Source organism: Protomyctophum parallelum (genome assembly GCF_964188405.1).
Source record: "Protomyctophum parallelum genome assembly, chromosome: 5".
NCBI lineage: Eukaryota > Metazoa > Chordata > Actinopteri > Myctophiformes > Myctophidae > Protomyctophum > Protomyctophum parallelum.
In genome coordinates, this window is record NC_139702.1 from 35349187 (window position 1) to 35414186 (window position 65000).

At 42.5% G+C, this 65000-nt stretch overlaps 5 protein-coding genes across 7 annotated transcripts in view; 4 read left to right on the forward strand and 1 right to left on the reverse strand.

Annotated features, from left to right (window-relative positions):
* Nucleotides 1-3598, forward strand: part of LOC310858901 (long-chain fatty acid transport protein 1-like) — a 13326-nt gene extending 9728 nt beyond the window's left edge. For all 3 annotated transcript variants that reach the window (XM_083765201.1, XM_083765203.1, XM_083765202.1), the window contains exons 11-14: nt 1-30; nt 1670-1834; nt 2152-2298; nt 2877-3598. The exon at nt 1-30 is cut by the window's left edge and continues 108 nt beyond it. In XM_083765201.1, the coding sequence (XP_083621327.1) occupies nt 1-30; nt 1670-1834; nt 2152-2298; nt 2877-3034 (500 nt within the window). In that variant the 3' untranslated portion in view covers nt 3035-3598. The remainder of the gene's footprint in view (nt 31-1669; nt 1835-2151; nt 2299-2876) is intronic.
* Nucleotides 3599-4759: 1161 nt separating this feature from the next.
* Nucleotides 4760-9274, reverse strand: LOC310858944 (E3 ubiquitin-protein ligase TRIM35-like). Its single transcript, XM_083765251.1, has 7 exons — nt 8937-9274; nt 8054-8149; nt 7512-7742; nt 7360-7382; nt 7108-7226; nt 6511-6695; nt 4760-6406 (listed from the first exon to the last, which is right to left on the reverse strand). The coding sequence occupies exons 1-7, from the start codon at nt 9237-9239 to the stop codon at nt 5684-5686; spliced, it is 1680 nt and encodes a 559-aa protein (XP_083621377.1). The 5' UTR covers nt 9240-9274; the 3' UTR covers nt 4760-5683.
* A 5630-nt stretch (nt 9275-14904) lies between these two features.
* LOC310858337 (protein Niban 1-like) lies at nt 14905-21897 on the forward strand (the record flags this gene model as incomplete). Its single annotated transcript, XM_083764443.1, has 13 exons — nt 14905-15051; nt 15815-15929; nt 16218-16379; nt 16888-17003; nt 17196-17306; nt 17612-17765; nt 18481-18659; nt 19373-19459; nt 19862-19942; nt 20637-20753; nt 20900-20998; nt 21205-21322; nt 21520-21897. The coding sequence occupies 13 exons, from the start codon at nt 14905-14907 to the stop codon at nt 21780-21782; spliced, it is 1749 nt and encodes a 582-aa protein (XP_083620569.1). The 3' UTR covers nt 21783-21897.
* Nucleotides 21898-23501: 1604 nt separating this feature from the next.
* Nucleotides 23502-40590, forward strand: LOC310858943 (procollagen galactosyltransferase 1-like). The gene is made up of 12 exons (XM_083765250.1): nt 23502-23771; nt 28377-28487; nt 29190-29307; nt 31234-31368; nt 33208-33412; nt 33544-33663; nt 33829-33905; nt 35315-35421; nt 36499-36631; nt 36859-36986; nt 37126-37332; nt 37483-40590. The coding sequence occupies exons 1-12, from the start codon at nt 23551-23553 to the stop codon at nt 37751-37753; spliced, it is 1833 nt and encodes a 610-aa protein (XP_083621376.1). The 5' UTR covers nt 23502-23550; the 3' UTR covers nt 37754-40590.
* A 2799-nt stretch (nt 40591-43389) lies between these two features.
* Nucleotides 43390-49167, forward strand: nxnl1 (nucleoredoxin like 1). Its single transcript, XM_083764647.1, has 4 exons — nt 43390-43541; nt 45037-45286; nt 45512-45601; nt 48050-49167. Exons 2-4 carry the CDS (start codon nt 45051-45053, stop codon nt 48423-48425), a joined length of 702 nt encoding a protein of 233 aa, XP_083620773.1. The 5' UTR covers nt 43390-43541; nt 45037-45050; the 3' UTR covers nt 48426-49167.
* The last annotated feature ends 15833 nt before the right edge of the window (nt 49168-65000 follow it).

The window sequence follows — 65000 nt, forward strand, 5'->3', positions numbered from 1 at the left end:
TTGGGAGTGGAGATTCAGCTTATATATCAGGTATCTGTGACATTACAGTTTTACAGTTTCTTAGGTCACTCATGTCTACACTAATACATTTTCAAAATTATCTCCATCAGCACCGTTTCAGATATACTTTGTCCATATACTAACTTTGTTTTCTTCTATCAAATTACTCAACCCATGAAGCCTTGAATTAATTCATAGCGAACAACATTATGAGCCGTCAAATGCTTTGATGACTGGTGTCAGGAGAAAGGAATGAGTTACGGAGTAGGACCCAAAAGCAGGCAACCAGATGCAGAGTAGATTATCTTCAAGGTGTTTATTTGACTATAAATCAGGGGTATTCCAAAAGGCAAAACATATTTATTTATTTAGCGAATGCAAAGTCCTTAAGCCAAACGGTTGCCTCCTGGTCTGCTGTGTGGAGGGTAATTAATCCTCCTTCCAGTCTTTGGAGAGGACAAACTTCTATGATGTGCTTCATAGTTTGCTCCTCACCACACGCACACAGTGGGCTTGGGCTACTGCCCCATTTGTGGAGGCTGGCCAAGCAGGGGCCATGTCCAGTCCTGAATCTATTGAGCGTAGACCACTGTCTCCTTGGGAGGGTGGTACCAGGGACCTGTTGGTTGGGGTCTGACACCAGGTGTTTGTTTGGGACCTCATTGGACTCCCATTCCCTTTTCCAAGCTGATTTGATGGTGAAGTCAGCTGATGGGGGGTTCCTCCAAATTGGTCGTCTCGATGGGAGTCGAGCAGTGGGTGGGTTGAAAATGTCTGCATGGCAAAACATAGGCAACATCAGACACAAAACTCACTCGACAAAGGTCTACGGACCAACAAGGAAACACTGCAAACAAAGGGCTTAAATAGACAGGGGTAACAGGACACAGGTGAACTCAAAATACAATCAAACACAGGATAGGCTAACAGGCAAACAGAACACAGGTGACTAGGATACAATAATCAGGTAGGTAAGACAGAACAGGAAACACCAACAAGAGGAGGCAGGAAAGCACAGAACAATACTACAAAACAAGACACAACCAAAACAACAACAGAGTAACAGACTAGTAATCCAAAAACAAACACCACAAGGCAAAATACAGAACAAACAGAATAAGTCCAAAACCTAATTAGGATTTAGGACTGTCATAAGTGTTCAAAGGCGACACACATGACAAGCGCTTTCTTTAACATTCAAGGCATTACAGAACAAAATGGTCATAAATGGTCAAGCCATAATAAGAGTTCAGGGTTTAATTGGAGCCATAGTCAGGGCTCAAATACAAAAGCAGAGGAGTGGGGGTGACAGGTGTTGTTTTTAAATATTCATACAACATCACAGGTGTGCATGGTTTAATGGCATTTTGCTAGATTTCTATGCCAGCTATCAAAGAATGACAATGAGACTGGTAAACCTATTCACTAACACAGTGCGCCTGTGAGCTGGCAGAGCCAGACCTGTCACCCCACTCACAGACAGCACCTAGATCACGCCCCTTGCCACATACATTTTGTGATATTATGCCATCATGTTTTACTTGGTAGTAGGGTATGTCATGTAAAAATCATCTATGATCACCTGTCTCTCTCTCTTCCCGTCTGTCCCTCTTCCACATTCTCTGTCTCTTCTGTCTGTCTGTCTCTTCTGTCTGTCTGTCGGTCCCAGGTGACTTGTTGGTGATGGACGAGCTTGGCTACATCTATTTCCGGGACCGCACTGGGGACACTTTTCGCTGGAGAGGGGAGAACGTCTCCACCACAGAGGTGGAAGCGGTCCTCAGCACCCTGTTGGGACAGACAGGCGTTGCTGTGTACGGAGTGTCAGTACCAGGTACTGACAAGTGACAACACACAGAGAGGGAGAATAGAGGGTATACGCATGACATCATCATATCCAGAAGTTAGCAAAAAATGACTTTCTGGCCTTGACAGCCACATCCAAACAGAAAAGTCTTACCACTCGATTTGCCACTCACTTTATGCATGCATACCCTCTATAGAGCTAGTACTAGCTAGGATAGGAAGTAATAGGATTATGACCAAAAGAGTTCTATTCAAAGATTTATTAAAACCTCAATATACTGTGTAATATCTCACAGTATGTCAACAATAACCAGCAGTCTGTTAACCTTCCTGTCCATCTTCCAGGTGTGGAAGGGAAGGCTGGTATGGCTGCCATCATTCATGCAGGAGGCCATTTTGACTGTGGCACATTCTTGACCGCTACAAAGAAAGCCCTGCCTTCCTACGCATGGCCTGTGTTCATACGACTCCTGACACAAATTGACACAACAGGTGAGGCATCCATACATGTGTATACGGTACTGTATATAGTGTATACTGTATATGATTGAACACACACATACACAGTAGTCTACACCAGTGTTTTCCAACCTTTTTTGTCCCAGGGAACACTTTTCATAGCCTAAAAATCTCGGGGAACACCTAGGGGGGGGGGGGGGGGTGTATATAATATACATATATATTAAATATATATATATTATAGTAAAAGTAAATATATATGTAAAAGTAATATAATAAAATAAAAACACACATGACAGCACTCATCAAATAACGAGAATGAAAAGGACAGAGACAGTGCCTCAGTTTCAAAAGATTGCTCGTATGCAATGTGAAATGCCACCTAATCCTTTTCCTTGTCTTTATGTGTGTGTGTGTAGACTCTACACACACACAACACACACATGCACTCAACAACACACATACATGGGTGGGTACACATATACTGTAAGTGTACACACATGCACAAAGGTCAATTTTGCACAGTCTCAGACAGATGCAGTACACACAGAGCTATACACACACACACACACACACACACAATCATCACCTTTTTCTCTGTTCGTCAACAGGGACCTTTAAAATTCAGAAGATGCGGCTGCAGAAGGAAGGCTACAGTCCACAACACACAAGCGATCCCATCTATTTTCTAAACAGCCGTGCTGGGCGTTATGAGGCCGTCACAGAGGAACTACACAGTGGCATCACAGAGGGAAGGGCGTTTCTATGAAAGGACAGACATGTCCTGTTTATCCCTAAAGAGGGGAGGAAAGAACATTTGAGCAGCTTACACATTTGGAGCCTCTGTGAGAGGAGTATGATTTTATTGTGTGGCATCAAAGGGGCCATCCAACAGCTTTGGTCTGTATTGTATCTCCCGTTAGTAGACCAAGGATGCCGCAAGGAAAGTAGACCAATCACAGTGAACTACACAGCAGTTACACAGATTGTCTCCACAAAAGTATAGATAGACAATTGGGTGGGTGATGGCTGATTTATGCAGTCTCACCCGGCAAGCAGGTGAATGTAGGTTTCTGGTGCTGTACAGAAATAAGAGAACTTTGAAGGAAACCCTGCTGTCCTCTGTCCCCTGTTATAGTGCTCGTTAAGCCTAGTTCAGACCAAATGTTTGGGTTTATTTTCCCATAGCTTCGTCAGATTGGCTCAGCAGCAGATTTTAACTGGGAAACACATGAAGGTGTCGTGTGTCACCTTTGGGAAACCTGGGACAAGATTTGCAGTCTCATGAGATTTTACTTTGAGAGTCAAGGCAAAACTGTTCAATTTATTTCACACACATTTTATCCACCAATCGTGCCAATTGCAGCTCAGTTATTCAGCTCATTAGCGCATGCGCGCCGCACATTCTTTGTTGCTGCTTTGTTTACAAACTGTACACTTATTCACTTGGTGTCCCTATAGCTACAGATAGCACAGAGAAGCCACACTGTTATTAGACCCTGTCTTGCAGCAGTGTTTCTGTACCAGTCAGCAGTGGCAAGTGTTCTGTTGGCAGTCTGCTGGAGATGGATGAAGGATGCTAATTGCTAAGTTACTGAACAAACTGGTGAGAGGCTGGACTCACTAGAGTCTGTTGTTGAGAGATGCTCACAAAATAAGATGTGGGCCAAAATGGACAACGTGAGTCATCCTCTACAGTCTACACAACATCTATTCTAAGCAGTCAGAAAAACTGTCACCAAACAGCAAGTTAACTCCTTGACTCTTTAACTCCATGACCAGCCTCATTAGGCTCATGAACTGGACTACTAGTTTTTAGCTACAGTCACAGGGTTTCCTGCACAATGTTGTTGGCATGGCGCTGCGTCATGCTTGAAATAAATCGGCTCCCCAGTGCCTCCCCAGTGCCCCCCCAGTGCCTCCCCAGTGTCTTCCCAATGCCTCCCCAGTGCCTGCCCAGTGTCCCCCCAGTGCCTCCCCATGTCTCCCCAGTGCCTCCCCAGTGTCTCCCCAGTGCCTCCCCAGTGCCCCCCCAGTGCCTCCCCAGTGTCTCCCCAGTGCCTCCCCAGTGTCCCCCCAGTGCCTCCCCATGTCTCCCCAGTGCCTCCCCAGTGTCTCCCCAGTGCCCCCCCCAGTGCCTCCCCATGTCTCCCCAGTGCCTCCCCATGTCTCCCCAGTGCCTCCCCAGTGTCTCCCCAGTGCCCTCCCCAGTGTCCCCCCAGTGTCTCCCCAGTGTCCCCCCAGTGCCCCCCCAGTGCCTCCCCAGTGCCCCTGCAGTGCCTCCCCAGTGTCCCCCAGTGTCCCCCCAGTGTCTCCCCAGTGCCTCCCCAGTGTCCCCCAGTGTCTCCAATAGCAATACAAGAGCAATAATACAAATTAATCTTAATTTATTAATCAAATTAATTAATTAATTAATCTGATTCTTCGAAGGTCCCCCCGCGCCTAGCACCATGCCAAGGCCTTTTCCTGCAGGAAACACTGACAGATGTACAATAACAAAGGATTATTATTCCCAGTGACACATTGTAATGCTTGTTGTTTATTCATAGTATATTTTTATATTGGTCTTCTATGAGTTTTAACCTGTACCACCTCTTTTTGTGAGATACCTGAATGCATTGTCTGTCTGTCTGTCTACAATCTATCTAGTTTTTGTTTATTTTTTTGCCATGGATAGAAATGGCACTTATCAATGTAAATGTCGAAGGAGATATAGAGATTTCTTCAAATAAATAATCAGCTTCATGCTTTGACCAAATCTGCTGTTTTAATGTTATGTTACTTGTTTGGCCTTTTCTGAGACTTTATTTGACAGGTACAGTGGAGAGAGACACGGAGAGAGAGAGAGAGTAGGGAAGTGAGATGCAGAAAATGCAGTATTGGTCCCGCCAATCAAACTAGGGACTGGTTGTCAGTGTCCTACTCTTGTGTGACTTGGCTATCAGGTCACACATAATGGTCTGTTTGAGTGCAATGTCTCTTTTTTCCTGGGCATTTTGCTTAGTTACTCTTTTACACCTTAACACCACACTCCATCCCTCAGTACATGGCTTCACATCACTGCTATATCATACTTACACTTAAACACCCCATAGTTTTGTTAAATAATCTTAATTTAATCAATATTTGATTTTGTGCCTGGTCTTCATTCCTTGATACAAAGTAGCTGGTTGGTAACATTAAGAAACAACATTACCTGGTATGACATTATTTTAGAGGAACATTCAACATGCTAAATATGTTGTGCAATATACAATCAATATATAAATCTTTGTGAATATTATACATTTAGCACATCAGTATCAAATGTTTCTCTGTATGGGTTAATTTGGTTTCATTTATGTTAGAGTATTATACAGTGAGAGTTTTAATGTGTATTTTCCCATCACTAATGTAGCCATCCAGACACAATGATCTCCTATATAACAGGCTTTTGGTCTTTGTCAGGAGATGCCTCCTTAAGAGCTCTGTTCAGTGAAACATGGTAGTTCACACTGAATCTCTTCTTGCTGCTGTTCTTTTTCCCTCGAGGCTTGGGGTTTGTATTATTTGGTCCTCCACTGGTTTTAGATATCACGGCACATGTTGTCTTTCTCTCTGGTGATTGGACAGCAGTTGCAGGTGTTTGTGATGAGGTGTGATTATCATTACTTTCCCATCCGTCTGACCAGTCTTTACTGGTGGTGGTCGTCTCATTGACCACACTGATCTCTCCCTTATTGAAAGATCCGTTTCTTGTCACCTGGGGTTTTCCGGTGATAGCTGGAGCTTCACTGGGGTCTAAACCCACACTCACATTCACCTTCTGTGGCAGCACTACCAACTCCGTGCCGGGGGATGTACTCTCAAAGTAGGGGTACACCTTCTCGGCAAAGTGATGGGTGAACGAGAAAAGATATGCCCCAGAGTCAGCATCACAAAACTTCAACTGCCCTTGGTCCCAGTCCAGTCTGACACGGACCCTCCTGAGGAGGCGTGACTTGTCCGGGTGGAGGAGCTGATAGGGTGTGGTCAGTGCTCTATACTCGCCATCTCGTAGGCTGATAGCCCAAAGCCCCGCCTCTGGGCATGCCTCAAACGCCTTCTTTGTGCACAAGGATTGACCAGCCACGCCTACCGTCCAGTTGTCGCTGTCACCAACCTGTGATCGAAAGCGACAGAGTGAGTGAATGTGTGTTGATTGTTTGTGCATCCATCTATGGTACCTATGTATCCTGTATACCTGTCTGTCTGTCTCATACATACCTCAATCTCCCAACAATGAGTTCCAGAGCTATAGGCGTGTCGTGCCAGGACACAGGAGTGTGGGTGGAATGGCATAGGGACACTCACACCAAGGACACTCACACCAAAGCCCATCTGGACGCCAACAAGCCCAGGTGACACCCTCAGAGACTGGTGGGCTGTCCGCGGGTCAAGGGTCAGTGGAGCTGGACGGTGGAACGAAAGGAAGAGAAAATGTGAAGTAAGGATATAAGAGTAGTGAAAGAATGGAATAATACGTGTGTGTGTGTGTGTGTGTGTGTGTGTGTGTGTGTGTGTGTGTGTGTGTGGGTGTGTGTGTGTGTGTGTGTGTGTGTGTGTGTGTGTGTGTGTGTGTGTGTGTGTGTGTGTGTGTGTGTGTGTGTGTGTGCATGTGTGTGTGTGTGTGTGTGTGTGTGTGTGTGTGTGTGTGTGTGTGTGTGTGTGTGTGTGTGTGTGTGTGTGTGTGTGTGTGTGTGTGTGTGTGTGTGTGTGCGTGCGTGCGTGCGTGTGTGCGTGCGTGCGTGCGTGCGTGTGCCCGTGCGCGTGTGTCCACGCTAACACACACACACACACGCTTACACACTGAAAGAAGCTCACTGTAAGGGGCGATATGTTTCATCTTGTCCCATATATTAAATCGTAGGTTGCCCAGGTGTTTGCTAACATCTATTACAGTTCCACAAGCCCTGTCTGTCTTTTTGTGTCTCCGCCATACCCTGTAACAAGATTTAAAAAATGGTCATTTGGTCATACATACACCTTTCCAGGTTTGCAACATCTGTACGTATGTGTATTTTGGATGACAGATGTATGTGTGCGTGTGCATGTTGCTGTATCTTATACTTATACCTTTTCATCGTGTCTTTGAAATTCTGTAAAAGAATAATGTCATAATTTTTTGGGGTTATCTTAAATTCTAATCAATTGTCCTGTTTCTTTGGGTTGCGACACGTCACTCTATTTTGTCTGTATTATTGTATTATTATCTATTTTGTCTGTACCTGTAAAAACTCCTCTTCCTCTGCCTCCATCTCCTCCTCCATCTGTTGGATCTTCTCTTCCAGAGACTGTATCACTTCGCCCACTGAGTCGAGTTTCTCCTCTACCTCAATCTTCCTCGCTAACTCTTCCTCCCAGAGTGCACCAAGTCTGTCTCCTTCCTCCTCTCTCAGGAACTGGTGAAGCTTCTCAAACTCCTCCTTAATCTGCGCCTCTGTCTGCTGTCCGTGGACCTGGACAGAAGAGGAAGAAGAGAGGCCAGGGATACAAAAGGCAAGGTATCTCTGCTGTCTGGAAGAAACCATCACTCCAAAAATGTTTATTTTTCAGGAAATGAAAGTGGAGTTAGGAGGCTTTTGTCGAAGCGCTTTTTAATACTTTTCATTGGTTAATTTTTTTTAACCAAAACACAGACGTAAATTGTGTTCAATAGCTCTTATTTATGTTTAGGATGGTTGCTGGTTTGGCAAATACTTTGAGTCTTTTTTACTTACTTACAATACATTATTAAGATTTGTGTTGAGTTTGGGATTTGTGACCCTACCAGGTTGTCTGTTAATGTGTGTCCACAGGTTTTCGTGACCTTCTCAAGCTGAATCGTGTTTTTCTGCAGTCCATCCAATGACACTCGGAGCTCCCCCTAGTGTTCAAATACAGAAGAGTTCTGGTTGTTGGCATGACAAAATCTTCCTGTTACTTTTTATAAGTGGCAGGATTTTTATTGGGTAGAGTGACTTTGAGTTTATAGCTTATTCACCTCACTGGAATGTATTACCTAAAATGAACCCAATGTGATTTATCCCATTTAACGATCACTGAGTGAGATGGTCAGGTGTTTTTTGTTTTGTGTACTTAAGTATCCAATGACACTGTGCATAACCGCTCGTCAGACTATTTATAGCATATTTAGGGCTGGTGGCAGATTCTGTGTTTTGCGCGCGTGCGTCTGCGTTGGGTTGGGGTGGGCGGAATGGGGTGTGGGTAAAATGTCTTATAAGAATAGATGATCATGTGTGAACAAAAATAATGCCTCATAAATGGCACATGACACATTTGAATGCTTTGACCTGATTTTTCTTTTCAGAGATCACAATAAGAACAACATACAGTATGTTGCAGTAAAGTTGTGGATACTACACGCGCGCACACACACACACACACACACACACACCCACACCATTTTTCCTTTTAATCAAATAAGTAAGTATTTCACTGTTAATTAATAATACTGGAATTCTCACCATTAGCCATATCGTTACACATTTTCTTCGTCCATTACAACTTCATACCAGCACTGGTCATAAGAGAGTCTGGTTGGACTTATACAGATCAAGTTCTCTCTGTAGTTTTTATAATGCATTTCTTTCAAAAATATACAATACGCATTTCTTTCTAAATATACAATACGCAAACACTTGGCCCCCTACCTTACAGTCGTCCAGAGCCTCTGCTATGGCATAGACCCTGTGTCCCACATGAGAGCCAGTCGCAGCACATTGTCTGCATACAGGCTCCAAGTCATCCACACAGAACAGAGACAAGCTCTCACTGTGCTCCCCACACTGCTCAGGAGGTCCAGGTGACGTGGGGCGACCCTCCGCCTCAGCCCCGTGGTGGTGGTGGGCATCAGGGCGAGGTGACGTGGGGCGACCCTCCGCCTCAGCCCCGTGGTGGTGGTGGGCATCAGGGCGAGGGGAGCCGTTTGGCACGGCTTCCGGATTAAGAGCCATGTGAAAACGAAAGAAAATCAGTTTTGCAGCTTCAGAGAGAAGGTATACGGATAGGGATAGAATGAAGTGGATGGAGAGAGGGCACAAGGAGGTATAAGTAAAGGGGAGGAGAAGTGGGCAGGGTTAGACAACACTGACACACAAGTGCTACCATAAGTAGCACTATAATAACTTATAACAATTATACAGTACTATATGATATAAGTGTATCAATGTCTGAGTTAGATTAGTGTGTGTGTGTGTGTGTGTGTGTGTGTGTGTGTGTGTGTGTGTGTGTGTGTGTGTGTGTGTGTGTGTGTGTGTGTGTGTGTGTGTGTGTGTGTGTGTGTGTGTGTGTGTGTGTGTGCGTGCGTGCGTGTGTGTGATACTTTTTTGCACATAATGTTGTCAGTACCTTACACTACAGCCTTAGTGTAATCTCGAGCTTTATAGTTGACATAGTCACACTTCACATAACCACACTCAACCAGTTGAACTGTAACCAATACCAACCATAGTATAGGTAGTGGAGCTGGGTAAAAAGCATGTATATTTAACGTCTTGAACACTACCGTTCCTACTCTGTGGTGAACATTGTTTCTTAAATCTTGCAATACTGGTGAATGCTGGGGAGATGAACCATGTAGGATTGTAGGAAGCAAAGTGCTGAACACAGAAATACTGCCAGTTACACATGCATACAGTATCATATGAGAGGTCTTAATGTCATACAGATCCACTTACAGAAGCTCCCACTTGAGACCAATTAGGTTATGCTAGTTTACACCATATATCAGGCTGTAATATGAGTTTCCCTGTGCTTGGCTTGTATATTCACATAACTAAGGCTTAACTCATGTCTTACATATAACCTCGCCAGGCACGGACTGGCACAGAAATAATCTGCCCTGGCATTTGTGGTCTTCACCGGCCCAAAGACGGCTCAAAGACGCTACTATGTCATTTTTATAACTTTTTCTTTTTGTTTTGGCTCAGCCCTGGCCCCATGACTGCCCAGCCCTTCTGGCATTTCACAGAATTGCCCGACTGTCCAATCCGGGCCTGAACCTCACTCACTGCAACTGGATCTTTAATTAAGTCAACTGTTTTGCAATGTATTTTAAAGATGAGTCTGTGGTCATACGTACATTTCTTACATTATTAACACTATATTAACTAAAATTGAGACCCTGTCCCACATTGTGACTGATGACAGGCAATTGCATCAGTGTTCAAATGCCATAATAGTTAGTCCCCTAATAGTTACTCAATAGGCCTATATGGTCGAATATGACATCAAGGCATTTAATAGAAACTCAAGTAGTAAGTTGCTAACCCGGTACTCCAGTATCGCTTGTGTGGGACACACAAGCGATACTTCTGTCCCTCAAATGAACAGTTTGGATCTGGTCACCCTAGCGTGTACACACTGCACAGCATGTCTGTCTGTCTTTCTGTCACCACAGTATTAGTATCTGTGTTCAAAGCTGAGCATATGAGGCACATTTAAGACATACTATCAGCCTGGACAGTTTCACATTACACATCTCTCTATACAGGCAGTATGTCCGACTCCTAATGCACTGCTATGGTGACATGCCATAAATCTGTAGGCTGGTATGGATATGAATGCAGACTAGAGACTAGCCCTATATATAGTTTATTTACTTTTGCAGTAGTGGACAGTAACTAGGTACAATTACTTGTGTACTGTACTTGTTTGTATTTTTGGACTACTGTTCTGTACTTCTGACTCTACTATACATTTCTAGCAAGGGAAAAGGTTACATGATGAATTGTTGTGATACAACGTATTGTGAGAGTGCAGATCTGTCTTCACTATTATTATTTATTAATACAGCAATGCATTGCTATTAAAAAGAAAATGCATTTTAAATTCAGTAATTTTTTCTTTCTTTTTTGTGATTTGTCTCCCTACTATAGGGACAATATTGGAAGTTCCTCTCTGTCCCCAGTTAAAGTGGCACCATGTACATTATTTAAAATAAACTGTTGTCCAATCTATATGGTATAGTAGTCTATTATGCAGTTGGGGTATTTTTGTCTGCTACTTTTGCACTGCTCTTCTATTGAGACATTTAGATCGTGTCAAAGGTCATGTCTCACCCAGACAGGATCTGACACGAACTATGACCTGAAAGTCAAGATTCCACAGTAGAAGCTGAAAGTTACATAGTGCTGCTTTAAGTATTTTAAAAGCAAGTATAGTACTGTACTATAACAAATACACATTTGACAGATTTCACTATAGTGGAGTAATATTTGACCTGAAGTAGTTTTACTCAATTACTGGGCATATGTACACACACACACACACACACACACACACACACACACACACACACACACACACACACACACACACACACAGTGTCACACACACACACACACACACACACACACACAGTCACACACACACACACACACACACACACACACACACACACACACACACACACACACACACACACACACACACACACACACACAGAAATAGCATCTGATTCATTAGCAGTCTATACTTCCACCACACTGGTGTCCAGCTATTTCCTGCACCCTAATGCAGTGACATACATGAGATAAACACTACAATTAGTGTAATGGCTTGAAATGACCTTGCTTATTCTAAGATACCTATATAGTGCACATCAAAACTCACATGACGCACGCACGCACGCACGCACACACGCACACACACACACACACACACACACACACACACACACACACACACACACACACACACTGCAGCTACTTATACTTTACTACCGGTACTTATATACTGTGGATAATTTCCTTAAAATTATTATGTCGTTTGTGTGCATTTGGAACATTGATGTTTTAATAACTGATTTATTGATTGAATACTTTATTGGCAGAAATGTAAACGGTACAGAGTACAGTCAAATACTTAGTCCAAAAGCATATCACCGGAAAAAACGTCCTTGCAGTCGTGTTTCCATTCAGGTCCTGGGTATTCAATCCATAATCATGACATGAAAAATAACAACGAAATTTAAATCATCATAGAAAATAATTATTATTAAAAAAATATATGTAGGCCTACAGTTTGGGGCGGGGGGGGGGTAGAGAGGTTATAAAGAGGTGGGGGGGTATAGTCACTTGACTAAGGGAGGAGCAATCATTTCCTCTCTCTTTGGTCTGCTGAAAGGTGAATTTCAGGCCTGTTTTAAAGACGCCAGTGATGTGCATTTCTTTGAGGGAGTGGGTCAGGGCATTCCACACTTGGGTGGCAGTGCTGTAAAAGGAGAATGTACATTGTATGTTTGTTTTAAAATACTATTGTATGAGGTGTTTTGGCAGGGCTGTAGTATTGGAGAGCTGATGTTATAATGCTACCACGAGGGTGTTTTGCCAGGGCTGTAGTGGGTATTGACTGTCAACATGAATCAGTTTTATTGAAGCTATAGCTGTCAAATGAGGCATAAGAGAAGGGTGGGGATGGAAAAAGATGAGGATGAAAAATATAACTTTGAAGTATGGGGGTAACTGAAAGTACAGCGTTGGTGTAGCCTAGGTAGCTTACTGCTGTGCGGTGTGTTGAATCACTGAAAAAGACAACAATGGGAGGGAAACAAACCTGCCACTTGAAATCGAAACAACGCAGACACATATCAGGTAAGCCAGGACCGGAGGTAATAAGAAAATGCATACGGTATGTTAAGTTTAATTAAGAGTTACAGTACAAATGGATACACTTACATTGTATAGATGTATTTGAGAAGGCAGACTGAGGTGAGAGGAATTATATTATTGGACCAATACTAGTCCTACAATAATACTGTACAAAAAATGAATTGATATAACAATAATATATTTCCCAAATTGCTTTTAACCACTTAAACCCTATAGGTTGTGCGTCAAATAGTGAAAAAAAATCACACCTGTGCGAACTGAGTGCTGCAACTATACTTTTATTGTGATAGTTACTGTACTGTACTGTACTGTACTGTACTGTACTGTACTGTACTGTACTGTACTTTACTGTACTGTGTTGTGAGCTTGTAAATATGTTATTTGTGTTTCCAAATCTATTTTGTTCACATCCATGTTTCCTGAATGTTCACCTAATTATGATGAGCCCAGAATAGGGATGCTGGGGTTCATGTGGTAAGAACCTTGCTCAAAGATGTAGCAACACTGCTCAGTGGTTCAGTATTATTTTCATGCATTATCATTATTGAGTTCAAAATTTGGTCACTACTTTTTTAATTTGAACTTCAAATTCTAAGAAAGTAAATACCGGTAATCACAGCCCAGCCCTTAATCTGTGTGCATGTGTTTGTCTTCCAACACTGCAGCCACCATCAACCATAACTCTGTTCTCTTCATTGTCATTCATGCTCAGCAGTGAACATTCTGCAATGGTTTACTAAACATAGGCCTACTCATAAGTGCAAGCATTTGTGTGCGTGCATGTGTGCGTATGTGTGTGTGTGTGTGTGTGTGTGTGTGTGTGTGTGTGTTTTCATGCAGAGACAGGCACAAAGACAAACACACACACACACACGCATGCGCGCACGCACGCACACACACACACACACACACGTACACACGCACACATACACACACACACACACACACACACACACAACTAAATGTATTGCTGATGTTATTGAGATATTCTTGCCTAACATATTCAAGGCGTCATGCCTCATCCTGTCTGAAACTCTGAATACAAAGGAATTGATGGTCTAAGACACTGGTTCTCAAAGTGAGGTCTGGGGACCCCCAGGGGTCCTTTAGGGGGTTGCAGGGGGTCCACAGAAAAATGAAGAGTTGTCTGGAGACTATTTCAGCTATTATAAAATATTTTAGAAAACTCTTGACAAATATTCTGGGGTATTATTATTTTATTTGTTTTAATTTTCAAACTCTTATACTGTGGCCAAATACATAGATTTGGGGGTCCTTGACATGAAAAGAAACAGAATTGTGGACATCACATTAGGATAGGAAGCTGTTAATTCCCTCTGTCTCTCTGGTGTGAATGGACAGAGCACATCACAGGCATGATGGAGGCCCTGGCACCCCTCTATCACAGACACTACTGCTCACATCTCCTGGAGTATATGAGGAACAGAGATGAGGAACCTGGCCAACCCAGACCAATAACACAGTATACAGTAAGAGAATCACACCAACATGATTTAATATAATCAATTAAAGAATTAATATCCCAACAAATAATGTCATCCTCCTTTGATGAATATGACAAACTTAGGAGAGAGCGGTTTATTGTTAGTATTCATTTGTGACATTAAAATGCAGCACTCAACTATTGATTAATTATTGGCTGAGGTTTTGCTGGCTGTTCATTGACTCTGGTCTGGAATGTTAGATTAGAGTTAGAGCACTAACTAAGGTCCTCCATAATCAGAACATTATTTGAATGTAAAAATAAAACGTGACAAAAGCTAACATCCGTTCTCATGTCTAAACAACCCATCAGAATTTGACAACTGTCCATGTCAGAAGCACATGCACATCATTATTTGACGTATATTGATTTCAAATATCGACGACTTCATGTGTACAGTAGTCTGAAATCCAGACCATTATGGACTCTCCTCATCCTACCAACAGCGTACAAAGCTGTAAGCTGTAAATTGTTCTGTGTGTCTTTGTGGAGTTAATTGGGTGTATGCATGTCTTACTTCAGGAGGACGTTGTTCCAGGTTGTGGGATTCTCTTGGAGGGAAGTCTGCCACAGTACCTGGATGGAACCTGGAAACAGCGACACCTACAGGTCACTAACAGTTTTGCTGTTGAGAGCCGTGACTCCAAAGAGGTACTAATACTATACAGTAGATCACAGGTTCCCAGATAGACAACTACTGTAAGAGATGTACGCACTGTGAAGCTGATGGCTCATTATATCCAACAGGCCGGAATGGCTGGGATCGAGGTCGGAGAGAATGTTTTCATACTTTTCCCCACCAAGTTAGACACAAATGCTCTTGTGCGTCTTGTGACAATAATGACCGTCAAACAAAGTTTTCATACTCCATATCGTTTGCCAGTAATTACATTCACTAAATTATGGGCAGGGCCTATTCAACACAACATCAAATTATCCCCAAATTTGAAGCGCATGTTGAGGCCTACCTGTAGATCACATCTCCAAAAGTTCCACGTCTACCCATAGGTGTGTAGGTGTTTTATGCACCCCACAACTGACACAGCTTTAGGAAGACAACCCGGCCTGGTGGAGATCTGCACTCAGAGGAGTACACTTTTTTTGTTTTTGTTTAATGTACATTGACTTGTGTGTGTTTTATAAACATCTTCCCTTTGTGTACATATTGTGCACTAGACTGTACAATACATGTCTACCACATGTCTACCACTACTAGCATGTCCACTATAATCCACCTCATCTGTGGATGCGGATGTAAATTATGTGTAAATTCTCTGCTGTCGGGCAGAAACCAGCAAACTCCAAAATGTAAATTTTTCAGGAAATAAAAAATGTAGTTAGCTGGTTTCTGCCGGACACGACATACTATGAATGTATGTGTGTGCACACTCCTGTACACTACATCTGTTTCCAGGTTTTTAAAGGTGGCTGGGGGTGCAAGAAAGAGCTGGTTCTGTCAAGCTGTCAGATCTGCACCTCCAAAGAAGAGCATTCTATCTTAGTGGATAACATGTGCAAACACATCACAGGTAGGTGGTATACCAGACTGACACTTCTAATCCTTGCCCGCCAGAGGTATAGACAAGACAGACACTCTGTTGTGTTGTGTTTATCCTGGTGTGTGTGTGTGTGTGTGTGTGTGTGTGTGTGTGTGTGTGTGTGTGTGTGTGTGTGTGTGTGTGTGTGTGTGTGTGTGTGTGTGTGTGTGTGTGTGTGTGTGTGTGTGTGTGTGTGTGTGTGCGTGCGTGCGTGCGTGCGTGCGTGCGTGCGTGCGTGCGTGCGTGCGTGCGTGTGTGTGTTCTGTGTACATACCTCAGGTAGATCAGGCGTCAGGATGGCATTCTGGGACTGCCCCACAGCTTTCCCTGTGTTAATCCAGCACCCTTACAGCGCCCCTGTGTGTTTGGCCACAGCATCACGGCAGGAACAGACACAATGGGCCAACATACTGCGGGCAGTAGTACAGCACCAGAGCTGTGGTATGTAGTGTATAGGTGTATAGCCTACTGTAGCTCTCTCTCTATGTCATTCACACATCAATTAAAGGCATGCCAATCTAAAAAGAATCATGTGCAACTATTTTCATTTGCCTCAGTGCTAGAAATCACCAAAGATTTAAAGTCATGCCGTGTGCACTCTGTTGCACTGACCGTGTTAACACGTGGTAACCAGATGGTACACTCATAACTGAGGTAAATAATATTTCACTTTGGTGTAGCATTACTGCACGTTAGCTGCACAGCATGCAAATACGCAGTACAACCTATAAACACTATGAATTAATTAATGTTAATGTCTGCTCCACCGACACCTGTCCCTGAGCTGAAAGTCAGGCCCACATAAGAATTTGGTTTAACTCTGAGAGATTACAAATGTAACTAAGATTTTGAACTGGATTTTACTGTGTAGGCCTACCTTCACCATACCTATACTTGAGAATTGATTAGGCGTTGTCTGGTTGTTATTTGGTTTGTCTACATGTTTTAGCATTGTGGCATGGAGTTTCACCAGAATCCAGGGCCTTCTTAGATGCTCTGTCTTCCCTGAAGCAACAAAGGGGTTGCTATCAACTAGGGGTGCTCCTGATGGGCAACGAGGAAGAGGTCAGTGTCCTACTTAAAAGAAGTGAAAAGAAGCGTTAGTGTTGTCATTATTGTCTGTTGTATTTGTTGTTGTTTATAGCTTTGAGAACCTCCCTATCCGCATTAGAATCATGGGGATTGGTACAGTATGTTTTCACATTTATAAGATAATTTGTCTCCGTCTCACAGACAGTATTTGCCTCCACTGCCCAGGTGTTGGTGTGCATGGTGATGGAGGAAGTGATGTCATACCTGAGGAAGCAGGTGTTTCAGAGAATGATTAGGGTTCGCAGCACCCGCAGAAGGAAGCAGGCTTGGATCAGAGTGAGCAGAACATAATGGAGATGATGAACACTATAGTTCTTATCCATGTGGAGTAAAACATGCATGCATGCATGCATGCATCACACACACACACACACACACACACACACACACACACACACACACACACACACACACACACACACACACACACACACACACACACACACACACACACACACACACACACACACACACACACATGACACACACACTCATCACAAACTCTAATTGATCTCTTTACCTGTATGGATGTATGGATGCATGTGTGTATAATGTGCATGTTGTGCATGCATGCTTGTCAGCTGTTGTTTGAAGTCTACAGGCTAGCAGGGTCCCAGATTAAGGCATCAATGGCATCACTGAAAGAAGAGCTGGCTGAACGTCGCTGTGAGCTGGAACAACGCACTACTGCAGCAGCGCTACAACAGAAAGACCACATCACTCACACTATGATGGGTGTGTCTGCATGCCTTGTATGTGTGGTGAATGTGGGCTGCGTCCGTCCGTGTGTCCCCCGAGGAGTTGGGAGAAGAGAGGGGCCTGCCTTTCACTCTTTTAGTTTGCATTGACATTTTTAGACATTCAGCTGACTCACCCTGCTCAACTAATTCACAACGAGGGCAACTCACAAAAGAGAAAAGGCTGACTGCCAATACATTATAAATACATATATGCAAGAACTTAGCCCCCAAATATTCCTGTGACCCTATAGGTGACGATCACATAACAAAATGTCAGGATATTAAAACAAGGAACAAGAACTAAGAGGGGCATAATGTTTGCTATGTCCTCTGTCCTCTCCTCCCTAGAGACCATGTCATCACTGTCAAGCCCAAAAGCCAAAACTGTTACTTTATATGAATCAGGAAAAATAAGTTCATAAATATATTTTTCATTGGTTAAATTCATAAAACAAACTTAGCCTAGCATTCCTATTTTAGACAATATACTGTAATATCTCCAAAATATTGGTGTAGTGTATAGGCTAATTATTTTAAACAAAAATATTTCAAAGATATTTCGGAAATACCTAAAATAGCTGATCAACAAGTAGAGTAATATGTCTAGTTTAAAATAAGTCATTTATAAATAATAAAAAAACAACAAATAAACAGATGAAATGTGGAGGTTACTGCCCAACAGTGACCATGTGTGTGTTGCTGCTCCATAGAGAACATGTGTGGCCTGATGTTACAGTCCTTTCTTCGTGTCATCATCCCAAGACTTGACCAAACTCTGCAGGAAGTGTCCACACCAATCTGTGACGCATTTGCCTCTATCCGGCAATACTTCCTGGATACGTGCGATGACATCGTAGCTGAAGTATCCGAGGGCACGTCGGTGAAAGCGGTGTGCACTAAAAGTCAAAAACGTATAGTACTACAGTTGCCAGGCAGCAAGGAAATACAATTGCTCTATTAAGAAATGAATACATTTTCTTGAGCACACTGTGTTAATGTTACTGGTACATACCAACATTAGACAGAGCCAGTGGTGTAATTAAGTACATTTACTCAAGTACTGTAGCAGCCTACTTATGTACAATTATGAGGTATTCTTTTCACTTTAGTGGAGTATTTCCAATTTCAGTACTTTTACATTTACTTTTACTTTACTTTTACATTTATCTCAGAGGCAAATATTGTACTCACATTGCATCACATTGTGAGCTTGTAGATCTGCAAGTGAGTAATTGGGGGTGAACTTTAAGTAAAGAAATAAATAAAATAAAAAGTATTACTTTTTCCACCACTGGACAGAGCAACATTAATCACAGGTCAGCTGAGGCAACAGGGAATACACACAACTGACAACCACACCATTTTGAAATCATGTAATGGATTTTTAAGTGGTTACACGACCCTAAAGCCATGATTTCAGCATAAGCTACAAAATAACAGGTTCTCTGCAGTAAATTGCACCAAAAACACACACAGCCTATTACACACAACTATTAAGAACGAGTTTCAACCATTTTATGGTGTATGCAATCTGTTCTCCAGCTAATTTCTACTTCTGTTGTAAGCTGTAGGCGTAGATTGTCTACATATATTTTCTCCTAGATGCTGGTGCCTCTGTGCCGTCTTGGCCCAGGTGAAGCCAGGATGTGGCATTGCCTGTCCAGGCTGGAGATGGGCTCAGAAGGAGAGGTGTGGAAGAAAACTATGCTATTTATATTACATTTAACCTTTGCTATATTAAAGTGTGATAATGAGCCATTATGAGCGTATAGTGCATTCCACGAAACAGATGATTTATGAAATTCTGTATGTTTCACTGCACTCCTCTTTCTATGCTAAAGAAACCTTTGACCTGCACAACCACCGTTAGCTGTATACATTCCATTATTCCATTATTTTTTATACCAATAGTCTGCTTACATGATGATCACCCATGTACACAGTGTGGCAACATTGTAGGTGGGATAAGGTGCATTATTCTCTGTTCAAGAAGGCCCATTTTAGGGAACCGAGGGTACTGCTCTGTGGCACTGTCGAGCTTCTTCGTTGTGTTATTATTCTAACAATTCTTTTTTTTTCCTATGACAAAAGGCATGGCTCCAGGAGACATGGAGAGTCCACAGTGGAACCTGGAGGCCTCTACAGCTCAAAGCTCAGAGTTCTCTCTACAGGGTAATTCTCCAACCACACGACAGTATATGCAAGCCAATGGAATATCAATGCATCGTTGATATTGATCATTAATAAAGATCACACCCGTGTGAAGTGAGCGCTCTTATCATCATACATCATAATCCATCTCATTCCGGCCAATTCAAATTTGCGTCCTCACGTTCGTCTTCAATGTTTGTGTTTACGCAATGTTTGTGTTTACACAAACACTCAAAGCTGGCCATTCATTGTCAATGGAATTTAATGTTTGTGTTAGGACAATGATCTAAAACTGGACATTCATTATCAATGGCTTTTAATGTTTGTGTTAGGACAATGTTTGTGTTTACACACACCCTCAAAGCTGAACATAGGAGGGGCTATAGCGCCCCTCAATCTTGTTTAAAATGAAATGTCCACAGCCCTCCTCTGAGAAACAGACTAGACAGAAATCTTATGAGCATTGAGGACCAGTAGGTTGAAAATGGATTAAATGGTTCTTTAAACAAATCAAAAATATCACTTAAAGCATATTTTAAATCAACACCCTCTGGATTGTACTGTGTACTTTAGGGGAAAACAATTTCTAAGTGTAACTGGTAAACAGAAGAGATACTATATTAAGTACCAGATTCAGTCGGCTAATGTGTCAAACTGTTCAATGATTTTCTGTCATGGCTTTCATAAATCCAGTCTCTCTCTCTTATGCTCTTAGGTGGTTGATAAGTATGTTGTGACATTCCGGAGGTTGGTTTCAAGATATCCCTGTTGCTGTCTGGACCATTCACAGCTAAGTGCTGTCTTGTGTAGGATCAGAGACCAAGTGATCAAGGTCTGTCGCTGAGAGAAATATGAAAATACTACTCTGATCCATGGTATTTACAAAGAAATGTTATTCACAGAAATTCTAATCAGTTATATGTATTTCTGTTTGTGTCTCTCTTTCTCATAAATACGCTCATGCATGCATGCCTTCAGCAACTGGACGTGGAACTGTTGGCTGTACGTTCCCAGTTAATTTTGGAATCTATTCTGCAGCTAACATTGCCAACATTTACACAGGCCATGGGTACACAGGTATGCTCTGTGTATGTGTGTGTGTGTGTGTGTGTGTGTGTGTGTGTGTGTGCGTGCGTGCGTGCGTGCGTGCGTGCGTGCGTGCGTGCGTGCGTGCGTGCGTGCGTGCGTGCGTGCGTGCATGCGTGCATGCATGCATGCGTGTGCGCACGGCACTCATATCCCCCTGGTTTTACGTCTATGGCAAAACTTCCTGTGTGCTGCAGGATGAGGATCTGTCCTGTTATGCTGCCACGTTGAACTCAGACCAAGCCCTCTTTATTCACCCCGACATCCTTTATCACTGCATTCTGAGAGACAATGTGACCCGTCACATCCAATCAGGTACAGCTAACTAAGTGCATATCCCAATGTTGGCTACAGGGCCAAATGTGCAGATGGACATATAACTCCAATATTGCACACTGAGACACACAATATATAATTGTGTGTCTCTGTGTGCATGCTTATACTGTAAGTATTTTATCGTGTATGCGCACATGTGTATGTGTGCGTGTGTGCGTTTGTGTGTGTTCCCGCAGTGATGAAGCACACTCTACCCCAACAGTGTGTACCTCTGCCTGTCGCTCCCAGTCGTTTGCCCCATGGCTCCAGCTCTAATCTCTCTGAGCGTGTTTACCAGGAACTGCTGCCTTCTGGTGCCTGCTGCCAGCAGAGCTGCTGCCAAGCCTGCAAAGACTCTGCCTCGGGATCCCATGCATTCACTGAGAACACTGTGCCTGACCAGGATATCACTGAGGGCCACTCACTCACCAGACAACCAGCGACTCAAAAGCCTCAATGATGATACACCTACAGTATAGACCCAAACAATGGGTGGGGACCCATTTGTGGGCCGGGGACACATTTGACTGGGTCCCTTTATTTATTGTTGCTTCCTACAACATTTATTATTTAAAACGAATAGAACGAAAAGAACGAAGTCAATGATTTTTAAAGTACAATTGCATGAAGAAATAAAATAAATAGTAGTAGTGAAAATAGTGGATCTATCATGTACAAACTCACAACGGTGTGATGCGTTATGACTGAGCTTGTAGATCTGCTATTTTTACTACTTGGACAAATTTGGCTGTGTCTTGAACAAAAAAATTAAGTCTGCTGCTTGATGCAGGAGAATATCTATTCTGATCAACTGCGACTGAAATGTTTAAATAGTCTAAATGTAGTCTAAATGTCTGTAAAGTGTCAACACAAGATCAAATTGGGTAATTCAAGTCCTAATCTGAAATCCATGGGCTCATGAAAGAATACTGTTATGATGAGGGAAGCTGCCAAAAACAAGCATTATGCATCTTGGCTGCCAATTAAGTTGATTTCTAAACTGATGATTTATCATTGCAGTGTGGTGGTGGTTACTATTTGTTTTCCCCTCACTCTATCTCTCCCTCTCTCTCCTTCAGCAGAGACCTGTTATGTTTCTGTTGTTTCAACTGAAATGCACAATTAAGGCATTGTCAATAAAATGTAAAGAAACTTTTAAAATGTTTAATTACAAGGATTGCTGTGTCAATGTAATAACTAACAACTGACACGATTTCTTTCTTTCTTTCTTTCTCATGTAAATTCAGTTCAACATATGACAGGTAGACGACTAGAGTAGGCTACGTGTTGGGGTCATGGTTGGGGTCTATTTTCTGGAAGATTCCAATGGACAGCTATTCTTAAAGGGATTGTGACATTAAAAAAAAGGTTTTGGAATTGTTCTTATTTTTTTTAGGTAATCTCAATTGCACCCAAAAAACATGAACTTTTAACATTCAGTAGATTTTCTGTGATCTGGGGTTTTCTGGCTCAAACGGATGCTCTGATTTGCCGGCAGATTGTGATGTAAGATCCTGCAAATCCCTGTCAATGGGATTTGCCAGCAGATGTCACTGTTTTCACTGTTTTGCCTGTTTTCATTGTAGAATGAAGAATGTAGAAAAAATAAAAATAAATGAAAATGAATGTCATAAAACCTTTAAAGGAGAGAACCAAATCTCAGCAAAGAAAGCGATCGATACTTCGTCTTACGGCGGTGCCGCTCGCTGAAAATTGCAAATCTACGTGCTCACAATACGGAGGAAGCGATGCCTTGTGAGCTTGTAGATCTGCAATTTTCAGTGCGCTGCACTGTCGAACATCCGAACATAAATCAGTGACTGTGGCTAAATTAATTGAATAGACAATTAAACATTTTACATCTTTACTGATAGACGTGATAATTCCGAATAATTACTGACGTTATCCCAGATTTACAGTGAATATGTGGATTATTACACGATTATATACAGTATATAAACGTGTAATAATCCACATATTACAGTGTGTGGAAAGGCGAGGTCCCTTTAAACAAGCCTGGCCCTGCCCTTTAATTTAGTCGACTCCCCCTTCGCGTAGTTTGACCCAGACGTCTTTTATAGTCGGCATAATAGAAATCACAGAGAAGGGCTCCCCGGCCGGCGGTAACATCTTTGGTTGCGCGTCTCTCTCTCGCCGAGTCGCCGCGTCAGAAGAACCCGATCCTTCTGATCAGTCCGTGCCCGGCGGTGAGTGTCTCTCCCCCGGCCATGCACCGGGTCAGCTCCTTGCTGCCTGTCCTCCTACTGTCGCTTCTGTCCCCGCGGTGGATCCGCGGCTACTTCACTGAGGAGCGGTGGAGCCCCGAGTCTCCGCTCCTCGCTCCCCGGGTTCTCATCGCGCTGGTGTGCCGCAACTCGGAGCACTCCCTGCCGCTGTTCCTCGGTGCCATAGAGCGCCTCAACTACCCGAAGGACCGCATCGCTCTGTGGTGAGTCCGTCGCATCTGTCTAGCCCCTCGTCGCAACACACAGGACATGTTGGTTGAACTTGAATAGTAAAACTGTTATTGCTGCCACAGCAGCTCAGGCAAGACAGGCAGTGTATTGCAGCACAGGGCAGGTAGAGAGGAGAGTAGAACGTCGTGCGTGCGCCCGCGTTTGTGTCCGTGCCTCGTGTACGCGCGCATCAGTTATCAACGGGTGAGCCATTTGATTTATTTAATATAATAGTATATCCAATGAGTGATATTGGGGTATGGCGGGGAATTTCATCACGCATTCCCTCTGGAGTGGGGAGGCCTGCTGGCGTGCGAGCAGAGACGTGTCCAAAAAGTTCCATTCAGCCACAGAGGCTTCTCTCTCTCATCGCCCCTTCTTCTTCCTCTTCATCCCCATTCCCCACCCCTTCTCTTCGCTCCCCTCCCTCTTCCCCTTCTTCTCCCTGCCATTCCCAAACAAACATACACGGTGTTGTTTAGGAAAGTTCGAGAAAGTGAAGTACATTCTTGGGAGCTGTAACGGTATTTCAGATTATGGTAATGGACCTGGCTATATAAACAGTTACAAGTTTATGTAGCCTATGTGACTGAGTAACAGTTAGTTACACAGTTGCATACTACTGTGTATTTTGTCTCCTTTAGGCCCCCTTGATGTTTCGGAATTCCAAGCTACAGTAGCTCGATTATGATATGATATCTATTTACGATGTAACTCAGTGACACAGCTATGTATGGAGGAGTCTTGTTTTTGAGGGGCGTCTATGTCCAGCTTTGAGAGTTTGTGTAAACACAAATATTTTATTTAACACAAACATTGAAGACAACAGTGAGGACGCAAATTGTGATTGGCCGGAAAGAGATGTAATGATGATAAGAGCGCCCCTCACTTCACATGGGTGTGATTTGTGTTTATTACTTATAGCAGGGGTCCTCAACTAGAAATGATGAAGGTCCACAAATATTTTTTTGAATAAGACCGAGGTCCGGTCCCATGCGCGGCGTCCATCGGAGAGCGGGGCTCTATGCCCGTTTAGTATGGTCAAGCCAAGCTTATACAAATCAGATCGCCTTCCACCCAACCAATAATGGGGTGCAGAGTACAGGCCCGAAGTGGAACTCCAAATCAGGCCGGGAGTTATACGCCCTGGCAGGCCACACTGCGCGCGCGCAAAGCGCGCGCCAGAATTTTGGGGGCCCTTGGGGGACATTTTGGGGGCCTTTGCAGCAATTTCACATGAGAAATGTACCATCTGATGTTATTTTATATTATTAACTTAAACTTTTTTTTTTGGGGTGGTCCGCAAAGAGGTGGTCCGCGGTCCGGTCGTGGACCGCGGTCCGCCAGTTGAGTACCCCTGACTTATAGTTACATCTATCTCTGTCTGCATTCAATTAAATCTTTATTACAGAGTCCTCATGGTCCAGATCACATACAGAGGAACAAAAGACAGTAAATAATAAAACAAATTAAAAATAGAAAAATTAAAATATACATATACATACATAGACAGTGCATATGCTCACAGCCTGTAGAGGCAGTTTCGCCAATGTCTCCAAATCATGGAAGATAACCTATTAGACCTCTTCACAGGGTTGGTTAACAACCTGATGACACAGTTGTCAGACTCCTCTAGTCGACACATGAATGTGTACATTACGTTTCTTAGAAGGGCTTGACAGGTATACGGCACCCCCAAGTTCACAAACAGCTGACTGGCACTGTGCCATCTTGGTGCCCTCACTAGTAATCGTAATGCATCATTATATGCAACCTTAAGTTTATGCATGCTACTCACCTTGTAGTTACTCCACAGGTGAGCAGTATATACAATAGTGTACAGAAAGCTTTAAACAGTGATACCTTAACATTTAACCTTAACATCAGCAATTATGAAATGTCCTCATTAAAATGTTTGCCTGGTCATACAATTTGCACCTTTGTATATGAATGTCTTTATCATCTGTGAGGTCATCAGAGATATAGTGCCCAAGGTACTTAATCTCACTGCAGACAAAGAGAATGTTATCGCTGAGAATAAAGTTAGGAAAAACTGCCTTTTTATCCTCTTTACTTTGCACAATCAGGATGCTACTCTTCTTGGCATGTCTGTACGTACGTGTGTAATCCACGTAACTCGAGAACCGTTCGCCCCACCGACTTCAAATTCAACACATGCGTTCCACCCCACCACAGGGGGTGTAGTGCCCGGTGTCGAGTCGGTCGGACCCGCGGTTGTCCAGAACCGCACTAAAAAGGCCTCTGCCCGGGCTCTGGACACGGGCCCCCTACCCATAGTGTCCATATATGGAGCTGGCCTGTTCTGACATCATTCTGACATCTGCATAGACTCCATATCATGCCTGACAAAGAACTCCATATATGGGCATATAAGGGACACAGACAAAATATCTGGGTGGGGCATGAATTTCCAACTTGCATCGTTCCCAGTAGGCCAGTGCCCAACGGGCACCGCTGTAGAGGCTCCAATGCATAATATGTGGGCATGCATTTCCAACTTGCATTGTTCCCAGTAGGCCAGTGCCCAACAGGCACCGCTGTAGTAGCCTGGTTAATAAACCAGACTAATATCGCACGGATCCGCGGGATATTAGTCTGGGGAGGCTCAGCTTGGATTTCATTTCCAGGGAAACATTTTCTCTTTGACGCAATTGGTCAGAGCTACTGTCAGTCTCAAGCATTGAACGTCACTGTACCAAAGCCCGCCCATATTGCATACCGTGTCCCTATTGGGCGCACACGTTTTCGTGTGTAGAAAATGGGCGTACAATTGAGCCTCTCCAGACCGAAATCCGCCGGTAGGCAATTTTTTTTTGCCAACGGCTGATTCGGTCTGGTTTATTAACCAGGCTACCGCTGTAGAGGCCCACCCACATGCACTGCTCTAGTTTGATTTAAACATGCCTGAAAGCCCTATATAATTTTCTCTAATGTTTATACTGTAGGCCCGAGGCCATCATTTCATCAACAGACTGATGATGGCCAGTACACTGGAATGTCTTGAGTAAATTATGAGGTTATTCAAATCGCACTGCCTGAGTTGCTATACCCTCTTGTTGGAAACAGCTTGAATTTAGATTTAGTTTAGATTAGATTTATAGCATGTGTTTCTCTCTCTGCACATACTTACATTAAAGAGAGTGTGATATTTAAGTGTGATATTTAAGTGATATTTCCTTGCTTTTAGTATAAGTACATCTTTATATTTACATGTTCAGGCCGGGATACCAATTTTATCCAATTCCACAGAGGTGCAATGTTTTACTTCAAACACCAGACTACAGTATTGAAAAAAGAAAAAAAAAAGAAAACTTACTGTATGGAAATGAATATTATTATATTACAAGTGAGTTTCTATGGCCATCTGCTGATGTCTGTACTGTAGCTCTGTGATAAAGATGGATCTGGCTAGGTAATACACACACACACACACACACACACACACACACACACACACACACACACACACACACACACACACACACACACACACACATGTTATAGTGTGCTGCATGATGCTGCAGGGCTTGTAGACTTGTGGCGCTCACCTTCCCATGAGAATATATTTCATACCTTAAATCATACTCTTTCATCTGTCTCTCTGTCTTCCCCCAGCTATTCTTTTATCATCATGGCGTGGTGCCATCATTTCATGCTATAAATCTCTTTCACTCACTACTATCACTCTGACTGAGAGGGAGGGAGAGAGAAAGATAGAAAGATGGATCTTCTCACATATAGGTGATTGTCCAGTATTCCCATGTTACAGCACCACAGCCAGATGCTAAACCAATACCTGCAGCACGCTGGCTGCCAAACAGTCAGCATATATTCAGGGCTGGAGCCATTTCTGAGTGATTCATACTTTGTCGTAAGATTGGGCAAATAACTCGATGTGTGGTGTTTTTAGTAGAAAATCAGGTATTTGCAGTGAGCTACACAGGTATATGGGGAAATATAAAGTGGGCTTTACTCGTTCTCTTTCTCGCTTTCTACCCCCCGCTCTCTATCACTCTTGTTCTCTTACACACATATCTAGCAGTACTGAGAGAGCTCTTATGATAACACAGACAGCAAAGAAAGAACAGCCCCTCCCACACACACACACCCCTTTGTCCTTTGTTCATCTCTGTTCACGCTTAATTTGCAATGATGACAGCCCCACGAAAGCAATGAAAAGCCCCGAATATCATCCCATAATTCTGAACAAATTTCTCCCATTGTTTGTGGCACACCTGATAAAGGTGCATGCTAATAGGCCTATTTGTGATTTATACTTAACCCCCCAATGCAACGCTTTGTTTTCAAGTGTTGCACACATACGTCAGTACCAAAGTTATATGAAAATGTGTATGGCAAATTACCCGAAAACCTACTTGAGCTGGTCATTTTAAAAGTACTTTTCTTAAGTCCAAAAAGTGTGGGCACCCCTGGTATACAAAGTCCTTGTTGTTCTTTGAGCCAGACTGGGTTTCCGTTGCATTGATACTGTCTGTTTGTCTGTCTGTCTTTTATCCTTTTCCATTTGTTGTGTCTCTCTCCCCCCATCACTGCATTTGCCTTATTTTTGTCCACAGGGTGGCAACAGACCACAACATAGATAACACCACAGCCATCCTGAGAGACTGGCTCATTAACGTGCAGAACTTCTACCACTATGTGGAATGGAGACCGCTAGAAGAGCCCAGGTGAAGTAGAGTAATAATAAGAGTACATACACACACCCACACACACACACCCACACACACACACACACACACACACACACACACATACATACATACTGTACATACATACAAACATACATACATACATACATACATACATACATACAATGTCCTTTTTTATATCCATTTTACCATTGGGTTTTAGAGTATGGTTTAGGTATGCGGTCTAGCTTAAACTTGGACTCAGGGGGGTGGACGCCTCTGCCTTGCATAGTCCCCAGTGAATAGGCAGTTGGCCCTTCACTGGTAACCCTATTTTGGACTCATTTTAAATATATGAAGGTATTGCGGGCAGGGATCTTTACCAAAAAGCCCCCCCTTTTAAAATACATACACACATACATACCTACATACATACATTTCAGAAGTTTTAGCAGTTTTTAATAAGGACCCACTTTTAGGCCAGTGCACCAGAGCAAACTCTTGCCTTTTTTAAACCCTACCCATTTTAACCAAATACATACATACATACATACATACATACATAGTACTCATGAGTCATGACACATTTTAATATTCTATTTGTGCTCATTTTACTCCCCTTTCTAAAAACTCTTAATTTGTTGATGTCTAATGAATGTGACCTACACTATTCTGAGCAACCCACCAGTTCATACTCATACTGTATCTTTACTGTAAATGTTGTGTTTGTGCATTCCTCAGCGGATATGATGATGAGGACGGGCCAAAACAATGGACTAATCTTCGCTATGAACAGGTTATGAAGCTTCGTCAGGCAGCACTGGACACTGCCCGTGAGATATGGGCAGACTACTTCCTGGTGCGTCAAAACTATAACCTATATCCTATTTAATTTTTCAAATTTAACCTTTTTAATGTGCTCTGAAGAAGGCTACTGTCGAAACGCGTCAGCGTTAGCGTTCTCAAATAAACATGAGAATTGCATCTGAGCCAGTCTTGGATCTTTTATTTTGGAGTGCCACTTTTTCCACTTAGTTGGTTTATGAGTTATTATATTTATGGCATTAGATTACTCAGTGATAGTATATATTGCAAATAATAACTGAGCAAATCCTGCAAAGCAGACCAAAACAAATACAGAACAAATGCCGAAGAATATACTGTATGACTCAGCAATGTGTCAGATTTAGATCATGGTTTTATTGTTATGCACTTACAGTACAAGACAGCTATGGCAACAGTCCAGACACTTAAATTCTTGTTCCTAGAGGCTCCTCCACAGTGTAGACAAAATAGATAAGAAGATCAAAATAGTCATAACTAGAAAAGTGCACTCCTTGGCACGCTGATCTCTGCCAGGCCTGGTTGCCTACCCAGGGGGCTGTGTCAGTCATGGGGTAAAAGGTACAAAGATGCTGTGGGGGAAATAGAGTTTGTTTGTGGTGATTTTGGAAGTGCGCTCTATAGAGGAGGCAATAGGATACTGCAATCACATCCAATTCAAAGTCCAGGTGCAGAACAAACAGAAGATCAACAAACAAATAATATAAAAATATAGCTAGGTCTGCAGTCTCCGAACACTTTGTTGTGCAAAACAATGTTTTCTTACGTTGAGCACAGTACACAATGTATGTATAGTATTAAACCATTGACTTTATTCATATTTATGCCCCTCAACCAATCAATTCCATATGATTGGATGTTGCATTCAGGAGAAAACTTTGACTGATAATTGAAATCGCAAATAAAATGGCCTCTCTATAAGCGTAGATTGTGAGACTGTAATCCTTTTCTATATACATATAATTTGCATGACTATACCTGTATACTGTACAGTATATATATATTATAAATATCTTGGTCACATGCAGTACAACTGAATACTCACTGTGGATGCACACATGCATGTGTGATGGTATCGTCCACATCTGTGGACTGCTGTGTTCTTACAGTCAGTAAAATAACTAAACAAAGTAAACCTGTTACGGTACACTGTGTATATTAACCGCATGATCAACACATTGTAAACAACAGCAAAAGCTTTAAGTGAAATAGAAAATAGTAGCATGAGTATTTAAAAATAAAAGTTACAACGTGACTTTTGGCCTAAGGGTGTTACTAGTCTAGACGTAATGGCAACCAAAATGAGTCAGATCTGGGGCGAATGAAGGTGCACAGCAAAGTACGTGGTTTATCTCTGCTGCCGTGCCAAATAGTGAGAAAGCATGAAAGTTAAAAGGTGCCAGGATATAGATTTATCTGCCTAGATTTAGGCAGATAATATGCTGTAGGCATTTAGCAGGGTTTTCCATGTGAAGAGTAACAACTAAACTGAAATGAATTGGAGCGAACATTATGGCTGAAGAAACTATCAGTTGACCGTAAACATAATGACTAAGCTGTCGACTTCATTCAAACAGTGCTTATTTTTGGTGGTAAAAAATAAGACAAACATGAGGTTGGGTTGAACCACTGGAAAAACGCAGATTCTCTGGACACTGAACAGTGGTCTTCCTAAATACATAGATGCCAGAATAGAGAATAGCTCACTGCACATGTAAATACAGCCAGCTGGGTCAATGGGTCATGTCAAATAGTAGGTTGTTTAATTAGAAGGAATAGTTTCGTTGTGCCCAGTGTGCTCTGTGATCAAGCCATGTTGTATGTTATGTAATTCCCTCAGTGGTTGGTGGTGGTATATTTTACTGCATGCTGCATTTGTGCACATGCGTATGTGTGTGTGTGTTGCACACATTGATCCGTTTACCTCTGTCCTACATGTTAGGTGGCTGATTGTGACAATCTGCTGACCAATGAGGATGTGTTGTGGATGCTGATGAATGAGAACAAAACCATCGTAGCTCCCATGTTGGAGTCCAGAGCTGCTTACTCCAACTACTGGTGTGGCATGACTTCACAGGTAACATGCATTGTATTTTTTTAGAGCTGGGACTCGATTAAAATAATTAATCTAATTAATCAGAGGCTTTGCGATTAATTAATCTAGATTAATCGCATTTTAATCACATATCATTACTTGACCGAGAACAGTGAGAAAGCAATTTTTTCAAATGGATTTTGGTATACTAGTGAATCAATGAATAGTGAATACATAAGTTTAAGCAATAAAACATTGTTTTTGTAGTAATAGGGGTAATAATTCTTTATTGAATAATTGCACACAACTGTGCTGTAATCCACGCTACCATCGGATAGCCTTTTAAATCCTATTTCCAATCCACGGGGACAAGCAAAGTGATCTCAGCAGCTTCCCCCAGTCTGGTGAACTGTCTGCGGTTTCTGGTGGTGTTATTGTCTGAAGAGGACACGGACACTTGGTGCGCAGGTCCGTCTGAAAACTGTCCAGTGACAACGTTCCGCGGTGAAAAAAATAGTGCGATTAAAATGCGTTATTTTTTTTAATGCATACATTTTTCTGTAGTTAATTAATCGTAATTAATCGCAATTAGTCCCGGCCCTTTTTTTTGCGTTGTTCACCATGTACACATGCTTTAACCCATTCTGACCTGAGATCAGATTCATACGAGGTTTTCCACTGGACACACACTGGTCTGATGAACCCATTCTGACCTGAGATCAGATTCTAAAAATGTCAGTCGTTCTTCGATTTTTCAAAAATAGCAGACCTACAAGCTCGTATCGCGCCACTCGGTGGCGCGATACGAGCTTGTAGATCTGCTATTTTTCAATAGCTAAAGCATAACATGATGCTGACACCAAAATGGGTGCCCGTTCAGAATGGGTTAAAGCAGGGGTGTTCAACGTATTATTATTAAGTTACAGGTATGGTGTGAGCGATATGAAGTGGGAGATTACCATAATGACATCATATTCCATCATATTCAAGGGCCTTTGGAGAGAAATGAGACAGTCACTTAGTTTAGACACGGCAGTGTGTGTGTGTGTGTGTGTGTGTGTGTGTGTGTGTGTGTGTGTGTGTGTGTGTGTGTGTGTGTGTGTGTGTGTGTGTGTGTGTGTGTGTGTGTGTGTGTGTGTGTGTGCGCGTGTGTGTGTGTGTGAGTGTGAGAGAGTGTACTTCCACATTCTGTGTCACTGTCTGTTCCCCTCTAATAATAAGTGCTTATCTCTGCAACTCTCGGTTGTCCCGCTGGTGCTCGTTGATGCTCGTTAATGTAAAGGCAATTATGTTTGTTTATCAAATAAGTCTACATCTATTCTAAGGAAGCATATACCTGTATAGACATACAGTATATTATCCTGCACATTTAAATTACTGTGCCCCCAACACACAATCATCCTAAGGTCTAGTTGAATACCCCGTTTTATTCCAAAATGGGAGATTTACCATATCACATACTCTAGATTAGACTACTACTCTAATCATAGAGAAACAGTAAAGTAATATTCTGACGGTGTGTTGGTCCAACTCGCCACATTACTAACCTTATCCCTAACCCTAACCGCACCCAAAGCCATGTAGTCGGAGTAACGGGTAGTCGCAGTCCCGCAAAAAGATGCATGACAGTGTGCAATCAAACTCTTATGATATCCTTGAGGAAAATATAAGTATCACTTGCAGAATATGGAAAGGGCCCCATCGCTATGTAGGTTCTCTGTGTGAATGCTGGTTGCCCCACTTTTATTCATGTAAACATGAGTTACAGTAGGCTACATGCATCTTGGGACATGTCTACATTTATTTCTAAATAAAAGACTGCATGTTAAAGTGTGAACTTTCTCTTTAAGACACGTCTTTGTTTGTGTGCATTACCTGCAGGGTTACTACAAGCGTACGGCAGCCTACATGCCCATTCGTAAGCAGGAGCGTCTGGGTTGTTTTGCTGTACCAATGGTCCACTCCACCTTCTTGGTCGACCTGCGTAAAGAGGCCGCCCAGCAGCTTGCCTTTTACCCTCCTCACCCAGAGTACAACTGGGCCCTGGATGATGTCATCGTCTTTGCATACTCAGCGCGCATGGCAGGTGATGGGAGTGGAAGGGAGGGACGCTTGCTTGTTGCTCGTACATTTTGTACCTGTATGTTTCCGTGCATGAATGCATGTCTTTGCTGAGGTGCGTTAACCTGCTGTCTGGCCTTTGTCTTTCTTTGTCAGATGTACAGATGTATGTATGCAACAGAGAAACCTATGGGTATTTCCCAGTCCCAATACGCTCCCATAATACCTTGCAGGATGAGGCAGAGAGCTTCTTGCACGCACATTTGGAGATCATGGGTGAGTGAGGTGTTCAGATAATATCAGAACTGTGACGAATATGTCCCTGAATCTCACAGTTGACCTCTTCTGTATACATAAGATCACATATCTGACCTACAGTATGATCACAGACACAGACTCAGTGATCAGGAAGATATCAACTCCTCCGTTTCTCTCTTGCAGTGAATAATCCCCCATTGGAACCATCCAGTTTTCTGTCTGTTCCTCCCAAAAAGGCAGACAAGTTGGGTTTTGATGAGGTAAGCTGTTTTGTACAGACCCACATACATTCACATTCACACGTACTGTATCAGCCAAATGCTCAAACAGGAGAAAAACATTCCTGGATCCTTCTCATGAAATTTAGTCAACAACCACAAATTACCCAGAATATCAAAACCCTCTTCTGGCAACTTCAGGCAAAACAAGGAACCGCCCGACTGTGCAGTAACATCTGCCATCAATTTCACACTCACGTTTTCAGTGCTGCAACACCTTTTCTTGCATACTTTTCAAATGCCACATGCTTTTCAATTTCTGCTCGTTGTTTTCATTCCTCATGCTCCAAATGCAACGTAAGCATCTCTTGTTGCTCAAATGTCAAATTACTGGTTGGCAAAAACAAAACCTATGAGGTTAAAAAAGCTATGAGGTGTGTCAATCAGTGTGTCAGCAGATGGATGTGTGCTTGGATGATGAATGCAAACTGGGGTATACTATAATGCTAATCTGAAGCTCTTTGCACTCAAGTCTGAAGCAATTTTGTATTAGCCTATTAGTTTTTAACACATTTGGTGAAAACAAATGTTGGCCTCGAACTGGGTTAGATTGGGGAAAACAAAATGACGCAGCCATTTGTCAGACAGCAATTTATTTTAATTTCGCTGTAGGTGTTCTGTTCAGGAGGTCATCTCATTGTGGAAAGACTCTGTGAGTGCAATGGGCTCAATAAGTGGCAGAAGCTGTGTGAATTGGAACAGCCAGGTCTTAAATACCCCTGGGAAACTGGCCAGGTGCTCCCAGTTGCGCTGATTACAGTCCACCAGGGAACTGCAGCAGTATGGGGACAGGAACCAGTGCATGGCTTTTAAAATCAGTTGAAAAAAAGGCAGGCACGCCATAAGCATGCGAGTGCCCACACTGTGCATCCAATGATTGAGCATGCCGCCCGAGTTGGCAAGCTATGGTAGATAGTAGAAGTTATTATGTGAAACAATTTGGGATGACACCGGGTCTGGCCGATATTGATGGGTCTGGCCGATATTGATTATCTGATATAATCAATTGTTTTTACAGACGATAAACAATATAAACCAATGTCGATATGATCTCATTCTTAGTCATTAGCCCATTCTGAAAAAGGCTTAATAAACACTGAATTTGAAAAAGCAATGTATCTTTATTCCAAAACTATTTATTGAAATGTCGGCCCATATCCCAACATAAACGGCTTGAATGTCGTATTTTTATTGGAAAACGTTCCACTTCCAACTTGTTGACACTGGCCTTCATCATCACAAAAGGCTTTTTCAGGCTTTAAAAAAATATATCAACGTAATTATTATACAATATCGGCTAAAACCAATACTCCTACTGAAGCAGGAGGGCCGTCACATACAGTATGATACTGTGTACATCATCATCTCCAGTTTTACTTGTGTGTGTTTAGGTATTCATGATAAACCTGGTACGGAGAGTGGACCGGCGTGAACGAATGCTAAGATCATTATACGAGCAAGAACTCAGCTGTAAGGTCATTGCTGCTGTGGATGGCAAGTACGTTTTTCATCTTTACTTACCATCTCCCCTCATTTCTCTCTTCTCTCATATCATATATTTGGAAAAACAGGGCTATGCCGATAACAAGGTAAATACATACAGTATAAAGGTATGAAATTAATTATGTACTGGCCATATATGGAGCATGTCTTGTGTACAGGGTTTGATGAGGTCAGATCAACATATGGAATGTCAGAACAGGTCAACTCCATATATGGAGATCTAAGGGTGGCCCAGGTAGGGCTGGGCCTTAATTTTCGGGCCTGTTGAGAACCCGTCTACAGTTTAAATGGACAGGTATCAGTCAAAAGGGAGACATCGAAGAGGAAGGATGGATGGGGAAGGATCAACATATGGAATGTCATAACAGGTCAGCTCCATATATGGAGATCTAAGGGTTCGTGGTTTGAGGTCAGATGTAGAGTTGCTGGCCAATATTGATGACATCAGGGATCTCCATACCATGTCACGTGATGTCACAAATACACAATATGGTCATGCCTGGGGTGACGGACCAACCAACCAACCAACTGACGTGAAATGCATGTTTTCATAGTAAATGCGACCTGCGATCACAACTAATACTGAAAACAACCTTTTGACCTTTCGAGTGTATAATGTTAGATGTTTCTGCCCTTACTACCCCTGAGGAAACATTACTCCACAGCCCTGTTTAATAGATGGTTTCTTTCTATATTCAGTGTTTTGTGACAAATCAAATTTCAATGCAGTCCAGCCAGAACAAAGGCCATATATGACATCACTCTATTCACCTTCATTGTGCGCTGTACAAGATTGAACCAAGTCTATACTGTACATTATTTCTGATATTTGTCAAAAAGTCATAAAGAATGACTAACTTGGCATAGATAGTACCACCATTTTTGCTCTCACATCATAGTTGTGAGTGTGGGCTACCCCACCCTGTATGATGTAAGAGCAAAATGACTGCCATGTGAATATTACCTGTCACTCCTACATACCATTTTCACAGTCCTCAAATTAACTTGCATTACTTACATCTCCTACACCTTCCTCACCTCATTGCCTGGTTTTCCACTTGGCTTTTCGCAGGGCCCTGAATAAAAGTGACATCGAGACAATGGGTATTGCGATGCTACCAGGCTACAAGGACCCCTACCACGGTCGACCGCTCTCCAAAGGGGAGCTTGGCTGCTTCCTCTCCCATTACAACATATGGAAGGAGGTGAGCTGCTCAGGCAAGCCACAAGCTTCTTGGCATACCTTTTTGTTTTGACCCCATTGAAAATAAAATGGAAAACTAGCAAAAATATCATGTTTGTGAGAGCAATTTGGCAATACTAATGCAGACGTATATATATATTAAGGAACATACCAATATTGATAGTGAAAGAAGCTCTGTGATCAACTTAAGTTTAGATGGTATGGCAAATGTTTTGTCTGTGTATATAGATTGTAGATCGTGGTCTCCACACCTCATTGGTCATAGAAGATGACCTTCGCTTCGAGGTGTTCTTCAAACGACGTCTCCAAAACCTGTTGTATGAGGTGACCACGCACAAACTGGACTGGGACCTCATGTGAGTGTCGCCCTCAAAAGCAGACGCCCATACTTGCAAGGGAAGACTTGATTATTTCTGTAGTAGCGTTAGCTGTCTTCATGGTTCTGCCTGCCTGCATGTCTCTTGATAAGGCTCTGTTTTTAACTCTTCAACACAGTTACATTGGGAGGAAGCGGATGCAAGTGGAGCACCCGGAAAAATCTGTTCCAAAAATACGCAATCTGGTGGAGGCAGATTATTCCTACTGGACTCTGGGTTATATGATAACATTACAAGGTGCCCAGAAGCTCCTTCGGGCGGAGCCCCTGTTGAAGTTGCTTCCGGTGGATGAGTTCCTTCCTGTTATGTTCAATAAACATCCTGTGTGAGTCCACCCACTCTCTGCTCTTCCTCTTTTTCTACCGCTTTATATATCATTTTCAATTTAGTTTTTGCGTCTTTATTCCTCCGTTATTCCTTATCCTTTCAGTTTTTTCTTTCTTAACTCAACTAACAGACTTGTCTCTTTCACCAGATCGGAGTACATGGAACACTTTGAGCAGCGGGACCTGCGCGCGTTCTCTGCCGAGCCGCTCCTGGTGTATCCAACCCACTACACAGGAGACGACGGCTACATCAGCGACACAGAGACCTCTGTAGTCTGGGACAACGAGTCGGTCCACACAGACTGGGACCGAGCCAAGTCCAGGAAGACCCAGGAGCAGGAGGTGCTGAGCTCCGAGGCTCAGAACTCTGACGTCCTGCAGTCTGAACTGGAAAATATGAGTGCACGGGATGAGCTGTGATGAAGGGGGAGGGGGGGCACTGGCAGATAGAAATTGGGATAGGAATAGAAAAAGCTGTGATAAAGCGGGATTAGAAGGGATGTGCTGTAATTTAGGGGTACAAGGGTTTAGGACAGGGGGTAAATTAATGAAATGTTGGTAGCAGAGGGACACAGGGTTATATGAGGGACAAACAAATGATTGTCAAGAGGAATTTCCTTATGCCTAACCAAGAGGACGTTTGAGTAGAGTTAATTCTTGAAGAGTCAGCTAACACATTTTCTTTTATTTATTGCTTCTCTTATGTCTTTTGACTAATGGGGCTTTCAGACACAATAGGACAGTGGCACGACTGCGCAATTAACCCATTATTTCCAATATGGAAGGCAAAATGGAGGAAATGATAACGTGTGTGTCTGAATTTCCTCAAGTATATGACATAACATATGACATATGTTTGTTTGTATTAAGACCTCAGGAGAAAATCATATCTTGGAAACATTGTTTCCATCCAAGAAGTAAGGCATGTCAAATATGTTTTAACAGTCGTTAAACAGGGTTTGCCTTAGACTTACAAGTCTGTCTCTAACTCAATACACTTCGCTCAACATTGCAGAACCTATATGATTTGTTTCCAAAGCAATAAGTGTAGTTATTGTTAGCCGTTGTTCTCGCCACCATTGTAGCAACTACCTTGCATTTACAGTAGGATTCCCTATGATTGGCAAAGATCTCCGTTCGTCTGGCTTCACAAGACCAGGTTAGCCTACAGTGTATATATGGTAAACAAACTTATCATAGATTTGTTATGTGTTCCCTGTGATAGCTCTACACACCCATTAAAGTGTCTTAATTGAGGTAATGCGGTAAAGACGTACTGTATAATTATCATACAGAACATTTTATTAGGTAGTAGTCCCACTAAAAGTTTAGAAAACTGCTTATTTTGCTCTGTCCTCCGCAACTCCCCCAAAGTGTGTGCTGTATAGCGTGTCGTGTCTGAAAGGGCCTTGAGGCCTGAAACATTTGATGTCTTTTAGCCCCTTCCAGTCCATGTTGTCGTCACAATACATAGTACATTCCAATTGATTTATTTTTCTTTTAAAGAAAAATGATATGAAGCAAAGATATTTTTGAACGTGCAATATTTTCTTCCTTGTAATGATTACATTGTCACCAAAGTTCAGCTAATTACTAAAACCGTATAACTTATATGTCCATATTGTGTGTAGACTACACATTCATATTGACTATCAACTTCATCAGTTCCTGTGAGTATAGCGTTTTTGAGTGGTGCAACCACCAAGGAACAGCAATGTCCGTGTTCATGTGTCTGTGCACCTATGTGTCCGTGTGACGTTAATGAGCACGAGTATGACTATTAGTACCAGTAGGGGCGCTGTTGTGCCAGAAACAGAGAGAGAGAGAGAGTGCTGCACTGTCGCCTGCTAATGAGAAAAACAACAAAAAAAAGAAAGCAGATTCTGCAGGACGGCAGTAGCTCAGGAGGTAGAGTGATGGAACTAGAAGGTATACCGGTTCGATCCCCGGATCCTCCTGTCTCCTTGTCGAAGTGTCCTTGAGCAAGACTCGTAATTCCGACGGCGCATTAGTCCGTCAACGTGCCGGGTTAGTGTTAGGGACAGGGTTAGTGATGGGGCGAATCGGACCAACGTGCCGTCGGAATAATTTTGCACCATCGGTTGGTGGCCTCTGCCATCAGTGTGTAAATGGGTGAATATAATGCCTATTGTTAATCGCTTTGGATAAAGTATATAGAAATGCAGCCCAATACCCTGTGCAGTAGGCCTACCGGTATATGGATCTTATGGGAAAGTGAAAAGGCTGCATTAATGAATTTGAAACAAGATCGATAGGTCACCAATGACATTGTAACACGAGTGATGCGGTGACAATGTCAAATATAAGCCATTTTTAAATACTCACAATCTGATTTACTCACATTAATTTATCATACAGTATGTGTAAAAGACAAGTGCTCAGCTGGACTATGCTTCCTATGTCCGCAAGGGCCATCTGTCTTCACTGACCTACTGAATTAAATCTTACCACCCTGGTGCATTGGCACGCAATAGCTCTCTCTCTTGTAAGATTAGTCTAAACAGAAAAATGTTGATGCCTACATTAATTAATTAATTAATATTGGCATGAAATTAAAGAAAGTGAAAATCACCTTGAATGAGGCCCCGTAGAGAATGCTGTATAGTATATAGTACAGTTGACAGTAACAAATGTTGTCACTTTTCAGTGGTTGCCTCAGGCAGCACAATCCTCAGATGAATAGTACATTTCACCTTTTCTATTTTTTCACACTACCAGCAATCTGTCACCAAACTGGATGAGTCTTCTAAGCTCTATAATGAGAGTGAAAGTAGAGAGAAGAGAACTCACTCACAGAGATAATAGGAACATATTGGCAATATTTGTAGTTCAATACAATCCAAGAAGAAGTTCATTATCCATTAAAACATTTTTGATGTGGTGGTTGTACCTTCCTACTGTATGGTTGATTCACCACACTGTTTTCTTTCAAGGAGTTATTTGATAATGTATGTACATTATTTTTATACAGAGATAATAGTTCATCAATAGGACACAATTCATAGGTATTTTATGCTAAAAAAATCCACATTCATTGACATTGCAAATATTAACTTTTTGAACAATGTTTCCTCCCAAGCTAAATATTGCCATTAACCAAAATGAATGGCACATTAGTTGCATTTTGTTTGTTGAAGTATAGCTTCAACAATAATGTAATCTTCCTAACATTTCTAACACATTGAGTCACTTTTTAAGTTGTGCCTACCAAAGAATAAATTACTTTTGTAATGAAAGGGTTGTTTGGTAATGTCATTTTACAGTCATTTAGCTTATCCAAAAACGGAATGTACATTTACGATAGATAGCCCTGCATAGCTCAGTTAAAAGTACAGTACATTGGGCCCTATATACTGTAGAATAGATGATACTGATGCACAGTGGCACATAATGTATTATACACATGGAATGCATATCAAGTGCTACCAAAATATCTGTTGTGTTGTAGTTCTGGATATAGGCTACTGTAAGTGGTCTAAGCGCAATGGCTTTTAAAGTTTTGTCACCGTACATAAGATATAGCAATGCACCTCCTCAGACCAAAGTGAGGGACGTGCAGATGCAGACCAAACTGGTCTTTAGTTTAACCCTGTCCAATTTACGGGTATATAATTCCAGCAGGAACAATCATAATGATAAAATATCAAAGTGAGCCTTCTCAATGTCGTATATGTCACTGTATTTCTCCAAGGATATGGACAGTCTCCTTCTCTGTGCCCAGTGCCCACTGCTGCATGCCTTGCTTGTATGCTGAGCGTAGTTATACTTCATTCATTTTGTCCTCCACCATTCACTCAAACTTCATCACCTTCATAGTAGCATGACACCATCTTCCCACACGTCTTGTCCTTTCGCTGATGTTGTGTTCACTGCACACCTGCTCTGTCCTTCCTTGGCATGCTCACAAAGGACTTTGTTATCCAAAGGATAAACGATACAACATGCAAGCTCACTCAAATATGCAGGTCTTCTTTTCTGACTATAACGTAAACAGCAGATGTACTGTAAGGAGTTGATTCTGCCATTTCAGATGAATGGTATTTTGTTGTAGATTTAATGAGAAGCCATATCTTGCTTGCTTTCCTGTGTGTGTGTGTGTGTGTGTGTGTGTGTGTGTGTGTGTGTGTGTGTGTGTGTGTGTGTGTGTGTGTGTGTGTGTGTGTGTGTGTGTGTGTGTGTGTGTGTGTGTGTGTGTGTGTGTGTGCGCGTGTGAGTGTGCGTGTGTGTGCGTGTGCGTGCGCACGTGCGCTTACATGACAGGACAATGCTCATAAACTCATGTGACCACCACAAGCACTGCCCATCAATAGGGTCACCAACTACACTGTAGGCTCTACAGTCTATCTACACATACAGTATCGCTTAAAGTGATTTGCATTTTTTTTTCTTTTTCTTTTTTTTTTACAATTTTATTTATACATTTTCAGGTTTAAAGACAAGACATACTTTACAAACAATCACATCACACACACATATACAGTTTATACAAACACATAAACCCTTCCCACCCCCCCATTCAAAGGAAAGAAAAAGGAAAAATAATACATTTAGCACAAACGAAACATACACAAATGAAAGTAATACTATACAATAGATCACAGTTACGTTTTTTAGACAATAAAAAATGAAATAAAACATGTATGTGCATACATACTTCAGCCTGTTAATGATAGGTGAGAAAAAAACGGTTGCCACATTCTGTCAAATACTTTCGTTTTAAGAGAAACGTCATCTTATCTTTTCCATTTGTAGCAGGTTGGTAAATTCTGCTAGCCATACATTAAAAGTGGGTACTTCCACTCCTTTCCAATGGGTCAGAATATTCCTTTTTGCGATAACCATGCCATATTTTATGGCTTTATGTTGGTAGTGAGTCAGAAATGACAGGTCTTGAAATCCGGCCAGGATAGCACAGTAGGGGTCTGGGGTGATAACACAGTCAAACACGTCTGAGAAAAACTTAAAGATGTCACTCCAAAGTTTTGTTAGTTTAGGGCACAACCAAAATAGATGTCCTAGGGAGCCCTCTGCCGTGTTACACTTTGAGCATAGTGGAGAAACAGAGGGATAAAATGTTTGCATTTTATTATTAATGCATAATATTGCTACTGACCATAATATTGGTGAGTAGCTAAACCTTGTCCAAGTTCTCCTGCAGGTTGTCAAGCTCATTTATTTGTTATCATTATAAATTATGACAGTTTGGGCACAGGAAGATATTGTAATTGTAAGTTGTAATGGATCATAAACATGACAGGTCTGAACTGAATCATGTAGCCTACCTAAGGAATTATTAAGAAAACACAGCAGGTGTCTTTGTGTATACATGTATAATGTGTTTGATATGCCACAACAAGCCTTGCAGGGCTCCACAACATGCAATTGCGCATGAGCGTGTGTGTCTCTGTGTGACTAATCCTATTATCCTACTCTTTTTTTTCTTACACTATAGCTGCTCCACCTGCCCTCTGTGAGATTAACAGGTATTTTCAGCAGGTGCCAGTGCATATCAAATAGCTAGCTACCTTTCTGCATCAGGGCCAACAAACAAACAAAAACAAAACACCATGAAATGTTGGTGCATGGAAACAAATGCATTGGAAAATGAGAGCAGTAAAGTTGAGCCTATAACTAGCCCTGTTTGACCTGCGGTGGTCTCTGTCCTCTATAGCTGCAGCACAACAGACTTCTCTCTCTCTGTTCTTCTCACTCTTTACCGTGACTTCAATCAATTATTTTGCCTCCTCACAATCCAATTGGCTTTTCTTTTTTCTCATCCCTCTCTTCCTTTCACTCCCTCCCTTGTTCCTTTGAAGTAATGGGATTGTTCATGTTGATCCGTTGGAGCTTTGACGGCTATACACACACACAAGTAGACAAGCCCCCTGTCGGCCTGGCATCCTACATTGTTCCACTTTGTACGAGCCTATAATCTCACCCTGTGGACAGGAGAGTGTAGGGTAGTGACGGAGAGAGGAAGTTGATGCAAGGCGCCATTCAAGGGGACACTGATCAACAGTATTATGTAAGAGGAATACAAACTGGACAGATTTGGAGAGGCTTCAAGGAATTAAGACAGTGAAGCTGAAGTGAAGGACGAATAAAGCGGGGGAAATAAACTAAGGAATTAAAATGGCATAAAATAGAGGAGAACCACTTGGATATTTTCTCCCGCCCTGAGTTCAAGGTGAGGGAAATTACTTAACTGTTAAGATGCTGTAATAACAACAAAGATTTATAGCATAACATCAACCATCAACCATTGAATAGGTTGTAAAAGATTAAGTGAAATAAGCTTTTTGATTTGATTTGACAAATAATAATAAACAAATAACAATGAAATCCACAATATATTAAAAGAATTAAGTAAAAAGTTTGTTGACAAAATGCTTGTTTGAGCTTTAGTGCTTAATATACCTGAATGTGTTATTTGTTTTGGAAATATGACTACTCAAATTAAAATAACCCAGTCTGTGTGCTGCCTCAGTGTTTGTAGTGTTTAGCAATTAGCGTAAATCCTGTTAAAGCCAATTTGAGAATAGTACAGATTGATGATCAGTGTTTCTGTTTACACAAATTGCTCATAATAAATATGCATTCATATTCTTCTGTCAGTAACACTTTTCCAAACCCCAAAACCCTGCCTCCAACCTAAAGTCTATAATCATTATAATTACAATAATAGTGAGAGAGAATGCCAAATCCAAGAGCTAACCTAAAATGTGAACCCATAACTATGTCTGCTGTTGGTCTGGCACGAGAAACATTACTGCAGGTTTTTTAATGTGAGGCACAGGTTTTTAAATGGAGGTGCACCTCCATTTAAAAACCTGTTTTTGCAGCGGCTACAGTATGTCATTTACAGCCTGTTGTTTATGTCAGATGCTACTGTAGGTTTGATGGTGTTAATGTTATCCTGGTATCAGTTAATTGTTTTCTCTGCACTATTTAATTACCCTGTCGTTTATTGTCTATAGGAGGCCCTATAGTCAATCTGGTCATCGGATTAAGTGGCATGACACTTACTCTGATCTGATATTACTCCGATGTGACATTAAGTGGCATGACCCTTATTCCGATCATGCACTTAAGTTGCTCAGTCTAATTAAATACTAAATGCCTAAATTGTAATTTTAACCATTTGCTATCCCTATATTTTGGGCTTTTCAATATACAGTAGGCGAAACCTTGCAACAATTCAAGGATAGTGAGAATTTTTGTACATTTTCCTGCACGTCATACCATTACAACCAAGTATAAAATAGGGCTTTGGTGGTTTCACAATATAGTGAACAGGCACGTGCACACATAGGCATCAAAAGGGGCTTTCTAGCCCCTGCCCTTGTACTCAAAACTGCCCTCTCCAGACCATGAATGCAGCATTTACTATGGTGAAAGATATGCAAATGCCCCATACCCGAAAGCAGCCTTTTTCCGAACCCTCCTGAACTTTAACGCAGAATTTCACGTTGAAAGAATTTGTCCTTTGTGTATAAATCTCCAGTAGCTAAAGAGTGTATGGGATCGAGCCCCGATTTCTTTTGATTTACAAGCTCTCAATGCAACACGTTGTGAACTTGTAGATCCGCTATTTTCGCATTTCTATTTGCCAATTTGCCAATTTCCCTTTTGGGGAATTTCAAGCCCCTGCCTCTCTAACATTCTCTGCACGTCCCTGCTAGTGAACCTATTCACCATGGTGGAGCTTTTCATGGGCCGGGTTCTGGTGGAGAATAACTGGGACCAGGATGAGCTGAACACTGAACGTGAGATCACTGGGATCCTGGAGAACCGCATCGTGATGCTGTTCTTTGCGTCTGCTGAGTGCAAGCGGTGTCAGGAGTTTCTCCCCACGCTGAATGACTTCTTCAAACGTCTCAAAGATCCGTTCTACATAGAATACCCAGCGCTGCTGGCCTTGATCTACATCAGGTGTCTGGTCTCCTTCTAACCTTTGGCCTGTTGCATAAACATACACACGCATGCATGCATGCATGCACTAGCCTGGCTAATAACCCAGACTCAAATCACAGGCAATTTGTTTTTGCCAACGGCTGATTCGGTCTGGGTTATTAGCCAGGCTATGCATGCACGTGCACGCACACACACGCTCACAGAGTTATTGTCTCATCATTTTCTTTCCCTTTCCTTCTATAGTCTGGACAAATCAGAGGAACAGCAGCAGAGAACCCTCAAGGAAATGCACAAGAAGTGTTTGTTCTTGGCCCACGAGGACCCATACAGGAAGTGGGTGGAAATAGTGATAGACTGAGTGTGACAGTGGAAGCAAAACACTGACTGAGTAAAGGGATTTATTTTCGAGCGAAAAAGCCTGAAATTAATTATTTGCGGCTTATAGGACCATACCAGTCTAATTTTGGCTAGCCATTTGAAGAGATTTTGAAGGCTACATGAATGTATTCTCTGGTATAAAATATACCATTAATGTTGAATTGGTGTGGGAAAATCACAAAACAAGACTTTAAAGTGGCCAGGTAGCAGAGGGGCTGTGTCCACAGAAAGCGATATTTGAGTGGAGGAACGTTTATGTCCAGAGTGCTTCTTACTGAGCAGGGACTTCTCATGGTTTTAGTATCACTTCAAAGTCAAATTGTTAACATTCTGGTTGTCAGACACAACCAGAATCAACCTCTTATCTTTAGTATTAGTTTTTATTCCTTTTTACAGGTCCGTTTTTGTAACCCGTCCCCCTCCCAGAAACAGCAAACATAGATACTTATGTATCTTTGTCGATCATCCACTCAAAAAACCTTAGGTTTCGTTTTTGGCTTTCATCCAATCAGGATAAAGAGCCAAAAACGACCAGGGGTTAACTGGGGACAGGGAGGAACTCCTTATATGGTCAGCACACTCTATAGTAGAGAGGATTATCACAACAAAACAAAAAAATAAGTGATATTTGAATTAAGTGAAATCACTGAATATACCTTTAATATAAGGTAAAGGAGGGGAGCAAGGTTAAATGACAGTTCTTAGTCCCGCTTGATTCTCCTCAATTTTGATTGGTTTTGTTGAAAAAAAGTGCCACTCAATGAGCAGCGCTCTGCCAAAGGTATTTTCTACAGCCCAGAGCACACTTCCAAAAGTGCTGAGAACGCTGAAACACTCTGAAGTAGGCCAGGTCAATCTAAGATTTGACCCAAAAGAAATTGCAATAGTATCGTTCCAAGGTTTTTTATGATCCTTATGGTCATCCAAATAACATTAAAATGTGATTATTATATACATTTTGGATCTGTCACGTGTGCTGGGCAGGAGGGTAGGACCCAATTGCAGACAGCAAGGCAGAGGATCTTAAATGCACCGGTTTCATTTAACAAAGACTCAAGGAACAGCACACACCGAGACAATTGGACAAGGAGGAACTGACAGAACAGGGGAGTATATAAAGGCAGAGAAAAACAGGACACAGGTGAACACAACTGACAATCAACACTAGGATAGGCTAACAGGCAAACAGAACACAGGTGACTAGGGTTACACTAATACAGGGAGGTGAGACAAGGCAGGTGACAGCAAACAAGGCAGACAGGTAACACTAGGAACAAAACTACAAAATAAGAGTACACACGTGTAGAGCAAAACTCAAACTGGAACTAAGACACAAGCAAAACACAATACTTCAAAAGCACAGGAACACAACAGAAAAGTAAAACAATAACTAAAACCAAGAATAGGGTACACAAGAAACATAACACATGATCAACACATGTCACGGACCGTGACAGGATCATGAAAAATTCAGGGGTTGAACGTTGGGGTAGGCCTACCATTGAAAACCTAGACCTATAGGCCTATAAGGCAACACTTTCAATTTTGAATTATTTAAAGAGAGAGAGAGAGAGAGAGAGAGAGGTGGGGGGGGGGGAGCTGCACCACTCACACGGGTGTGATTTTTAATGTTATTTGGATGACCCTAAGGATCATAAAAAAACCTTGAACGATTACTATTGCAATTTCTTTTGAGTCACGCACCCTTTTAGCTGACTGTCCTAAATGCACGGCCAGGGAAGAGGAGTATGTCTTTACAAAAGAAATGTATGGTAGAAAGGTACTGGCTGCTCAGGAAAAAGATTTCTGTGGACATAGCCCTGAAGTCAGCCCACACTGATAAGTAAACATGCATGGAAGAAAATCTTACAGAGAGCTGCATTTGTCCTCAATACAGTGCTCAGATAATGTAAACAGCAGATGTATGTGTGTGTGTGTGTGTGTGTGTGTGTGTGTGTGTGTGTGTGTGTGTGTGTGTGTGTGTGTGTGTGTGTGTGTGTGTGTGTGTGTGTGTGTGTGTGTGTGTGTGTGTGTGTGTGTGTGTGTGTGTTTGGGTTTGTGTGTGAAGGTGCATAAGTACCAGCGTCTTAAGGATGCTATTATACAGCTTGGCTACAAATGTAAACTACTGTTCATATTTGGAAGCCTCCGTAATGTCCATAAATCAGTCGTGAGCGGCCTGCAGATTGCAGGCATGCCCAAGCCGAGAGCTAAGGCATCTGCAAAATTATGTTCAGCGTCTGCAATAATATATGGAGATGGCGATGCTTTCTGTACCCGTGATCTGTATCCTGAAGCACTTGTTGTAGAGTCTTGCGCATCCACTATTGTCTGTGTTCAAGAATTTCTTGTTAAATGTGAATGCAAATAAAGATGTTAAATGTGTGTCCTCTCTCTCCTCAGTGAACTACAGGCCATGTTTAAAGTGAAGGATGTGCCTACAGTCATGGTACTCCGTCCGGACGGTTCCATCCTGTCGTCCAATGGTGTGGAGGAGATCCGCCGCTACGGCACCGACTGCTTCCGCAACTGGCAGGAGTCGGCCAACATCATCGAGAGGACCTTCATGCTCAACGAGGAGTTTGACGACCTGAACTTGCACAGTGCCTCTGACCCCGTGAGAAGACTCAAGTACACGGTTGAACACGATAAGAGGAAAAAGAGATGGTGGAAACCGTGGGTGAAAGAGAAAGATGAAGGACAGGATGAGCAGCAAGATGGAACGTGGGCCAAGGACAAAGAAGGGGGGAGATGGCCATGGGGGAGAAGATTGAAGTGAAAGAGGGTAGAAAAGCCAAGCATGTCTGGATTCTGTACCGGTCATCTTATTTTTTCAAGCCAGCTAGGCTTCTTTGTAACAAACAAAAAATAGAACAATGCCAAGTCAACTATATTCCCATTCCTCACATGAATCACATGAAAAAAGGCTATAGGCAAAATAAACTTCGGCTACAGCCTAGACCTTTTCGTTGCTACCTCTTTGTAAAAGAAAACTTAAATGCAAATGATGAAACTTAACATGTAAATCTAAAGCAGTATTTTCACAGTATACTGTAAATGATAAAGAATTTGTTTTCTTCTTAAGGAAAACAACCAAACTTTTCCAATGGCACTGAAATACACATTCTCACTTAGCTAGCTCCTATAGCTGTCATCCCCATTCATTTTTTAAAGCTACCGGTCATGTTTTAAAGTGGTGCTCAACTGTTCATTGAATTACAGCTAGTAGGTGAGAGTGAATGGCTCTTATGGGTGCTGAAATCGATCCCAGCCACAATCGATTATGACTCTGGTGCCTGTAGGATTCAAGTTGAAGGCCTACATGGGTGGATGTGGCCCATTTCTCACTGGTTGCCCATCACAGAACCTTCAACTAGCCAGTGTCTAATCTATATCATTTTGGATGCATAGCCTACAACCATCAAAGTTGACTTTTATGGTTTCATGATAAATGTTGTTGATGTTGTTTATGCTTAATATGTTTTCAGTTGACATTATTTTACTGATTTTCTATATACATTTTACTACTATTTACTTATCACTCCTTCTATAACAAATATTGTACCGTATATTTTCAAACAATTATCACATTTCTAATGCTAATAAATAACTACACGCATAAGTGACTAATGTGCATATCATAATGGCTACACTTCTCACTACCACTTGTTCTCACTCACTGTCAGTCTGTCACTGACACACCTCTCTTCACACACACACACACACACACACACACACACACACACACACACACACACACACACACACGCACACACGCACGCATGCACGCACGCACGCACTCACACACTCACACACACACACACACACACACACACACACACACACACACACACACACACACACACACACACACACACACACACACACACACACACACATAGTCTAAACTAAGTATAGTCAGTGTGTCTCTTATCTCTCTGCATGTCCCTTCATCACCTGACCTTGTAATCTCCCTCTCCAGACAGAGAAGGGGAGGGAGAGACACAAAGGAACAGAGGAGGGAGGGAGTGGAGGAGGTGGCAGTGGCAGATGCCATCAAGTTAGAGGAGAAAGGTGACAGATGCTAGTCTGTTAGTCCAGGGAGACGAAGTGAAAGGGAAAGAAACGCAGCAACAAACTGTTGGGTTTTCAGCCTGAAGGTAAGAAATCAGTCACTTACTGTGAGTTGTAAAGTTGATGAAACAACTACTTTATATAGGATTACCAGACCATTATCTGCTACCAAAACAAGATGGACTCTGGTAATTAAAAGGGCGTTTGTGGAATGATAAGCAAACTGCACAAGACATAATGATACTGTAATTAGATTCAAATGTGGATTGATTCCAGCCTCCCAAACAGAGAATTTTAAGACAATCTGCAGGATATTTTATAGGCTCCTGGGTCTTCTAGTCTGTAGGCCTGCTATTACACATACTGTAAAAGCAGCATATTAAACACACACACAAACACGCACGCACGCACGCACACACACACACACACACACACACACACACACACACACACACACACACACACACACACACACACACACACACACACACACACACACACACACACACACACACACCAGTACCGCATACAGTGCATACTGATGTTCTTTGCATCTGCTGAGTGTGAGAGCTGCCAGGAGTTTGTCCCACCACTTACAGACTTAACAGATGAGTGATACATTGATCATTCTGCACAGCTGGTTCTGCTGTACAGTACATCAGGTAGCCTATAGCAGATGCCAGATGTCAGAAGCTTATGACAAGTGAAACCATGGAATTGCTAGATTGTCAACATTCCAAGCAATCAGTGGCATGGAACACTAGGCTCAGAACCATAGTTCCCATTATGATACATACCAGAGATCCACACACTCACACACAAAACTGTGTGTGAGTGAATATAAATGTAGAGCGGATGTGAGTCACACTTGCATCTTGTTATGTAAACACACACATGCACGTACGTACACGCGCACACACACACACACACACACGCACGCACGCACACACGCACGCACGCACACGTGTGACTACTAGTCAGAGGAACAGCTGGAGAGCTTTCTCTTAAGGAGCTGTCCAAAACGTGTTTGTTCCTGACATATGATGACCCCTACAGGAGGTGGGTGGGAATAGCTAGGGAGCAATGAGGTAGTACTGTATAATAATGTAAAATAAAAAAAGACAACCACTTTAGCTACATACAGAAAATCATGTGTATGTGCATGCTATCTCCTCTGGGATCTAGAAACTATTTTTGAGGTGCAGCAACTGCCCACAGTGGTCTGACTGTTCCATTATCATTCTGAGAACGCAGCAGCCTCGGCCCTATAACTGCCTCCGCAAGTTCCGCAACTGACAGGAAGCGTCAGAGCTCATTGATAGGAACTTATTTATTTAAAAATATATATATTGATAGGGTACAGTAATTAGACAGGAAAGGGGGAGAGAGATGGGGAGGAAGACATAGCATTGCGTTGCGATATTAATATACCACTGCGCTGCACTGTGTGGATAATCTGCCTCGGGGCATATATGCATAGCCTATGCATTAAGGGCGTATGAAGTCTGGCTGTGCCAGGCTAAGGAAGACATGCGGCAAAGGCAGACGGGTTCGGCACTCGAACCCGTCGGCCTTTGGATGACTCATAACTGATAACTTCCTGTTTAGGATTGCACAGCGACTAGTCTCTGTCTGTCTCTGTCTGTCTGTCTGTCTATCTGTCTTTTGGGGGTTGGGTACTCCAAAATTAAACCAAAATTCCCCCAAATTGAGCACCGTGCGGCCGAGTGGGGCCCTGAAATTGTGTCTATGAGGCCCCTACTACTGTAAATCCGGCACTGGCGTTGCTACTTGCTAGTGCATTGACAAGGACACAATCATGGCTTCCCACCCACAAACACAGCCAATTGTTAGTTGGAGTGCCCTTTGTTTAGTGTTTTTGGCAGATACATGGCCCTTTAAACTGTGGTTAGGAACAGTCAAACTAATTTCCAGTATCCAGCAGTACAGCACATGGTCCACTTGGTCCAGCCATATCAAACCGGTTGGCAACATTATTGATTAAAATGCTATATAAACTCAGCAACAAAAGTTCGGAAATGTAACTTTGGTCCATTATTTCTCCACTTTAATAATACCAATTGGTATTGTATTTTATAATTTTAATTGTTGTTTAGATGATCATTATTTACAACGAGGTATAGCTTGTAAGGATCGGGCGTTCGTAGGATGAGCAACACAGCTAAACATGTGGTTACCCGGTAGTGCCTCCAAAGAATTTGCCAAAATGGTAAGTGGTTGGTATTCACCCTAGCTTTGAGTTGCTTAGTGGATTGGATGATTCCACTCTAACACAGTAATAAGGTAAAAAACAACACATATTTTTGCACTTTGGAGTGTTAGGGAACTCAGTAGCGTCTGGAAGATCCATATGCAGCCACAACAGCTTGGTATTGGGCAGTATCTCTCTCTCACAGAACTTGTCATCATTGAAGCCAATCTCAATGCAGTGAGATATCGGGATGAGATTCTGGAGCCAGTGGCGATCCCATATGTTCAGAATCTGGGACCTAACGCCTTCCTCCAGGATGATAACGCTCGCCCCCATAGAGCCAGGATCATCACGTACCTCCAGAATTTGTGAGTGTAGAGGATGGAATGGTCTGCCGTGAGTCCAGACCTCAACCCAATTGAACACTTGTGGGATCAGCTTGGGCATGCTGGATGGATCTTCCAGACCCTACTGAGTTCCCTAACACTGAGTGTAAAATTAATAAAGTGTACAAATGGCCAATATGTGTTTTTTTTCCTTATTACTATGTGAGAGTGCAATCATCCAATTCACTAAGCAACTCAACCAACCACTTGCCATTTTGGCATTTGTTTTGGAGGCGCTACCCACACGTTTAGCTGTGTTGCTCAAAATTATATAAAATACAATACCAATTGGTGCTATTATATAGTGGACAATAATAATGGACCAAAGATAAGTTTCCAAACTTTTGTTACGAATGAATATTGTTACGACCCTGAAGTCATGTCATAATGTATGTAGGTGGTAGTACTGCATGTGTAACCTTCCATGCCCATGTCTGAGGTGATCCTGTTGAGAGTGATGTGTGGCATGTGTGTGATGAGTGAGTGGCAGAGGCAGGTGTTAGCTCTGAGTGATTGAACGAATGATTGAGGGAGTAGGTGGTGACCAGGAGGTCATTGGTCTGACTCAGGCTGATGGTGGAGGAAGATAAAAGGCCAGCTCTTCTCAACACCAGCATATTTCTTTATTCTCTTGCACTTAGCCAGCAAACATGCCCATTTCTGTTCTCTGTACTGCTGAAGTTAGTTACTTAAAAGCCTACTTAAAAGGTGGTTAAACAAAAAAAACATGACTAAATTCCTGCTTGCGGGTGGTTCATTGGGTGGTTTGAACGTGTCATTCCCATAGGCTGGACTGTAACAATATGCACAATAAAAAATTTATTTTTCTATGACAGCTTTAAGGACAGCTATATAACTACTATTGGTAAAGCACCCTAATATAACTAAATATATATATTTTGGTGAAATGTTTGTGCGGGTAAAGACAAAGGCTGGCAAGTGGGGGCATAGGGAGGGAGAGTAGACCCTTACTGCTGTGCAGCCCAATTTCTCTCTTCTCCTTGCTTTGGCCAGCGCAGTTTGGAAAGCCCTACCTTGGATTTGTATTTTTTTGTTGGAATTCAATCAAATTGGAATTGAATCAAAACAAAAAACCCAAAAGGAGGGAGAACAGAATCCAGGTAGTCTAGTAGAGGCAAAAATGTATCGCTTCAGACTGAGACATATAAAACATCTAAACACAACATTTAAGCACTGCCGACATACTGACCACTGCGTACAATATGCTCTCTTTAAATGTCTTTAAATGCTGCCAGCTTCAGTCAAGCCAAGAACAGGCCTAAGCCAACTCTTGTCATTACATCCTGTTTTATAGCACCCGGCAGAAGATGAAAATTACTTCAAACATTTTTGATTTTTTTTCAAAGATAGATCATTGTAATGAGCATTGTATCCCCATATTTTTTCTGGCTGGCTGCCAGTCAAAACACATTTTGTTTAACGTTTAGCTGACATGCATTATCGAGAGAAATGTATGTGGAGTGAGCACGTACGAGGAGGGGCTCAGTGTCACGTGAACTGTGGATTATACTAGGGAGTCGGAACTAGTTGACTTGGAGTTTGTGTGAGAGTATATATATATATAGGCAGGATGTTGTTCAAGGCACGTATAGACTGCGGGTGGCACTGGTTCAAGAATAGCTAGAAAGAATATATATATATATATATATATATTGCACAGTACATTAATGGCTGGCTTGGCTGCTATGCTCATGCACCATATATCAATTATCTCAGGTACTATATTTTTCTTGTGGGAAAAGAGACCCCCTTGGTTGTACGGCGGGCTGTACAGCCTGTAAATAAGATAAGAGAGGCCCTACGGTTGTGCCGTTTGTAAATTAGCTAAGAGAGACCCTACAAGTGTGCTGTGTGTGGAACGAGCTTCAATTGTTTCTTTCTTGCCTTGATCTTCTACCCCGCTCTCTCCTTCCAATTCCAATAACACGATAGAAACTATATGCACAAAAACTAATTTCACTTGTAAAACTGTAATAAAGATCATTCTGAGATTATTCTGAATCTGAACAAAACACTAGAACAGAACATGAGTGTTACATTATTGAGGACAGGATACCTGCCAAGGATATGACCTGTGGCCTTACAGTGGACACGTGCTACCTGCCAGGGATATGTAACCTGTGACCTTTCAGTGGACACGGGCTACCTGCCAGGGATATGTAACCTGTGACCTTTCAGTGGAAAGATCTGTTCATGCTGCCCAGTGCCCACAAATTATACTATATAGTATATTATCAATCAATTCTCTATCAAAAAAGTAAAGACATAATCACTAAAGTCATTATCAAGGGTTCACCCCCTCTTTCGACAACAGAACCAATTGTAATCTGCATGGGATCAATGTCTTGTTAATTATGCTAATTCAAAGCTCTCTTCATAGATAATATTGACACCATTTGCAACAGAAGAACAAAGAACAGGACTTGCTGCATTGCTCTCACATAGAAGTGAAAATAAGAAAAATATATAAAGCAGATGAGAGACAAAAAATGACAAAAAATGAATAGAATAGAAAATCAAAAGACAAATAGGAAAAGCTAGTATCAGACAAGGCACGTGAGCATTATGAGCAGTGCATGAATAGTAGACTATTATAGAACCCACAGCTAAATAGGAGGAGGTAGCACCAGAGCCATCTAATAGAAGAGTTGCAATATTGAGGGGACAGCTGAAAACAGCACGGTACGTGGTTCATGTACTCAAGCGAGCCCATAGACTCCAATGCATTGCGTAAACTTCCGGTTGTCCCTATATTTGAAGCCTTCAAATAGGGACAAACCAATAGAAGTCTCATTGGACTGGCTGGCCCCATGATGAAGTGAACGGAGTTTGTGTAACTCTGTCTATACTCTATGGCTCTGGGTAAAGGTATCAGAAGGTTCACGGTTTGATCCCCCCCGGCTTCCACTGGCTCCTTGAGCAAGACACTGAAGCCATGAAGTATACTCCTGATTAGCAGGTTGGTGCTTTGCATGGTTTCCTTCCTCTGCCATGTGTGTGTGGTGTTAATGCACATTGTAAAGTGCTTTGGATAAAGGCACCATTTACCAAAAAATGCAGCATTTAGACTTTGCACTTTGTATGTGCATCATGCATGCAAATATAGCAAGCAATTAGGCTACACACAGTACGAACATGACGAGTATATTCAACTGATGGGGAATAGGATGGCTTGATTATTCAATTCATCAAATTTAAATGTGCTATATTCATTTCCAGGTCTCCCATTGTAAAAAAAAAAAACAAGGAAAAAAATGAATGAATGATGAATGAATAAATTAACAAGAATTTTTGTAATCCTTCGCTCGATAGCCTACAGACTATTATGTAGGTGCAGTAGGCTATAGTAGGAAGTGTCACAGTGAAGCATGGCACGATAAGAGGAGAGACTATAGTGGAGGAGCCATGCACGTCAACGACGTCACGTACTGTGAGAGATGATGATACGTCACGGTCATCATGGTGCTGCTAAGACCTGTAGGCCTGGATGATTGACAGGTTTGATGGAGTTTATGAATGGGAATGACAGGATCATGACGGAGAGACTGACATGGCAGCCACAGCCGATTGTAGGCTAGCTGGATAACATTGTGTAACATTGTGTTCTTTCTATGTGAGACGTACTGCTATTCTGCTGGAATTCACGGAATGCTGTAGGCAGAGCAACCAGCACAAAGCCCTTCATCGTATTACTATCCGGGGGGATATTATTCTGTATTCATATTGATTCTCAGATTCTGGTATCTGATCTGACATGCAGATAATTGCCTATAATGTCCTGTGAATAATAATTGTAATGCACAATTCGACTGTATATGGGTATTGTCTTAATGGCATGTTATTGTTGCGCTCTCGAACGAGCTTGAAAGTGTGTAGTAGCAGCCCCCACCCTCTCCCTCAAATGCACAGACACGCTGCACACACGCACATGCATACACATACACAGGCCTACACACGTACACTGTGCGCGTTCTCGAGCGCAGTACGCGCAACAAGCAGCAGACCAACGGATGGAGAGAGAGAGAGAGAGAGAGAGCGAGCGAGAAAGAGGGAGCCAGGAGAAAAGACGGAACGACGGACGCGAGGCGAGGCCACGAGCGCGAAATCTGTCTCTCACGGTTGTACATGTTTTATAATTTCCCATCATCATTTTACCAAACGATCTACTGCCCTGATGATTCTTAGCCCTGCTTGACAGAATCGTCCGTCTCGCGCACTGCGCCTCAATTTCGATCCCCTGATCAGGAGGATGTGCTTGTGCACGCCGAGCGGCCGTTTATCACGTCGACGTTATCTTCCACCAAATGAAAGGATGTAACGCAATGATACTGGACCATATTATTACTAGGAGCACAACGACGACGAATTCCAACTGGACTTTGAACAATTCCACAAAACGACGCGAGGGAAACAGAGAAGAATCCGTCCGCCAATTCGCGTGGCTGTACGCGTGTAGCCTATATATATTTTATTTATTTATAATTAATTAATGTATTTATTTATTTATTTATTTTATACTGCGATCGCATTTTTCTCTCCATCTATCGGAGACTACACGGGCCTATATAGCCCCACATCGTCGCTGGCAATGAAACCCGTGGGAATTGTGGTACCAACGTGACGCACAGTCACACACACACACACACACACACACACACACACACACACACACACACACACACACACACACACACACATACACACACACACACACACACACACACACAGAGAGAGAGAGAGAGAGAGAGTCACACACACAGCGGGGAAGCCATCAAGTCTCAGGAGGAGAGGGAGGGTGTAAAGGATATATAGCTTCTATAGTGCACACACAGCCCCTCCAACCATTTGACCATCCTTCCCATCCAGCGGCGTCGGTGGAGGACGCCCAGTTCCAGTTGTCTTGTCTCGTTGGATCTCGCCTAATGACTGCCTCGCCGTAGCATCGCCCCGGGAACGCGCGAGCAGCAGCATCCTCCCCATCGCGAAACCTTTGATTTCATGCATCGGGCTGAGGGGACTGCTGGCAGAGAGGGAGGAGAGTACAGTGGGTGAGAGGAGCGGTGGGGAGGAGAGGAGGAGGGCGCGGACACAGGAGAGACGGGATGCGGGAGACGCAGTGAACGAAGAGGAGGAGGCGGAGGAGGAGGAGGAGGAGGAGGAGGAGGAGGGGAAACCGGAGGACTGACGGTAAGAGACGAGATACGGATGTAGGGTAAGAGAGACCACCACACCTCCCATTTCCCCACTCCCTCCTCATCTCCCTCTCCATTATACTTGCAAATGCAAGTGCACACACACACACACACACACACACACACACACACGCTACCATTTGTCCTGGACAACCGATCGTTCCCCGTGCAGGAGACAATTGGAGGTTTTCTCCTGGTCACTTGTGTCAGTGTCAAGGATTCGCTGTCAAGGATTCGGATGCAGGGACGTCTGCGTTGATGATGGCCGCCAGCCCGTGCCATTATTATGGTGCCACAATAGCATGCTGTCGTGAAATATTCATGTGGTCCAGATTAGTTTCCCCGTGGGACTCTATGATAGTGTGGAGGGAAAATGTGGCAGACAAGTTCAGGTGCCTGTCAGTGGCGGCGGGCTGAATGTTGTGGATCTCATGTGCCTCGAGGTGTCACACATTTTCAAGGGTGGCACAATTCTTCCACGAAGCTCCATGTTCCCGGTGTCATGCACGCATGTGTGTCCATAATCTCCATATACATACACGCTTTGTTGCAGTGTGTTGTAACAGACTGCAGCACACACTGATGTAAACAGGCATAGAGCCTATAGTATATCACAGTAAAATCCTCTTTGTTCATTTAACTCTGACAGTATAATGGATTCAAATGGACTGTAACTCGCTACACAGTGTAGAAGTGGACCCAAGTGGACACTTACATCTGGGTCCATCTTGACACTGTCAGAGTTCAATAAACGGAGATAAAAGAATGGATTTTACTGTGTATAATTTTGATATTGTGTGTGGTTTGACATGCTATACTGTATATAGGCTACTGTATGCCAGTGACATGAATGCCAACAAAAAAAATGAGAGGGAGAGAGAGAGAGAGAACCCTTTTCATATCAAGGACCATTATTTATTCTGCACATTTGATGAGATTTAGCCTCTCATACCCAAGACTTTATTTGTCCACATTTCCATGCTGTATTGATGTAGTACCATAGGAGAGACAACAGGCAAACATAAAAATAACAATTATTCTACATTCTCTAATTGTGTAGACTGTTTGTAACTTAAGTAATGCAGATGTTTAACAATAATGTAAACACTTGAGAGTGTAAATTGAAATTCACGGATTCACTGGGTTTCACTTTACGCTCTCAATAGTTACAAATCTAAAGGATTACTGACTGTCAATCATTTAGTTGGGGACTACTGGAATCCCATCTGGGACCACTGGTTGAAAACCACTGAGCTACAGGGAAGAGGACATGGGTCATGGGGTGTAGGGGTGACCATGAGGAAGAGAAGGTTGCATATGCAGAGGAGAGGGGATACTGAAGGCTGAATTTGATTGACATTGTGCATGGCTGATGAGTTGTAGGAGGAGACAGAAAGAAAGAAAGAAAGAAAGAAAGAAAGAAAGAAAGAAAGAAAGAAAGAAAGGAAATGGAATGGAATGATGGCAGAGGAGAGAGTCAAGACAGCATATCCTTGCTGCCTGACATGATTCTCAGTCGTGACTAATGCTCCTTTTTTGTGTGTGTGTGTGTGTGTGTGTGTGTGTGTGTGTGTGTGTGTGTGTGTGTGTGTGTGTGTGTGTGTGTGTGTGTGTGTGTGTGTGTGTGTGTGTGTGAGACACTGTGTGTGACACTGTGTGTGTGTGTGTGTGTGTGTGTGTGTGTGTGTGTGTGTGTGTGTGTGTGTTGTGTGTGTGTGTGTGTGTGTGTGTGTGTGTGTGTGTGTGTGTGTGTGTGTGTGTGTGTGTGTGTGTGTGTGTGTGTGTGTGTGTGCGTGCGTGCGTGCGAGCGTGCGTGTGTGTGCGGTCCATGCCTGGGTGTGTGCTGCACACACTCACTCCACGTTTTTAAGAGGTTATGAAAACCAAAATGAAAAGGAAGGTGCCTGACTTGAACTGATTTGTAGATGTATCTCTGGACTTGCAGTCATTTTAATATGGTGACTTAGTATGTCCGACGTGTGTGTGTGTGTGTGTGTGTGTGTGTGTGTGTGTGTGTCATGATTTCAACTGAGACACGCAGTTTCCTGTACACTTATTTTACTCTGTGAATACAGTGATTCCACATGACACATGAAGGCTTACTTGGCGATTGCATCAACATTTCGGTCTGCAGACCTTCTTCAAGGTACCTCTATGATTTTCGAGGTCTGTGCAGCACTGTGGCTTTATATGATTTTATACTATACTGTGTGTGTGTGTGTGTGTGTGTGTGTGTGTGTGTGTGTGTGTGTGTGTGTGTGTGTGTGTGTGTGTGTGTGTGTGGTGCACCGCACATGCTGTGCATGCTTGAATGGAAAAATAAGCAAAGGTAACTTCTTTGTCTATGTAGGGATAATTTACATCAACCACGAGGAGAAAAAAGCATCACATTTGTTTAATGCACACACACACACACACGCACACGCACACTCACACACACACACACACACACACACACACACACACACACACACACACACGATTTGATTAGATTCTCTGGAATTTGAATTGTAAAATATTGCCGTGTTTGTCTGCTTAGACTTCCACCTTAAATCTTAGAGCCAATAAGGGTCCATTTAGTTCCATTGCTTACACTAAGAGAGATACATGATGAACAGTGAGAATTTTACCGTATGGTTTCCCTTATGGTTTTCCATCAGTTACTGAAGGACTAGAATTGATCCGAGTGGATTTTGAAATCCCTGCTAATGCCGCAAGCCTTTGCTTTTGTCCGTTCTGCGGTGCGTTCGGCTCAAAAATGATTGGACACATTCAGGTTTGCACTAGATGGCTTCTTTCTTTGTCACGTTAGCTATTACCACAGATTATAGCTGCATGTAATATGAATTCTCTATTTTGTGTGTGTGTGTGTGTGTGTGTGTGTGTGTGTGTGTGTGTGTGTGTGTGTGTGTGTGTGTGTGTGTGTGTGTGTGTGTGTGTGTGTGTGTGTGTGTGTGTGTGTGTGTGCTGCACAGGCCTCGGAAATCATAGAGGTACCTTGAAGAAGGTCTGCATACCGAAATGTTGATGCAATCGCCAAGTAAGCCTTCATGTGTCATGTGGAATCACTGTATTCACAGAGTAAAAGAAGTGTACAGGAAACTGCATGTCTCAGTTGACATCCTGACAGCTTATATCGAAGGATACGAGACTCAACAGTGAGTGCTAGGGGACTGTTGCAGACATAAAATAAGTGCATAGATTTGTACATTTACAGAGCAAATATACAGTTGTATATATTATGTTGTGTATAGAGTATAATGCTTATGTGTGTTAAGTTAGCATGTCATTCAGAATTAATTTGACGTTGAATGAAGATTACCCATCTGCTCATGGGTGGTAGTTACTTGGTAGGTAGTGACTCGTGAGTGATTTCACGGATGAAAATATCCTGGTAAAAGAAAAGAAGGAAAAGCAAACATCTGGCAAATGCAGAAAATATTTTCGTTTTGAGTTGCGTTATTGTGAGAATTAATGGCAGCATTAAATATACTCTGGGGTGCGCTTACTGTAGGTGTTTCAAACAATGATCTGTTACACACTCAAATAAACAAAATATTTGTATCTTTTAACAATGATTTATTTTAGCATCCATGGCTTTGATTTGCCCAAGCCATAATTGCAAATGAACAAACCAAATCCTTCAATCCTTCAACCACTCGTAAATTCAGTAAAGTTTACTTGGAGCAATTACACTTATTAATTTAACCCAAAACCGGTAAAGCATCTGTGTCATTTTCAATTTGAAAGCTATGTTGTTAGAATTTGCATTCTATGCAATCCTAATGAGTTTGACTTGACTATTAGATCCCTAGTGGTCTTAAGGCTGTACCATACCGCACTGAAACTCTGTCTACATGTCAGATATACAATTGATGGACCCCGATCGGGCTACATACGCTTGCTGTCAGGCATGAGTATGTGATTGGCAGGGAGGAAACATCCATTCCTCTGGGCCATGCATCAACCAGGCAGTCATGTGGCTTTTATAACTGTGAAACCTCGCCTGTAGGCCTCAGTGCACTGGCGAGACCCGTAGAAGTTAATGGTCTGAAACGTGCACGTGTGCCTTAAAAAGTCTGACTCGAGATGATCTGCACCTATATATATTACAATATCCTCTGTTCTACATCAGTACAGCTTACTGACAGTGTCTCTCTGACATAGAGAGCAGTTCTCGCCTCTGTCCTTCAAGAAACACATTTCTGATGAAGCAGCTTGAAAATGGATTTATTTTCCCCTGGCAGCAAAGGCAAATTTCTCTCTCTCTCTCTCTCTCTCTCTCTCTCTCTCTCTCTCTCTTTCGCCTTTCCATTAAGAACATAGGATGACACGGCTGTTTTGTTGGCTTATTGCCTAGAGCACAAATAGGATGCACACTCTACTATCATACCCTTTATACTCAATCATTCTCACCCCTCTATCACGGCACGGCACGTCTTTCTTTGACTATTATGTTGCCCCCTACCCCCCACCTCCCTCTTTCTTCCCTTTTTGTCTTTCTCTCTATCTTTACCATTCCTGTTTTGACTGCTATCTCCTTTGGTATGAGGCCTTGTATCCAGTGTGATATCCCTATATGTCTGTTAGACTGATTTATCAATGACTCCTGACTGCTTGACTTTGATGCTGCCGATGTATCATTCACATGCCACACTGGTCTGTCACTTTTATGATTCAGGTCAGGACTCCCTACATCCCTCAGAATATAGATTTAGGCCTATAGTTATTTGTCACTATTAATCGCTTTCACTGTTATTGCTAGTACTAAGAAAGTTGCATGCCATTATTACCAGTACTATACTTGTATTAGGGATGTCAGGGGTTAACCGGTTAACCGGTTAGCCGACCGTTAAGAAACATCCGGATATTTTTATCAGCTTTAACGGTTAATTTGCATAATAATAAATGCGTGTTCTGATCTTAAATCCCTTTATTTTAGATCGTTTTTAGTAATAGTACAACATAAACATTACAGAGACTGTAGTTGTCACTGTACAATACTTTAAAACAGTTGTCATGTTGCACACATGCCTAAAATTGCTATTTGCGCCGCCCAGCTTGTCGCACTCCAGGCTGCATGAACAGCGCTCGGGCTCTGTTTTCTGCCCCCTCAATGTCCCCATTCTCTGTTGTACTTCAATGGCTAGTTGGCTACAAGTTACAACGGTAGCTTTGCGGTAGTCAAAATGTAAGCGAGTGACAGCGAGACGAGATGAACACATGTCGACCGTATCAATGCAGAGACCTACATTATTAAATCCATTATTGGCCATTTGGCCTGGAGGGAGAACGTTTACAGCCGCCGCTGCCCTCCTATCCGTCTCCACACTGGCACGGCTTACGGCTATCAAAAGTTAGCCATGTGCTATCGATGTTTGAGAGTTTTCTCGTCAGCGAAAAGTCAACAAACGGAACACGGTGACATGCATGCTGATCTTCCTTAATAATAAAAAAAGGCTTAGCCCATGCGTCCAGTGGCTTTATAGGTATAGGTTGCTCGGATCTGGACTGGATTTATTTATGTTTTGTTGGACTAGAACCGGCGGACCTCTGTACTGTAGACGCGCAGATGCATGCATCATGCAGATGCGATGCATCATGCAGATGCGATGCGTTGTTTATTGATGATTAAGCCAGAAGCCTACAACAATTTATTTATATTGTTAAATGTTGCTTTTTTGTTTGTCTTTTATAAAAGGAGCATAAATAAATGTATGCCATTCGTCTACCAACTTTAATTATGTAGCCTATACATGCATATTACATTTGGGGTAGCCTATTAAAAAAAGAAAAAAATCAACCACTATCCGGTAATGAACCGGTTAATCCTAACGGGTAACCGGTTGGGAAACTATCCGTTACTGACATCCCTAACTTGTATGTTGTTTTTTACTGTTAGTTCTAAGACGCTTAATTTGTATTACTACTCTTGTACTAAGAAGGTTCATTGGTATTAGCCATGGTTACTGGTACTAAGAGATTTACTTGGTATTGCTATTTGCACCGGTATATGGGAGTTTTGTGTATTGCTATTAACACTGAAGGATAATTAACAATTCCATAAGTGAGAAGGTTAATTAGGGGAACAAGTATCTGTTAGGATTATTGTTTTCAGCTAAAAGTATCTGTGTCTCAGAAACCGTAACCGCTACAGTTCCCAAACCTGGCATACAGAAAACAACGCTAACAAAGATAGGTGTTTTAGCCTAACTTTTGAACAGTGAGTCTCACTGTTCTATAGTTTTCCTGCCATTTTGGATTTAGTTTTTTAATACAAATTAGTGACATCTCGAGCTACTACTGGCAGTAGAAAAGGAGTGCAGGAAGACCGGCCTCAAGCTCAATGCTAAGAAAAAGGCTAAAACCATTGCCACTGCAGACGGAACGGTGCTCGTACCTTGGGGCCTGGACTGCCTCAACTGAACAGGATCTGAAGGTTCGGAGAGCACTTGCCTGGAAAGCCTTGCACGGGATGAGGAGAGTGTGGAAATCAGACATGGGAGAAGACCTTAAGAGGCGGTTGTTCACTGTGGAGTCAGTACTGCTGTATGGGGCCGAGACATGGACCCTCACAGTACAACAGGAAAAAGCCCTGGATGGAGTCTACACAAGAATGCTACGAATGGCACTATAGGTGTCACATGGACGGACCGCATCAGAAATGTGGACCTCTATGGGGACCTACCACGGAATCCCGAGTTGGTGTTGGCTATACCGCACTCTGTCACTAACTAAAGTTAGTGACATCTCGACTCCTCTAGCTGTCTGATTGCTACCAAATGTTCTGTGGATCGTTATTGGGCCAAGCTTATCAATGGTGACATGCAGCTTGTTGATGCATGTTTGGCTGACAACACATCAAGCTCAAAGCAGACAAGACCACGAGCTTCTCTTCTTCCATGTAAAGTTTTGCCCCCTGCAGCAGGATCTTTCCATTTCCAGGCTCTGTTCGATCAACAACACAGCACGGCAGACATCACTCAGTCAGTCCTATAACTTTACACTTTACAACAGCTGAACGATTAGACCCTTCCTCACCAAGTCTGCCCAGTTCCTTATCCAAGCCTCAGCAACGTCCAGGCTTGACTAGTGCAACTCCCTCTTTCCTGGTCTGCCAACATGCTCACTCAAGTCAAACCCTTTCAAAGAATCCAGAATGCCACTGCAAGCCTGGTGTTTAACCTTTCAAAAGGTTTGGCTTTTGGTTCACAGCAGTGATGGCACTCTTGTATACTTCCTTTTACTGTTTTGATAGATGCACACACATGCAATTTTTTATAAGCATTAAATTGTTTCCCTTTTCACTATATGCGACTTATGCTTCACACCACATTATCAACTTGTCCATTCCATATGGGCATATTTGGATTTCCATGGATTATTGCAATGTAGGCCAGGTGTAGCTAATCAGTTAATGGTACACCTCAGTAATGGCCTGATCCCACAGCCTGTGACAAAAGTGAAGA

Excerpts from the sequence above, each read along its gene's own strand:
- nxnl1 (XM_083764647.1), top strand. The coding sequence starts at position 45,051 with ATGGTGGAGCTTTTCATGGGCCGGGTTCTGGTGGAGAATAACTGGGAC. Across the intron at positions 45,287-45,511 it reads CTGGCCTTGATCTACATCAG|TCTGGACAAATCAGAGGAAC; the intron begins GTGTCTGGTCTC and ends TTCCTTCTATAG. Across the intron at positions 45,602-48,049 it reads CACGAGGACCCATACAGGAA|TGAACTACAGGCCATGTTTA; the intron begins GTGGGTGGAAAT and ends CTCTCTCCTCAG.
- LOC310858943 (XM_083765250.1), top strand. The coding sequence starts at position 23,551 with ATGCACCGGGTCAGCTCCTTGCTGCCTGTCCTCCTACTGTCGCTTCTG. Across the intron at positions 31,369-33,207 it reads GGTGTGGCATGACTTCACAG|GGTTACTACAAGCGTACGGC; the intron begins GTAACATGCATT and ends CATTACCTGCAG. Across the intron at positions 33,664-33,828 it reads CGCACATTTGGAGATCATGG|TGAATAATCCCCCATTGGAA; the intron begins GTGAGTGAGGTG and ends TCTCTCTTGCAG.
- LOC310858944 (XM_083765251.1), bottom strand. The coding sequence starts at position 9,239 with ATGGCTCTTAATCCGGAAGCCGTGCCAAACGGCTCCCCTCGCCCTGAT. Across the intron at positions 8,150-8,936 it reads AGGCTCTGGACGACTGTAAG|GGGGAGCTCCGAGTGTCATT; the intron begins GTAGGGGGCCAA and ends TTTGAACACTAG. Across the intron at positions 6,407-6,510 it reads CTCATTGTTGGGAGATTGAG|GTTGGTGACAGCGACAACTG; the intron begins GTATGTATGAGA and ends TTTCGATCACAG.